Raw genomic sequence first — 72,089 nt, forward strand, 5'->3', positions numbered from 1 at the left:
GATAGTGATGCGGTCCAGGGTGAGACTTTTCTCCCCGAACAGATCTTTGTATTCGGCGGCTTTGCACTGCGGGCTAATTCGCTTGGCCATCTGGAGCAGATTGAAAGCTACGCCCCTGGCCATCAGGTCAGATTTGGAAGTTTGAACTACATGGCCGACATCCGCGGAGACTTGATCTTCGACGGATTCGAGCCACAGCCGGGCGCGCCGCACTGTCGCGATGGGTATGACCTTGCTTTGCCGCCGAACAGTACCCCAGAGGCTGCGCCCGCATCAGCTCCGACCCTTAGCTCGGAGCCAACTGTGCCAGTCAAGGACGGGTGGTTAGACACCGCCTCAGGGGCTGCAGTCTCAACGGTGATAGAGCCGAACACCAGCCTAACCCTCTGCGCAGCCCGTGACTCCAAGGTGTCGGACTCTTTTCCGGACTCCCAACCATCCGCGCCCCTGCCAATCGAATCCGATTGGGCGCCGATCATGGAATTCACCGCCGCGGATATCTTTCAGCACTCGCCCTTCGGCGACATTCTGAATTCACCAAGATCTCTCTCTTTGTCAGGAGAGCCCTGGCCGGATTATGGCCAACAGGATTGGGATGCGGACGGCGAAGAAATTCGACGCCCACCCACCACCCACTTCGTAGCCATTGTCGATGATTTAACCGACATGCTCGACTTCGACTCCGAAGACATCGACGGTATGGACGACGATGTAGGAGACAAACATGAACCAGCACCTATAGGGCACTGGAAAGCCACCTCGTCATATGACATATACATGGTGGATACACCCAAAGAAGGCAATGGTGACGGGATAGCGGAGGATGACCCCTCCAAGAAGCAACCCAAACGCCGACGTCAACGGCGCCGCTCTAAGTCCCTCCAAAGAAAAAGTGGTGATACCGGCACAGGAGATAATAACACTCCGGATAGTGTTGAAGAAAACAACAAACCCCTCCAGCAAGATTTAGAGCAGGAGGATGGAGGAGCCAGCTCTCCTGAGAGAGTGGCAGACGGAGAGGAGGAGGATGACAATCACATGCCCCCCTCCGAAGACGAGGCAAGCCTCGGCGACGATGAATTCGCCGTACCAGAGGATCCCGTCGAACAAGAGCGCTTCAAGCGCCGGCTTATGGCCACGGCAAATAGCCTGAAGAAAAAGCAGCAGCAGCTTCAAGCTGATCAAGATCTGCTAGCTGACAAATGGACTGAAGTCCTCGTGGCCGAGGAATATAAACTCGAGCGCCCCTCCAAGAGTTACCCAAGGCGCAGGTTACTACCCCGACTAGAGGAAGAAGTGTATGATACAGCTGATCGGCCACCTCATGGCCGCGATAGAGAGGCATTCCAGCCAAAAGCTCAGCCTCCACCCCAACGCCATTCAAATAAAAAGGCATGGGGAGATACGCCAGACCTGCGAGACATATTGGAGGACAAGGCAAAGCATTCAAGATCGATCTACGGATCACGAGGGTGCACCACTCTGCGAGACGACAAACGTCACGCCGGATACAGTAAAAGCAAATCCGGCCGGGCCGAACACAGCGGGCAAGACCCATTCGAGCTGCGTCGCGATATAGCCCAATACAGAGGCGCCGCACACCCCTTATGCTTCACAGAAGAAGTAATGGAACATCAATTCCCAGAAGGTTTCAAACCTATAAATATTGAATCATACGATGACACAACAGATCCCGCAGTATGGATTGAGGACTTCCTCCTCCACATCCACATGGCCCGCGGTGATGACTTACACACCATCAAATACCTCCCACTAAAGCTCAAAGGACCAGCGCGGCATTGGCTTAATAGCTTGCCAGCGGACTCCATTAGCTATTGGGAAGATCTGGAAGCCGCATTCCTCGACAACTTTCAGGGCACTTATGTGCGACCACCAGACGCCAATGACTTGAGCCACATAATTCAGCAGCCAGAAAAGTCGGCTAGGCAATTCTGGACTTGGTTCCTTACAAAGAAAAATCAAATCGTCGATTGTCCGGATGCAGAGGCCTTAGCGGCTTTCAAACACAACATCCAAGATGAGTGGCTAGCCCGGCACCTTGGTCAGGAAAAGCTGAAATCTATGGCAGCTCTCATGACGCTCATGACCCGCTTTTGTGCGGGAGAAGACAGCTGGCTGGCTCGCAGTAATAACATATCAAAGAACCATGGTACCTCAGATACCAAGGACGGCAATAGCAGGTCACGTCGCAACAAACATAAGCGTCGCATTAACAGCGAAAATACTGAGGATACGTCAGTCAATGCCGGATTCAAAGGCTCTAAACCCGGTCAGCAGAAAAAGCCATTCAAACAAAGTACGTCGGGTCCGTCTAGCTTGGACCGTATACTCGATCGCTCGTGTCAAATACACGGCACCCCAGCCAAGCCAGCCAATCACACCAACAGGGATTGTTTGGTGTTCAAGCAGGCCAGCAAGTTAATTGCCGAAAACAAGGACAAGGGGCCGCATAGCGATGACGAGGAGGATCCCCAACAGCCGCACATCGGAGGGCAGAAGAGGTTTCCCTCGCAAGTGCGGACGGTGAACATGATATACGCGACCCACATCCCCAAGAGGGAGCAGAAGCGTGCGCTCAGGGACGTATATGCGTTGGAGCCAGTCGCCCCAAAGTTCAACCCTTGGTCCTCCTGCCCGATCACCTTCGATCGCAGGGACCACCCCACTAGTATCCTCATGGCGGATTTGCCGCACTGCTCCTAGACCCAATCATTGACGGATTTCACCTCACTCGAGTCCTCATGGATGGCAGCAGCAGCCTGAACCTGCTTTATCAGGACACAGTGTGCAAAATGGGTATAGACCCCTCAAGGATCGAACCCACAAAAACAACCTTTAAGGGCGTCGTTCCAGGTGTAGAGGCCCATTGCACAGGCTCAGTTACACTGGAAGTGGTCTTCGGATCCCCGGATAATTTCCGAAGCAAAGAGTTAATCTTTGATATAGTCCCGTTCTGCAGTGGTTATCATGCGCTGCTCGGGCGAACCGCATTCGCTAGATTCAATGCGGTACCGCATTATGCATACCTCAAGCTCAAGATGCCAGGACCTCGCAGAGTTATTACAGTCAATGGAAACACAGAGCGCTCTCTCCGAACAGAGGAGCACACCGTGGCCCTCGCAGCAGAAGCGCAAAGCAGCCTCTCAAGGCAATCAACCAGTTCGGCGCTTCAAAGCCCGGACACCTTCAAGCGCGCTCGGGGAAATCGGCAAATAGACCACCTGGCGCGATCTGAGCTCGCGTAGCAATACGGCGGCCACCCCAATCCCAGCCCAACGGCGAAATTCATGCCGCGCATACATAATTACGCATTAAAAATACCATGGGCACAGGTGGGGAGGGGGCACAACTGCGGCACGCCCCAAAACGCGGCCTAAACCGCACTAGGGGCTTCCCGTTCGGTTATTTTTATTTTTTCTTTCAGGACCTTAATCTCTGGAAACACGGTCCGGCAGCACAATTGCCAAACACATGATGCAGCAACCAAGGAGGCAGACAGCTACGTCATACCACGGAATTCCCAGGTTGATTACAGTAACGAGTGAAATATTCAATTTAATATCATTCCTCAGCTTGCCCTTGGAAGGGACATAGTCCTAATCTTTGCTTATCGCACTATCTGTATAACTCTGCTTTAACGCAATTTTTTAATAAACAATGCATGACATTACGACTATTATTGCATTCTTGTTATATATATATATGTGTGTGTGTGTGTGTTCATTAATGACGCCTTGCAACCGTACACTCTGATATGGCCAATACACCAGGGGCTTACGTACCCCACAATACGGTGTGAAAAGTCCGAACACTTTCACAAGTGCGGCACCCCGAACTTATAGCATTATATGCATCAGCTCCGAATCATGTCTTTGGTCAAATGTTGGGTTTGCCCGGCTCCTATGTTTTGGTAACTTAAGTTCCGCTCTATCGGCTAAGGTAGCGCTAGGAGAACTACTGTGATTGTGCCCTGGTTCTGCCGAGCTTAGCACCTCAGTAGAGAAAGCTAAAACTGAATGTCATGATAAGGCGAGAGACTGGTCGCTGTTCGGCGAGGTTTTTCGAGTCCCTAAAGATTCGGCGAGGTTTTTCGAGTCCCTAAAGACTTATGCCGCTTAGGGAGAGGGGCCGGCCCTGTCCGACTTACAGGCGTGTATCGTGCCCCAAATTCGGCCTTCCGAATACCAGGGGCTTCGCCGAAATTTAAAATTATAGAATTCTATGGCTAAGTGAGAGTGATAAAGCATTATTAGTCTGGTTGCCTTGTTCGTTGTGTTGAGCACCTCCCCCGAAGGACCCAAATATGGGAACAAGAGTGCTCAGGTTTATCCCGAACACCCCAGCACTCGTGGCATGGGGGCAGAAGCCGAGGACTAGCCATCTCTCGAATTGGATAAACGGCCAAACAGAAGGTAATATTTTAAATTCACACAAGCGTTGTATAGCGCATATGAAACAAGTTTTCATCATACAGGATCACACGAGCAAGTTTACTCAAATATTACATCCTTTGAACATTCGTCCGCTACAAGACGGGCACCCTTCGGGACACCCTCATAATAAATTTCGGGGGTGCGATGCTCCTTGCCCTGCGGTGGCCCTTCCTTGATCAGCTTCACAGCGTCTAGCTTGGCCCACTGCACCTTCACACGGGCGAAAGCCCGGTGTGCACCTTCGATGCAGACGGACCGCTTGATGACCTCCAGCCGTGGGCAGGCATCCACAAGCCGCCTCATCAGGCCAAAGTAGCTGTTTGGAAGGACGTCGCCAGGCCACAACCGGACTATAAGGCCCTTCGTGGCCTGTTCGGCCTCCTTGTGCATCTTGACCATCTGCTTTAGCTGGTCGCTCAGAGGCATTGGGTGTTCGGTCTCAGTATACTGAGACCAGAACAGCTTCTCCGTTGAGCTTCCCTCCTCGGCCTGGTAAAACTGCGCGGCATCGGACACACTGCGGGGCAGATCTGCGAATGCTCCTGGAGAGCTCTGGATTCGAGTAAGTAATCGGTAATTTACTTTTACATGCTTGCTTTGCATATAGAAAGCCTTACCCGCCGCTATCTTCTTCATTGCGTCGATCTCCTGGAGGGCCTTCTAGGCCTCGGCCTTGGCACTCTTTGCGCTCTCAAGGGCCGCGGCAAGCTCAGACTCTCGCGTCTTCGAGTCAAGCTCCAACGCCTCTTGTCACGAGAGCCTGGAGCTCTTGCTGCACCTCGCCCACACGAGCCTCTTGTTTTTCCCGCTCGGTGCGCTCCTTGGCCGCTTTATCTTCGGCCTCGGTTAGCGCTTTCTTCAGGGTCGCCACCTCGGTCATGGCCCCTGGCAAACATACAATGATCCTGTCATTTTGCAATCGCGTCGTTTTTTATATATATACATATCTATAGACAGGGTATTACTTACCCTTGTTCTCCTCGAGTTGCCTCTTGGCAAGGCCGAGCTCTTTCCTGGACCCCTCGAGGTCCTGCTTCAGTACGGCGACCTCCGCAGTCAGTGCGGCAGACGCCAGCAGCGAAGCATGCATATGCATATTGACACACTTATATTAGACTCCTGCGATATTATTTGATCCTCTGTTCGGCTTTTCTTTGTGAACACCGAACAAAGCATCATGGGCTACTATCTATGCGGTAATATTTCTACTACATTTTAAAACACTTACCTCGAAGCCTGTTAGAAGGCTGGCACAGGCTTCAGTCAATCCGCTCTTGGCAGACTGAACCTTCTGGATCACCACACTCATGATAGTGCGGTGCTCCTCGTCGATGGAAGCGTTGCGAAGCGCTTCCAGCAGATTGTCTAGCGCCTCCGGATGGACAGAGGTCACCGGCACAGGCGTCTTGCCCCTCTTAGAAGGAGGCCGCCTGCCCGAGCCTGGAACCGCTGGAGGTTCCGGATGGGTGTTCGACTGAGGGCCGAACTCGGAGCTCTTAGGGGCCCCATCCCCTCGGCTCCCGGAGTCCGGAAGGTCGCCTTGAGGTGCCTCCGGGACTGTCTCCCCTTGATCCGGTGCCTCTTGAGACAACACCTTGGCGTCGTCGGTAGGATGAGGGGAGGTGGCGGTCGGGACTGGATCGCTATCCATGTCCGACAAGCCCAATGATCCATCCGATGATACATCGATACTGGCTCGTGGCAGCCTGCATAATTGTGTTCGGCGTTAGGGAAAGCAATGCGACAAATGAATCCTATGAGTTACTCTGGTATCCGAATACTTACAATCTCCCCGGGGGCTTGACCCTGTGCAACCACTCGTCTTCGCCTTCGTCGGCGGCGGTGGAACCGTCCGGAAGGAGAGTCCTTCCCTTCTTGGCCCCTCCGGCCTCCCCGGTTGGGGCGGCCTTCCTTTTCTTGTCTCCCCCAGTCGGTGGGGGAGCATCTTCTTCTTCCTCGTCGTCTTCGGGGGAAGAGTGCGCCGCAGAGTCATCGGACGGTGAGTCCGACAACGCCTGGCGTCGGGAACTCTTTCGGGTTCCCTTGGCCTTCTTGGTCTTCTCCGGCACCGTATAAGGGGCCGGAGTCAACATCTTCGCCAGAAGAGCGTCTGCGGGGCCTTCGGGCAAAGGAGCCGGACAGTCGATCTGTCCGGCCATCTTCTGCCAGTCCTGTCAAAGGTACGGGAGTTTAGATCCCGCATAGAGTCAATCTATATAAAAAAATAAGTATCATGTGAAAGGTAAAGCAGCTTACCGCACTGGCTTGGCGCTTCGCGCTGAATCCGCGATCCTCGGTAATAGGGGGGACCTCGGCACTTTTGAACAGCACCCTCCAGGCGTCTTCATGAGTCGTGTCGAAGAGCCTGTTCAGAGTTCGGTGCTGCGCCGGATTGAACTCCCACAAGTTGAACTCCTGTTGTTGGCATGGGAGTATCCGGCGGATGAGCATAACTTGGACTATGTTGACAAGCTTGAGCTTCTTGTCCACCATGTTTTGAATACATGTTTGGAGTCCGGTCAGCTCTTTCGAACTACCCCAGGACATGCCCTTCTCTTTCCAGGAGGTGAGCCGCATGGGGATGCCAGATCGGAACTCGGGGGCTGCTGCCCATGCAGGGTCGCGCGGCTCGGTGATATAGAACCACCCCGATTGCCACCCCTTTATGGTTTCCACAAAGGAGCCCTCGAGCCATGTTATGTTGGGCATCTTTCCCACCATGGCGCCTCCGCACTCCGCCTGGCGGCCGCCCACCACCTTCGGCTTGACATTGAAGGTCTTCAGCCATAAGCCGAAGTGGGGCTTGATGCGGAGGAAGGCCTCGCACACGACGATAAACGCCGAGATGTTGAGGATGAAGTTCGGGGCCAGATCATGGAAATCCAGGCCGTAATAAAACATGAGCCCCGGATGAAGGGATGGAGAGGGAATCCCAGTCCACGGAGGAAATGGGTGAGGAATACTACCCTCTCATGGGGCCTAGGGGTGGGGATGAGCTGCCCCTCATCTGGGAGCCGGTGCGCGATGTCGTCGGGCAGGTATCCGGCTCTCCTCACTTTCTTGATGTCTCCCTCCGTGACGGAGGAGACCATCCACCTGCCTCCCGCTCCGGACATGATTGGAGAAGGTCAAGGTGGGAAGTGCAGACTTGGGCGCTAGAGCTCGAGTGTGCGAAAACGGATGGGTAAGGGAGGAAGAAGGCGTGGATAGAAAGGTGAATCCTTATCCCTTTATATGGGCGGATGAAACTAAGCATCCCCACTTGCCTGGTAAAACTCGCTTATCCCCCAAGCGCCGCAATTGATGGCGCGGTTGGGTTACCCATGCCCGTATTGATGAGAATCCCGTAATAAGGGGACACGATCTCTGCTTTGACAAGACGTGTCGAAAAACTGCCTCGCGTTATGTGCGGGGCTGGTTAAAGGAAACGGTTCGAATAATCACCGGGCCATGACGTAACGTCGTGCTGCCAAAACAAGCCAGCAAATTAGATTTGCGAAAATATTATTCTCTCTACGGTGGAATGTGGAACTTATTTTGTAGGGTCGGACACTATCCTCGTATTCAAATTCTTCTGTGATGTATTCGGAGAAGGAACCCGCCTTGCAATGCCGAAGACAATACTGCGCGCCGGACTCATCGTCATTGAAGCCTGGTTCAGGGGCTACTGAGGGAGTCCTGGATTAGGGGGTCTCCGGACAGCCGGACTATATCCATTGGCCGGACTGTTAGACTATGAAGATACAAGATTGAAGACTTCGTCTCGTGTCCGGATGGGACTCTACTTGGCGTGGAAGGCAAGCTAGGCAATACGGATATGGATATCTCCTCCTTTGTAACCGACCTTGTGTAACCCTAACCCTCTCTGATGTCTATATAAACCGAAGGGTTTTAGTCCATAGGACAACAACCATAACATGCAATCATACCATAGGCTAGCTTCTAGGGTTTAGCTTCTCTGATCTCGTGGTACATCTACTCTTGTACTACCCATATCATCAATATCAATCAAGCAGGACATAGGGTTTTACCTCCATCAAGAGGGCCCGAACCTGGGTAAAACATCGTGTCCCCTGCCTCCTGTTACCATCCGGCCTAGACGCACAGTTCGGGACCCCCTACCCGAGATCCGCCGGTTTTGACACCGACAATGATCATCAGGTTCCGGACCCAGTCCATATAGTTGCTGCCATCATCTTTCAGCTTGGTTTTCTCTAGGAACGCGTTGAAGTTGAGGGCAACATTAGCATGGGCCATTTGATCTACAAGACATATTGTAAAGATTTTAGACTAAGTTCATGATAATTAAGTTCATTTAATCAAATTATTCAATGAACTCCCACTCAGATAGATATCCCTCTAGTCATCTAAGTGAAACATGATCCGAGTCAACTAGGTCGTGTCCTATCATCATGTGAGACGGACTAGTCATCATCGGTGAACATCTTCATGTTGATCGTATCTTCTATACGACTCATGCTCGACCTTTCGGTCTTCCATGTTCCGAGGCCATGTCTGTACATGCTAGGCTCGTCAAGTCAACCTAAGTGTATTGCGTGTGTAAATCTGGCTTACACCCATTGTATTCGAACGTTAGAATCTATCACACCCGATCATCACATGGTGCTTCGAAACAACGAACCTTCGCAACGGTGCACAGTTAGGGGGAACACTTTCTTGAAATTATTACGAGGGATCATCTTATTTAAGCTACCGTCGTTCTAAGCAAATAAGATGTAAAACATGATAAACATCACGTGCAATCAAATAGTGACATGATATGGCCAATATCATTTTGCTCCTTATGATCTCCATCTTCGGGGCGCCATGATCATCGTCGTCACCGGCATGACACCATGATCTCCATCATCATGATCTCCATCATCGTGTCTTCATGAAGTTGTCTCGTCATCTATTACTTCTACTACTATGGCTAATGGTTTAGCAATAAAGTAAAGTAATTACATGACGTTATATGTTGACACGCAGGTCATAAATAAATTAAGACAACTCCTATGGCTCCTGCCGGTTGTCATACTCATCGACATGCAAGTCGTGATTCCTATTACAAGAAAATGATCAATCTCATACATCACATATATTATTCATCACATCCTTTTGGCCATATCACATCACACGGCACATGCTGCAAAAACAAGTTAGACGTCCTCTAATTGTTGTTGCAAGTTTCACGTGGCTGCTATAGGTTTCTTAGCAAGAACGTTTCTTACCTACGCCAAAACCACAACGTGATATGCCAATTTCTATTTACCCTTCATAAGGACCTTTTCATCGAATCCAATCCGACTAAAGTAGGAGAGACAGACACCCGCTAGCCACCTTATGCAACTAGTGCATGTCAGTCGGTGGAACCAGTCTCACGTAAGCGTACGTGTAAGGTCGGTCCGGGCCTCTTCATCCCACGATACCGCCGAATCAAGATAAGACTAGTAACGGCAAGTAAATTGACAATATCGATGCCCACAACTGCTTTGTGTTCTACTCGTGCTTAGAAACTACGCATAGACCTAGCTCATGATGCCATTGTTGGGTAACGTAGCAGAATTTAAAATTTTCTACGCATCACCAAGATCAATCTATGGAGTTATCTAGCAACGAGGGAAAGGGGAGTGCATCTACATACCCTTGTAGATCGCGAGCGGAAGCGTTTAATAGAACGGGGTTGATGGAGTCGTACTCGTCGTGATCCAAATCACTAATGACCGAGCGCCGAACGGATGGCACCTCCGTGTTCAACACACGTACGGTTGGGAAGACGTCTCCTCCTTCTTGATCCAGCAAGGGGGAAGGAGAGGTTGATGGAGATCCAGCAGCACGATGGCGTGGTGGTGGAAGCAGCGGTGATCTCGGCAGGGCTTCGCCAAGCTCAGAGAGAGGGAGAGGTGTCACGGGAAGGTGAGGGAGGCGCCAGGGGCTAGGTTAGGGGTCCAGGGGGGGCGCCGGCCCCTCTAGATCCCATCTAGATGGGGGCGGCGGCCAAGGGGGGTGGCTTGCCCCCCAAGCCAAGTGGGGCGCCCCCCACCCCTAGGGTTTCCAACCCTAGGCGCACGGGGGCCCAAGGGGGGCGCACCAGCCCATCAGGGGCTGGTTCCCCTCCCACTTCAGCCCATGGGGCCCTCCGGGATAGGTGGCCCCACCCGGTGGACCCCCGGGACCCTTCCGGTGGTCCCGGTACAAAACCTGTGACCCCCGAAACTTTTCTGGTGGCCGAAACTGGACTTCCTATATACAATTCTTCACCTCCAGACCATTCCGGAACTCCTCGTGACGTCCAGGATCTCATCCGGGACTCCGAACAACTTTCGGGTTACCGCATACTAATATCTCAACAACCCTAGCGTCACCGAACCTTAAGTGTGTAGACCCTACGGGTTCGGGAGACACACAGACATGACCGAGACGACTCTCCGGTCAATAACCAACAGCGGGATCTGGATACCCATGTTGGCTCCCACATGCTCCTTGATGATCTCATCGGATGAACCACGATGTCGAGGATTCAATCAATCCCGTATACAATTCCCTTTGTCAATCGGTACGTTACGCGCCCGAGACTCGATCGTCGGTATCCCAATACCTCGTTCAATCTCGTTACCGGCAAGTCACTTTACTCGTACCGTAATGCATGATCCCGTGATCAACCACTTGGTCACATTGAGCTCATTATGATGATGCATTACCGAGTGGGCCCAGAGATACCTCTCCGTCATACGGAGTGACAAATCCCAGTCTCGATTTGTGCCAACCCAACAGACACTTTCGGAGATACCCGTAGTGCACCTTTATAGTCACCAGTTACGTTGTGACGTTTGGCACACCCAAAGCACTCCTACGGTATCCGGGAGTTGCACAATCTCGTGGTCTAAGGAAATGATACTTGACATTCGGAAAAGCTCTAGCAAACGAACTACATGATCTTTGAGTATGCTTAGGATTGGGTCTTGTCCATCACATCATTCTCCTAATGATGTGATCCCATTATCAATGACATCTAATGTCCATAGTCAGGAAACCATGACTATCTTTTGATCAACGAGCTAGTCAACTAGAGGCTCACTAGGGACGTGTTGTGGTCTATGTATTCACACATGTATTACAATTTCCGGATAACACAATTATAGCATGAACAATAGACAGTTATCATGAACAAGGAAATATAATAATAACCATTTTATTATTACCTCTAGGGCATATTTCCAACAAATAATAGGGAAGGGGAGCTTAAATACAAATTGTTCTTTCATAAACATCATCCTGAGACTATTACCCTGCCTGCTCCTTCCTTGTTTGATTTATCTTCAGACCAGTACCTTGTTCCGTTAGAGGCTATTCACGCCTACCGGAACCCTACATCAGCCACAGAGCCAGAGTCGGAACCACAAGTTGATCCTCCACGGTAGTCTAATTACCAGTGGGATCCGGAGATGATTGCCAACCAGTGGCAATCAGAGTCTTCTTCTTCACAGTATGACCCCAACTATTACTATGGATATCCGCCAGGCCAACCGTGGACATAGACCAACTTAGGCCAAAAGCTTAAGCTTGGGGGAGTACGTATTTCTCACCGACATTATATTCATGTTCACACACTCATTGCTAGATGTCGGTGCTCATACTTTTTCATTGTATCATCCATGCTAGTTTACTTCACTTTTTATGCTTTCTTCTTGTGTGTTTAATAAACCTTAAGAAAAACAAAAAAAATTAGTTATAGCTTTTAATTAGTTTACTTTCCATGCTTGTAGTAGTAATTAAAAAGAAAACCCAAAAATATTTCATGTTCTTCTTTTGCTTGTTGGGAGCTTTCCCGTGTAAATAGTTTTATTTCTTTTCTTTTCTTTGGGGGTCGATAGGAGAAGACCATAATTAAATTGTTGAAGTGGCTCTTATATGCATTATTGTTGGTCTGACAAAAGAGCCCATACTGCCTTGTCTTCTCCTGTTTATTGAATGCTTGCAGATTCCAGCTTAGTACAATGCAAGTGCACTATTATTATTATCCACATCATTCGGTCGTGCAAGTGAAAGGCAATTATGACGATATATGATGGACTGACTGAGATGAGAAAAGCTGGTATGAACTCAACCTCTCTTGTTTTTGTAAATATGATTAGTTCATCGTTCCTGATTCAACCTATTATGAATAAACATGTTTGCAATGACAACTAGAGATCATAGTTTCTTGTGCCATGCTTGATTAGCTAGGAGCTTATAATGGTTTACCTTGCGTGCCAACATGCTATTAAAATGGTTGTGATGTGGTATGATAGGGTGGTATCCTCCTCTGAATGATTTAAGTGACTTGACTTGGCGCATGTTCACGCATGTAGTTGAAACAAAATCAACATAGTTTGCACGATATTTATGTTCATGGTGGATTATATCCTACTCATGCTTGCATTCGGTGTTGATTAATTCTAATGCATGTTCATGACTGTTGTCGCTCTCTGGTTGGTCGCTTCCCAGTCTTTTGCTAGCCTTCACTTGTACTAAGCAGGAATACTGCTTGTGCATCCAATCCCATAAACCCCAAAGTTATTCCATATGAGTCCACCATACCTACCTATATACGGTATCTACCTGCCGTTCCAAGTAAATTTGTATGTGCCAAACTCTAAACCTTCAAATAAATATCTTGTTTTGTATGCTCAAATAGCTCATGTATCAACTAGGGTTGTTCGTATCTTCCATGTTAGGTGGGTTATTCTCAAGAGGAGTGGACTCCGCTCCTCACTCACGAGAAAAATGGTTGGTCACCGGGATGCCCAGTCCCATGCTTTATGCAAACTAAATCAAAATAATTGCAAACAAAACCCCCCTGGGACTCTTGTTAGTTGGAGGCACTCGTTGTTTCGAGCAAGCCATGGATTGATGCTTGTTGGTGGAGGGGGAGTATAAACTTTCCATTTTGTTTGGGAACCGCCTATAATGTGTGTAGCATGGAAGATATCGCCATCTCTTGGTTGTTATGTTGATAATGAAAGTACACCGCTCAAAATATTATTCATCTCTTGTCGGCGTTCTGGGAACGGGGGTCCCCAGACTTGCCTGCCTGCGGCCTGCGGCGTGGCTCAAAGGGGGCCCAGCACGGCCCGTCTTCATCGACACAGACCCAAGACCCTCGCGAGGGGCCAAGCCTCGCGGGGCAGACGACACGGAGCTTCCTCAGGCATGGCCACATTAGGCTGGCTCGCGAGGAGGCGGAGAGATCAAGGCGGGGTACCTCACGAGGTGCCCGTGACGCAAGCCATGACGACCAAGGGCGCCAGGCGAGCGCCAGCCCGCGCAGTGTCCTCCTTTCCTCTTTGGTGCAAAGGGAGCAAGCACAGGCAAGAGCATCAAGAAAAGGCACCCGTTTCGGTGCAACGAGACCAAGACCAGTCCAACGGCAGGGAGGAAGTCATTGTGGAGCCCAAGCCAGCGTCACCACCAGAGTCTTTGGCAGGCGAGGACTAACTTTAGTCAGGATAAGTGTACCAGATGTTCCCCTTCAAAATGGCCAATTGTTGGCGCCCTTCCCGCTCAATATTTGGGAAGAGGCCCAGGGCCTTTGCCTATAAATAGGACTAGCCACCCACAGGGTAGAGAGAGGGAAAATCGGATCGAGTAGCATCACACACACAGAGAGAGAGAAGGGTGACTGAACTCCTCCTAGCAGTTCATCCCCACAGCCAAGAGCAGACCCTCGCGAGGCTGTTCTTCCTTGTATTGCTCATCATCATTAGCCCAAGAGGCAATCCACCACACCACACACTAGAGTACGGTGTTACACCACAACGGTGGCCCGAACCAGTATAAACCCTGTGTCTCTTGTGCTGTTCTTTCCATAGCTTAGATCTCAGTGAGGCGGAGGGGTGCAGGTAGGTAGAAGGCGAAATCTCCGCGCGCACCCCAGTGTTCGAACCTCAAGGGTCTGCCAGAACCCGAAATCCGACATTTGGCGCGCCAGGTAGGGGTGCGCCAGAATTCGTCTTCCACCACCCCGTTCTCCTCCGACCATCGCGTCCATGTCTGACGCTCGTCGGGCCCGCGCCGAGCGCCAGGCCGCTCTCGCTTCCCGCATCGCCCAGACGGCTCCTATCGGCGGGCATCCTCGCCGTTCCCCGTCACCTGCCGTCAACGCCGCCACCGGCCCGGCGGGGGACGAGCAGCAAGCGTCGTCTCAGCATCCGTCTGTGCGGCAAGACGGCCGCACCGCTACTCCCTCGCTCACCCCAGCTGGTTCTTCGTCCCGCGCGCTTCGCGCACCCATGGAGGCTCGAGCTGCGCTCATCGCGGCAAACGAGCTCCTGCGCTACTGTCCCGTCGACGACGTCTACAAAGAATGGCTCAACCGCGTCGCCGAGCTCGTCCGCGCCGCAGGGGGCTCTCCTGCGCCGTCCGTTCCGCTGCACCGCACCCCGCCCCACGCGGGGGACGAAGCTCCGGCGGCGCCCCGGCCGCCTCCTCCTCAAGAAGGCGCCATGGCTCCAAGGCGCGTGGCCCCTGGGCGGAACCCGCTCCGTCAGGTGCCAGCGTGGCAAGAGCAGAGCTGCCAAGAAGTCCCTCGCCCGCAAGAAGCTGCCCGGGCGCTCCCTGCTCCAGCACGTCGCGACCATGCTCCTGCCCCCGTGCGGCAAGACGGCCGCACCGCTACTCCCTCGCTCACCCCAGCTGGTTCTTCGTCCCGCGCGCTTCGCGCACCCATGGAGGCTCGAGCTGCGCTCATCGCGGCAAACGAGCTCCTGCGCTACTGTCCCGTCGACGACGTCTACAAAGAATGGCTCAACCGCGTCGCCGAGCTCGTTCGCGCCGCAGGGGGCTCTCCTGCGTCGTCCGTTCCGCTGCACCGCACCCTGCCCCACGCGGGGGACGAAGCTCCGGCGGCGCCCCGGCCGCCTTCTCCTCAAGAAGGCGCCATGGCTCCAAGGCGCGTGGCCCCTGGGCGGAACCCGCTCCGTCAGGTGCCAGCGTGGCAAGAGCAGAGCTGCCAAGAAGTCCCTCGCCCGCAAGAAGCTGCCCGGGCGCTCCCTGCTCCAGCACGTCGCGACCATGCTCCTGCCCCCGTGCGTCAAGACCCCGTGCTGCTCCCAGCTGCAGCGCGTGGGGGCATGCAAGACCAAGCTCTTCGTCACCCAAGGCCTCCCGTGGCCACAGCAGGCTGCCGTGCATTCACCGCCGAGCTACACAGCGTCGCGTGGCCCGGCAAGTTCAAGCCAGACCTGCCTCCTCATTACGACGGCATGGCCGACCCTGCGGAGTTCCTCCAGCTCTATGAGCTAGGCATCGAAGCTGCCAACAGAGACGAGAAGGTCATGGCGAACTGGTTTCCCATGGCGCTCAAGGACGGGGCCCGCACCTGGCTCCTGAACCTGGCCCCAGGCACGATCTCCTCCTGGGACGAGATGCGCACCCGCTTCATCGCCAACTTCCAAGGTACTCGCGACCGGCCACCCGCCATGAGCGACATGCGCCACATCAAGCAACAACCCGGAGAGACCCTGCAGAAGTACATCCAGCGCTTCAACAATGCACGCCTCAAGATTCCCAAGGTGACTGAGGAGGCCATCATCTCAGCCTTCTCTGACGGCGTGCGCGATGTCAAGATGAAGGAGGAGCTGGCGATGCATGAAGACCTGTGCACTTCCTTGGAGTTGTTCAACTTGGCAACCAAGTGCGCCAGGGCTGAGGAAGGGCGTCTCTCCCTCCTCGAGCTACCTGCCGCAGACCCAGAAGAGAAGAATCCCAAGGCTAAGGATGTGAAGTGCAAGGGGGCTGTCGTGCTCGCGGCAGAACCAGATACCAAGTGGGGCAGAGATCTGCCCGAACCTCCCAAGGGCAGTCGGTACTGTGTGTACCACGACCTCCACACCCACAACACCAACGAATGTCAAGAGCTCCGAGCCGTGCGAGAAGGAAGGATCGGCCGTCGCCCCGACCGCGGTGACCGGGGCTACGGTCGAGGAGGAGGAAGGAACGCAGGACGCTGGGAAGACCGTGGCCCGCGCCAAGGGTGGCGCGACCAACCTCGTGAGGATCGCTGGCAAGACTCGCCTCGCGAGGAAGACTGGAGGGATCAGCCTCACGAGGATCGCCCGCAAGGCAACGCAGGCCTCCATCCGCTGCCGCCGCAGCCAAGGAGAAACGAGGACCGCCATCAGGACGAGGGGGCTGGGGGCTTCCAGGAGCCGCGCGCAGTCGCCTGCATCCTGGGCGGGGCTCAAGCCCCAGCCTCTCAACGCATCTTCAAGCAGTTCGCCCGCGAAGTGAATGCAGTCCTCCCCAAGCTGGAAGCCACGCACCCTCTCAGGTGGTCGGCGTGCGCCATCACATTCAGCTCAGCAGATCAGCTCAAGTGTGCAGCTACAGCTGGAGTCCTCCCGATGCTTTGTTCCCCAATCATCAGCAACGTGGTGGTCACCAGGACCCTCATCGATGGCGGGGCAGGGTTCAATGTTCTATCTCTGGAAACATTCAACAATCTCCAAGTTCCCTACAACCAGCTTCAGCCGACCAAGCCTTTCTCCGGAGTCACCGATGGCTCCACGGTCCCGATTGGGCAGGTCCGCCTCCCAGTCACCTCCGGGACACGCGACAACTACCGCACCGAGCTCATCGACTTCGACGTCGCTCACATTCACCTGCCGTACAACGCCATCCTTGGGTACCCAGCGCTGGCCAAGTTCATGGCCGTAACTCACCACGGCTACAATGTCCTCAAGATGCCAGGAAGTGGCGGAGTCATCACGGTGCCCTGTGAAGAGAAGGACGCGGTGTGTTCCCTGGAACGAGCCTTCCAGGCCGCGTCACTGGAAGACCCGGATCGCGGAAGCAGGAGGCTTCCCGAGACCGCCCCCAAGAAGAAGAAGACATCGTCCGGCCCGACCCATCAGGAGGCAGGCCCCTCAGGGCCCGCGCCTGCCTAGGGGGAACCTCCTTCCAACGCATAGGAAAGCGCGCCCGGCGCCCTCCTCAGGCAGGGCTCGGGGGCTCTCCCCTAGAGGGCCACCGACCTGGCTAAGGTCACGAGGGAGGCGCTTGGGCACCACATGGAGGCGTGTTTCGAAGCAGGTTTCCCTCAGGAAGGAGTAAAGCAAGGAGAGCCAGACCCTCAGGAGTTCGTCAGCAAGGCCATTCAGGAGCTACAGGAGTCAAGAGTCATGAGAGGCGGCCGCCGCCTACCAGCTATGGCTCCCCATCCAGGCGAGGATGGTGGGCTGCGCATCTGCATCGACATAGAAGGGCTCAATCGAGTTGCCTCTCTGGAGAGCCTCTGGCCCTCGCGAGTGGGGCGCTGCGAAGGTCCACCCCACAGCTACGTTCGCATGCCTTACGGCTTGCCGAATGCGGCTGCCACGTACCAGCGCCTCATGAGGGGCATCATGGGGGCTCAAGAGGCCAGGCGTTCCACAGCCCTGGCAGAGATGGAGATGGTCCGCAAGGAACCACCAGCGCCTCCGGAGCCTCCCGAGGCCCCTGGGCCTGGGGGCTCGTGAGGGTCGGCTTCCGCAGCCCACCGAGTCTGCTACACCAACACTCCTTCGTCCTCAACATCATCAGGTGACATCTTTCAAGTTTCACTTCCAGCTGGGAGCGCCCCCCAGGGCTGCATTATTCCCAGGCCGCGTGGGTCCGTCCCTGCGGCATGTATCCCTTTTATTTCATGTTGTTAGCTTACTTTATTGGGGGCGCCCCTCAGGCTGCATCATCCCCAAGTCGCTCGGGTCTGACCCAGTGATGTCCACCTTCCCAGCATCTATTTGAATGAATCCACTCCTTCGCGGCTAATGAGTTTGACCTAGTTGCCCGCTCAACTGACGCCAACTGACGGAGCTGCTCCCAAATGGCACGACGCTTGCGCATGGGTCCGTTCCTGCAATGCCGACAAACCTGAATGGCTGAGCTCTGGCCACGGCAGCCCCGCATGGCGCCACCTCGTCAAGCCTTCAGTGCCTCATCGCCCCTCGGAAGCAACCAATGGCTGGCTGTCAATTGTCATGGCAACCCCTCGTTCTTTCTATGATAGGTCTACAGGATCTCCTAAAGGAGCTGCGTCAGGCGAGGCCCTTGCGGTGTCTCCTTCACTCTCATCCGCGCGAACCGCTTGCACGTTAAAGGGGGGTGCCTGAGCATCGCGACTCAGGGCTCCTACTGGCTCTCCAGCCCTCACCCTCTGGCCTTGTCCACGGCATCGCGACCTGGCATACCAGCGACGGCTGAGACTCGCTCGAGGGCCGGGACCCGAGGACATAGAGCAGAAAGGGGAGCAAAGGCGAGAGGGGAGGGACACGCGAGGACCTCGCCGAGCAACCTCACGCCTGCCGATGCACGGACCCGGCGACACACCAGAGAACGACCCTTGATTCTCGAGATAAGTCGCCACCCGGAAGCACCAGCTACCGTGGCACCATCCCCGCACCTAATGCAATCCCGTGTTAGCGACGCCGCTCTGCTTTATCACCGAATAATGGCTGCTTGAGTGCCAAAGGGGACCTCCTGAGCATCGCGACTCAGGGGCTCTTACCGGACCCCGGGTCGCTCACCTCCTGGCCTTGACCACGGCATCGCGACCTGGCATACCAGCGACGACTGAAGCCGCCTTGGGACTGGGACCTGTCAGCGCAGAGCACCAAGCCCTCGTGAGGTTCGAAAGGGAGAACTAAGCTAAGACGGAATGAGCAACTCGCACAATTCTACGACAAGGGTTATATTAACAAAACAGGATCACAGGCACCTTACAAGCCCCCACGGGATGCGTCTTTGATTCCTCGCAAGGAACAGATCCTAAAGGGACGCTAACTACACGCGCCCCTGCAAAAGACGCCATCATCAACAGTGGGCCGTCAAGCACCGGCACCAACCCCATCCAGATCAGAGTCGGCGACGGCCTGACGAGCCTGCCCTGCTTCAAGAGCGGCACCGGCTCGGGGGCTCGTAGCTGTCGTTGCTCGTCTCCGGAGTCGCGAAGAGCTCGCCGGAGTCGCTGGAACTTCCGTCGCTTCCGCCGCCTGAGGAGCCGCCAAGGGAGCGGTCGGCGGGCCCAGTCCTCGCCGTAGCAGGGTCCCGACCACCTCTCCTGGGGCAGCACTCCAGCCGGCGCCCGTTCGCATCGAAGACCTTGAAGAACATCACCGAAGAACCGTCGTACTCCAAGTGGATCGCGAAGGCGCCTCTTTTCCTGCAAACCCGGGCGATCTCGCTCCAGCCTCGAGTCATGAAGACCTCACCCGGAGCCACGACCGCGACCTCTGCTTCGGTCGCGAGGGTGCTGCAGCCGGCGTGCTGCAACCAAAGCTCCAGGAGTTCTCCCTGCGGGATGATGGAGGCGAAGAAGGGAGGAAGGCGAATCCAAGACTGAGGAGGCATGGCGGCGCGGAGCACGAACTCTCGGGAGGAGCCCTCGGTGTGGACCCCAGGGGGGACGACCCACACCTTCGTGACCCGTCGGCGCCGACGGCGGCGCCGCCCGTGGCGATCGGCATCAACTCCTTCAGGGCCCTCGATGTGGGCGTACAAGGGAAGCGGGAACCCCGGCGGTGCCCGCTCGCACCAGGGCCTCGACACCACCTGATGGGCCCCCTCGTCCCGGCCGCGGGGGGCGAGCCGTTTCTTCGGCGGGAGCGGGTCTGGTTCCTCTCGGGGAGCCTTTCCCTTCTCTGCCGACGAGAACCGGCGGATCGGAGCCATCGCAGCAAGACGGAGTAAGGACCGGGAAGAAGGAGAAGCAAGAAAGGATGGACTGGAAGGGCGTGCGCCGTTCCGTACTTATGGCCGGCGAAGGCCAACCGCCGACCTCCACGATCGCAGGTAATCATGACCCGCTTTGCATGCAGGGACTTGTCCGATCCGTGCGGTTGCCGAGGCGCCGTGGGGGAACAGTGCCGCCCACGTCCAATCAACCGCCACGCGGCGCCCAAGGCCGCAGGCTGTTAGGGCCCGCGGTGCTTCGCCCTTACCCTTTCGCCTCCCTGCACGGCCAAGTCCGGGCGCGCCTTGGGCCCGAGGGCTACTGTCGGCGTTCTGGGAACGGGGGTCCCTAGACTTGCCTGCCTGCGGCCTGCGGCGTGGCTCAAAGGGGGCCCAGCACGGCCCGTCTTCATCGACACAGACCCAAGACCCTCGCGAGGGGCCAAGCCTCGCGGGGCGGACGACACGGAGCTTCCTCAAGCACGGCCACATCAGGCTGGCTCGCGAGGAGGCGGGGAGATCAAGGCGGGGTACCTCACGAGGTGCCCATGACGCAAGCCATGACGACCAAGGGCGCCAGGCGGGCGCCAGCCCGCGCAGTGTCCTCCTTTCCTCTTTGGTGCAAAGGGAGCAAGCGCAGGCGAGAGCATCAAGCAAAGGCACCCGTTTCGGTGCAACGAGACCAAGACCAGTCCAACGGCAGGGAGGAAGTCATTGTGGAGCCCAAGCCAGCGTCACCACCAGAGTCTTTGGCAGGCGAGGACTAACTTTAGTCAGGATAAGTGTACCAGATGTTCCCCTTCAAAATGGCCAATTGTTGGCTGCCCTTCCCGCTCAATATTTGGGAAGAGGCCCAGGGCCTTTGCCTATAAATAGGATTAGCCACCCACAGGGTAGAGAGAGGGAAAATCAGATCGAGTAGCATCACACACACAGAGAGAGAGAAGGGTGACTGAACTCCTCCTAGCAGTTCATCCCCACAGCCAAGAGCAGACCCTCGCGAGGCTGTTCTTCCTTGTATTGCTCATCATCATCAGCCCAAGAGGCAATCCACCACACCACACACTAGAGTAGGGTGTTACACCACAACGGTGGCCCGAACCAGTATAAACCCTGTGTCTCTTGTGCTGTTCTTTCCATAGCTTAGATCTCAGCGAGGCGGAGGGGTGCAGGTAGGTAGAAGGCGAAATCTCCGCACGCACCCCAGTGTTCGAACCTCAAGGGTCTGCCGGAACCCGAAATCCGACATCTCTATTTCAAAACCGAGCTCTGGCACCTCTACAAATCCCTGCTTCCCTCTGCGAAGGGCCTATCTATTTACTTTCATGTTGAGTCATCATCTTCTTATTAAAAAGCACCAGTTGGAGAGCACTGCTGTCATTTGCATTCATTACTATTAGTTTACATTGAGCATGACTTGACTGGATCTCTTTTACCATGAATTACAATGTCTAGTCAGTCCTTGATCTTTAAAGGTGCTCTGCATTTATGTTTTGCGGTCTCAGAAGGGGCTAGCGAGATACCATCTTGTTATATCATATTATGATTGTTTTGAGAAAGTGTTGTCATCCGAGATTTATTATTATTGCTCGCTAGTTGATTATGCCATTGATATGAGTAAACTTGAAACCTAAGCGTTATTGTGAATGTGGTTAGTCATAATCTTTGTTGAAAACTTGAATGTTGGCTTTGCATATTTGCAACAACAAGAGCAAACAGAGTTTGTAAAAGTTTTTCTTTATCACTTTCAGTTTATCAACTGAATTGCTTGAGGACAAGCAAAGGTTTAAGCTTGGGGGAGTTGATACGTCTCTATCGTATCTACTTTTCCAACCACTTTTGCCTTTGTTTTGGACTCTAACTTGCATGATTTGAATGGAACTAACCCGGACTGACGCTGTTTTCAGCAGAATTGCTATGGTGTTATTTATGTGCAGAAACAGAAGTTCTCAGAATGACCTGAAACTTCACGGAACATCTATTCGGAAATAATAATAAATCCTTGCAAAAGATGAAGACCAGGGGGCCCACGACCTGTCCACGAGGGTGGGGGCGCGCCCCCTACCTCGTGGACCCCCTAGAGCTCCTCCGACCTCAACTCCAACTCTATATATTTGCTTTCAGGGAGAAAAAAATTAGAGAAAAAGATTCATCTCGTTTTACGATACGGAGCCGCTGCCAAGCCCTAAAACCTCTCGGGAGGGATGATCTGGAGTCCGTTCGGGGCTCCGGAGAGGGGAATCCATCGTCATCGTCATCATCAACCATCCTCCATCACCAATTTCATAATGCTCACCGCCGTGCGTGAGTAATTCCATCGTAGGCTTGCTGGACGGTGATGGGTTGCATGAGATTTATCATGTAATCGAGTTAGTTTTGTTAGGGTTTGATCCCTAGTATCCACTATGTTCTGAGATTGATGTTGCTATGACTTTGCTATGCTTAATGCTTGTCACTAGGGCCCGAGTGCCATGATTTCAGATCTGAACCTATTATGTTTTCATCAATATATGAGAGTTCTTGATCCTATCTTGCAAGTCTATAGTCACCTATTATGTGATATGATCCGTTAACCCCGAAGTGACAATAATCGGGATACTTACCGGTGATGACCGTAGTTTGAGGAGTTCATGTATTCACTATGTGTTAATGCTTTGGTCCGGTACTCTATTAAAAGGAGGCCTTAATATCCCTTAGTTTCCATTAGGACCCCGCTGCCACGGGAGGGTAGGACAAAAGATGTCATGCAAGTCCTTTTCCATAAGCACGTATGACTATATTCGGAATACATGCCTACATTACATTGATGAATTGGAGCTAGTTCTGTGTCACCCTATGTTATGATTGTTACATGATGAACCGCATCCGGCATAATTCTCCATCACCGATCCATTGCCTACGAGCTTTCCATATACTGTTCTTCGCTTATTTACTTTTCCGTTGCTGTTGTTATCATCATTACAAAATACCAAAAACATTACTTTTGCTACCATTACCTTTTGCTACCGCTACCACTACTATCATATTACTTTGCTATTGAACACTTTGCTGCAGATATTAAGTTTCCAGGTGTGGTTGAATTGACAACTTAGCTGCTAATACTTGAGAATATTCTTTGGCTCCCCTTGTGTCGAATCAATAAATTTGGGTTGAATACTCTACCCTCGAAAACTGTTGCGATCCCCTATACTTGTGGGTTATCACCCTGCTTCTTCCCTTTGCTCCACCCTTCCTCCCACACACACATTGATTCCTTTCTTCTTCTGCATCACAATGGTCCCCTCTAATTCATGTCTTCTCCACGAAGCATTTTGGTGCTCCTCCTCCCCCGAAGACCCCCCATCAAGGTGTCATGTCTTCTCTCTCTCTCTCCCTCTCCTTCTCTCTCTCTCTCTCTTTCTCTCTCTCTATCTATCTATCTATCTCTTCACCTTCTCCTTTGTCAAACAAATTCCACTACTGAGAAACAAATGCATTCATATCATAGAAACAAACTGATGGATCCCTCTTTAAGAAGTGGCCTCCTCTATTCCCGTCATCAATTCATGTCTACACATTTGGTCGAGAGTCCACGGGTGACGCTCTGTTGTGGTCACCAATCCTTGCTGACGCGGAGAAAACTGCGGAGGCCCTTTGGAACAGTGATTTGACCTACACAACCAGGCCAGCCCTAGCGACTATATCACAAGCCAAGAGCCATTGGCAAGAAAGCTCGAGAGGTCCAGGCGGGGAATCATCTTCCGTTTTAGAGAGGAAAGATGATGGAGACATACAATAGATGTTAGGAGGTCAGTCGATGAACGCATGCAAAGGACAATAGAGTGTTGGGTGCATGTAGGACTGGAAGGGCGTTTCTGCAATTCTACTTCTCTCCTATTGAAGACATGATGGTGGGTAAAGGGCCAAAATGTTGGGACATTTTTTCTTATTCTCCCTTATTGATCCAAATTTCTCCTGCAAAGGTTGATTCGAAATTAGGAGCTGAAAGATTGTCCGCTTCTTCCTTTATTCCATCAGATCCAAAATTAGGCAAATGAATCATTGTGAATATGTTACCAAGATCACTTCCTTCATCACCTAAAAAGAAATTAATTCCAACATAATTATGTAGCAACTTGTCAAAGTCAAGAAAAAGTTAAATCGTACACCATGTCTATGTAGCAAATCGTCAAGAAAACTCTAGCCCACTTGCCATGGTCAATAAATCTATTACCCCTTTAAAAGTATGAGTAGTGACAGATCCATACCATCTTGGCCGTCTAATCACATGATCCAATAGTCCAGACCATCCGCCTTGCTCAAACATCACCCTTCCCGCATTCTTTCTATAAAAATTTCTCCATGCTCCGCTGAGAAAATTGGATACTTACCATTCTCAACATCTAGCTTCTCATAATTGACACTTTCTAGATTAACTTAGCAAAAATTGCTGCTAGGTTCATTGAGACCTTGATTATCATGCCATTAGTACCTATTTTATTCTTGTTCTTTTCCTTTCTCCATTAACAGGCCGTGGAAAGAACCAAAGTTCACATTGTCTATCTAGCTATATCATCCGGTTCAACCAGCTCGATCAGCCAAATCCTCACCTAATTGCACACGTACCACCCACCTAGTCAAAGTAGGAGAAGATAAAAGGGAATAAATGTCAAGATAAATGTCTAATATAAAGAGGCACATCCAGTGGATGGCATACTAGCGTACCATGGACTAGTAGGTACACATTGGCTCTACAAGTGATGCTTTCTTAAGAGGCCAGAACACACATATGTTTCGTTATATTAGCATGTATCCAACTGGAGCCACCTGCCAAAGAAGTGTTTACCCCACATGGAATGTGGTTTAGTGTATGGAGCGGCCCGCTAGTATCTTAGGTTATTTTCACTCTATCAAAATATAATAATTTCCTTTTCGTGTCTTCGGATCTTCATGGATTATGTGCATGCTGGGTAAACACTTTTTATGGTTGCATCACCTTGAGAGGCATTTGAGTCAACAATACTCTTGTAATAAAATTAAACTAAAATATGGTATTGAAAAAACCTAACTATTACTGTCCAATGAACCTTTTTTTGTTGAACACACATCACATGTCAAAGGATTTAAAAAAGTATTCATAATTTACAACTTGTAATAGATTGATTGTCTATTATAAAACTTGCACACAATCAGATCAAATAGCAACAACGCTAACCTCCAAATACAATGCACATGGTAACAAGGTTCAGAAGAAACATAAGTATTACACATGGTAACAAGGTCCAAAAGGAACATAAATATGTGCATGTAGTAGGTTTAATAGATTATTATGCATGTGTTAAGTCACCTTGCATAATAGGAACTTCTTGGATTTATGGGCTGGTTCTCACTTTCGCCCATGGGATACCCACTTAATTCTATTTCATACCCACTAATAGATTCTTGCCCAAGAAGGTTTTCTGCTTCTGGCTCAACATCGAGCCGTGCCCAGGGATGTAGTGAAAGTTTCCTCATTCTGTTGAGCTCATCAGCGACTTCTTTCATAGATGGTCTATTGTCACCACACATATCTAGGCATTTCTTAGCTAGGTCTGCAAGTCCTGCCAGCAACTCCATGCTCTCTTGGCCTTTTACGTGGCTAACCAGCACATCATTTAGGTTATTCTCCTTCATGGCTGACAAGAAAATCAATGCCAAGCTTCTTTGCTTCTCAGACCCCTCGAGCTTTAGTGGCAACTGACCCGTGAGAATCTCTAAAAGGATAACTCCAAAGCTGTACACATCGCTTTTGTCTGTTAACTGGCATGTTTGCATATACTCAGGATCAAGGTAACCACAAGTACCTTTAACCATTGTGACAAACTGCTCTTTGTCGGATGGGGCTAGTATGGAGGCTCCAAAGTCTGACACTTTGGCCATATAGTTATCATCAAGCAAGATGTTGGAAGTTTTCACATCACCATGAATTATTGGGGGAGATGCAAATGAATGGAGGAAGCTAAGTCCTTCAGCTGCTTCATGAGCAATCCTTAAGAGAGTACTGAAGGATATTTGTAATGCTTGGTTCTTGCCATGGATAAGCTCGAACAGTGTATCGTTTAGGACAAATTCATATACTAGAATCGGAATTTCCACCTCAAGACAACAACCCAAGAGCTTGACAACATGCTTGTGATTGATTTGAGATAAAATGAGCATCTCTTGGCCGAATTCCTTTTTTTGTCTTTCATCAACCACTGCACATCTTTTAATTGCCACTGGCATGTTGTTTATTATCCCTTTATAGACTGTCCCATGGCCTCCTTTTCCAAGTATTCTGCTACTATTGTAGTTGTCGGTGGCACGTATGAGTTGAGCTTCTGAAAATACAGTAAAAGCAAGACCTTTCTCTGATTTCATCCTATCAAACAAAATCAAGCCTCCATGCTGGCGAAAATACTCCTTCTTAACTTTATTAAGTTTTCTCGTTTGAATTGTCATCTGTCCCCAGAAGACAATGATCATGATGATAACCATCAGGCCGAATAATCCCATTATAACTCCTGATGACGTCATTAGATGAGACAATTATTTTTTAGACTAGGGAGAGGGACACTATAAAACATAGTTGTTGTACATTAGCTAAGATTAGATGCATGGTTATCAAAAGTGTGATAAAGTTAATGGTCTAGCTAGATGATCACATTTATTTGGGTGTTACCTATTATTAAGCCGATATTATGGTTGCATGTATTGCTTTCTTTGACATATTTTTTTCCAAGTCGACAAGAACACCGGTATTCTCCACCGACATTGTGACAATAGCCATCTGAAGGGCATGGGCTGTGACTGCATTCATTAACATCTGCAGAAATTTAGCAAAACAAAATATTATAGTTGTAAGTAAGAAACATAATACTATAGTTGTAAGTAATGTAAAGGGACCCTATATCCAAGGTGCAGTTTGATGGGCATTGGTGCATATATACACTGACACTCGATGTTAATCCATACCTTTGCATCCATCTTGAAGATAAGGGTTGCCTTCATAACCATTGGTGCAATTGCATATGTACCCTTGATCATTGGTGGAATCCACACACTCACTGTTGGTGCTAAGGCATGCATAAATACCGGTCATATTCTGTTTTGCAACATCACATGACTTCACATCTCTCATAGCCCAGTCAAGAACCATAGGCACCCTTCCATTATATGTGTCATTGAAATTGTTGGTGTTTATATACGTTGTGCTGAACCTGAATGCCGCTGCCTCCATCAGTACCGCATAGCTGCAAGGGTTGAACTCCCATATTTCACTTGTGTTGACCCCTTTCAAGAAGGTTGTGTCGTAGTAAAACATCCTCTTTGGTATTGCAGTCTGGGAGCAGCCCATACCAGAGCAGGATCCGTCTGCCAAGTCTGACAAGTTGCGGCACGTTGCGACGCCCAAGCCTTGATAGCCAGTGCCATTGTAGTCGGATATAAAGGCGAGGGCGTTGCACCCGATGACGGTGAACCTGTTCTGAACGTCGGAGAGCCGGTAGAGGGAGGAAGGTCGGCCTACATAGCCGTCGTAACGGCCGAAAAACTTCATGCTCGCTGTAGAGGCGTTGTAACAGTAGGCCGTGATGTAGTTGAGCACCCGGATCGTGCCACGAGTCAAGGAAATGTCCAGCACCTCAAAGTCGCCTTTGAATGGCTTGGAGACGCCATCTTGGACCTTGCAACTGATGTTGAAGCCTTGAGAGAGTGAGCAGTCCAGTCCGATACCGAATGGGTACGGTATCTCAACGGTACCACACTGCCTTCGGCAATCTGAACTAGGAACCGCAGTTCCAGGTGCATACTGTGCTACAAGCAATACGAGACCGAGGCAAAGCTTCAAGAACACTTGCATACTCTTCAGCTGGAGAACAGATAAACATGGCACTGTCAACTAATCCTTTCATATAAAAAAACAATTTGTTGTATGAAAAATGGAGGCCATGTGGTTGGTTAAATTTAGGGATTACTCTACATATATATGAACATAAATAGAACTAGTATCCAAAGATAATAGAAAGGAAATATTTTGCTGTATAAGTCTGCACAAACTAGGATCTGCTATCAAAGCACGAACAGATTCAACCAATCGAACTCGGCTTTCAGCAACCTACTCACAGTCACCGGTCGAAACACAAGGGTGCTGAAACTTAATTTTGATAGCTATTTGTTGTTTTCCGTTAGCTGGACCTTGGCGATTCGGAGTCTTGGGAACAAATAAGCATTCACTCATGTTCACAAGTAAATCGAAACACGAACCGAAAGCTTGTAAAAGATAATCTGTAGAAACATATTGATATGTAAAATTCACCTCTAACATATCTCGAGGCATGACTAGTTTTGCTTCATGATCTTCAGGCAGAGAGAGGCGAGAGCACCAATACGAGTTTGGAGCTTGCTTCTGCAGCTGTGTTCTGAAGACAGAGAGAGTCCAACACCTCCAGTTTCTATGTATATACACACGGAGAGCTCTAGACGTTAACTGTCGATCCATGGGGAACTAGTCAAATTAAGCACAGCAACATGGCCACATGGTAGACTTCGTCATTTACCTCGTGAGATTAAACGGAGCAGACTCGCGGTAAAAAAATATTGCTAGTTACTAGAGTATATTCCATTCCCCCAACAAAGAAACATCTGTGACTCTTTCTTTTAACGAACTGGAATTGGTTCCCTCGAAGAAACAAACAAACAAATGGAGAATTGGTCAATTAACACCCACACACATCGTAATTTCAGTCTAATATGCTCTAGGGTGACACTTTGTTTGAGCAGGATGCACCTGCAATTCACGCTTATGCCACGCCAAATCCTCCTACACGCGTTGGATGGATTAGCTGTTGGACACAGGTTCTCTGTTCCGGAACATCCAATGTTTCCCACCTTCCATAGGCTCCACACGGAGTTGATTACAGCCGAAACACATCGAGGAAAACGACCCCAAGCACCGAGTCACAAAAGCAAATTGAGGTAATTGCATATAGCGCGTACATACCGTGTGTCGGTTTGATTAACTTCTTCCTTGTAAATATAAGCTGTACATATGCACTGGAGTTTCTGCACTTGGATGTGTGTGCACCGGAGTGAACAGTAAAATCGAAATAAATAGGAGAGAACATTGTTGAATGCTGTGTCGACATGCAAAATTTCGTGGTGAAAAAATAGTCGTGGAGGTCTGAGGAAAAAAATGATGTTCTAATAAGGACAATTACTAAAAGCAATTTGGGACATCGATTTGTTTACAGGTCTCCCCGGATGTTTTATCATCCCAGGTTGGAAAAACATTGAACAATGCTCAGGATTTTTTTTATTTATTTTCTATTTTCAAAAAAAAACTATTAATCCCAGGTGCATATGCACCCAAGAGCAGAACATCACTTCCGCAAATTGAAATGTATTTTCTCGAATATGTGTTCATGGTGAAGAAACGGCGCATGGAATAAATATCTCTTGTCTCTACCTTTGTCCTGATATAGCCTTCATTAGGACCGAAGATTTTGTGTTATTTTGTTCTCGCGGATCGTCGTCTCCTGATACGGTGTATCATTGTCTGCTGCTTCGGCATATCTTAGTGTTGTAATGGCTATGATAGTGGCGGTTGTGCTTAGTCTCAAATTTTACTTTTCATTATTTTTTGCTTTCGGTCTTCTTTTCCGATATGGTGATGGGGTAACGCGTCGAGGTGTTTCTCACAGGGTACCTTACAACGGTGCGAAAACCGCATGCAATTTATATGACACTGGCACGTCACCTCAGATTATCAGATGGACATGGGACAAGAATTTTACCTATGTTCGGGCTCTCACATGGTGAGTAACAACCCAACTCTTGCTTGTCCGAGATTATATGATATAGAGATTACAATGATTGAGTACAAGGGATGTTCGGCGAGTTGCAGGTCAGCTTGTCGAGTTGCGCGTGGACGATCTGGACGGGGTGTCTAGATCGGATCTACTTTGTTCCTCTAGTCATTGGCTTCATGAGGTCTTCGCTTTTGGAGAGGATGTCCATACCCATCATGGTGGACGTCTATTTATATATTGGAGTCTTGGTCACTTGCCTTGGCTGCCACCGTCTTGGTCTCTTTCTCCTTTTCGTCTTGGAGTTCTGAACACTTTGAAGTTGTTTTTGTATGGAAACGCAGATGACACATTTATGAAAGTCGGTCACCTACACATGGAGCTCTCCTGATCGTACCAATATGGCCTTTCACAGCCTAAATACACGGGATGCATGGCACGGGAAAGTGAAGAAATTCACTTACACTCGACATAATGATCCAACAATTTGTCACGCAATAGATAACAAAATATGTTCATTGCATATTAGGGTCTCCCCTTTTAGATGGACGGCTTATGGTGTCTTCTAAAGCTTTTCAAGTTAGTCTAGTTGGTACATACTAGCAAAAGGGCATGTGCGCCGCAACGTAAGAAAAAAAATCATAATCTCTAATGGTCATGATCACATTTTGCTACATCATCGAGATACACTATCACTCTCAATTTCGAGAAATCATAAATATTTTTTAAACTCGTGCACATATTTGAAATCGTGAATATTTTTCAAATTCATGAACACTTTTACAAAAATTTGAACATTTTCTAAAATCAAGAACATTTTTCGAATCCATGAACATTTTATACTATTTGCAAAATAAATTAAAAATTGTGAACATTTTTTAAATAGTTTTCTTGAAACGGCGAACATTTCTAGAATCAACAACAATTTTTGGAAATAGGTGGAACAATTTTTGAAATTCATGAACATCTTTTTGATTTTAACGAAGATTTTTTAAAATGCATTGAATCAGTGAACATTTTATGAATGAACAAACTATTTTGTAAGTCGCGGTCAGTTTTTGAATTTTTAGGATATTTTTTCATTCATGGACATTTTTTGAATTGGCGATTTTTTCAATTTTAATAAAAAATTAATACACGAAATTTTTAAAACTCATGAACATTTTTTAAAAAAAATCTACCATTTTTTGAATAAGCAAATAGTTGTTTTTTATAAAATCTCAAACATTTTTTGAATCCACAAATATTTTGTGATTTATAATACATTTTATTTCAAAATTCTCATTTTTTAATTTTCAAAACTTTTTTAAGTCCCAAATTATTTAAGGTAGAAAAAAATAAAAATAAATTTAAATTTAAAAAATGGGCCACCCAGACATGGGCCAGCCCAAACGGGCGCGCTGCTTCTTATCGCGGCACAGAGCGCAGTATAGGACGTTTCTACTGCATGAGCCGGCCCAGGCGGGGGATTCCCCTGTGTGAAATGTTTTTTATTAAATGGCATCGCTGGGTAATATTTTGCAACTTTGGGGTCAATTTTCATGACGTACCGTCAGAAGCAATAGTCCCTTCATTATTAGGTATAGGTTTGGTCCTCTGTAATCTTCACTGAAATCATGACGGAACATCGAGATGCAATGACCCTTAATGTAACTTTGGGGTCAATTTCCGTGACGTGTCGTCAGAAGCAATAGTCACTAGTCGTCGACGGGCCTTCAGCAATGATTTCAAAGACCCTTAATGTGACTTTTAGATTTGGCATCACTATATACCATTCATTTTTCTTCCACTACATACGATTGGATGTACATTATTGAATTAGTGAATAAAGTCAAACATTTACTAAAGAAAGAATAGTCAACCTCCTATAGAGGAAGACGCACACTGCTTTGTTTCTGTATAGTGAGTATTCATGCTTATCTCATTGCTATGATTAAATTTTCTAAATGGGTTATAAATGCCACTAACTCCAAAATGGCCCACTTTGGGGGTGGGATGGGGGTATATGAGACACAATCGCAGGTATCATTTAGCCAATTGGGCCTGGTATCTAGGAAGAAAGTTTTTGTGGTTTGGGGATAATTATAGATTTCAATATGGCTTTGTTGCCCTTCGGGGGTAAGAGATATTTTGATAGTGTTGTTAGAGCATCTCCAACAGACATGCTATATAAGCGCCGCGCTGAAAAATTAGTGTTTTTTGCGCGCGCTACCGCTCCGGGCGCTCCAGCGGAGACGGAAAAACCGCGCGCGCGGCATAACAAGTTCAGCGCGCGGGCCGAAGCACCATCGCGCGCCGTTTATTTGCTGCGCCCGCTCCCGCGCACTGGACACTTGAGCGCCCGCTCGTAACTCCACCTACCCCATCCAGCCGCTGGCGGCGGCGCCACCCGCGCCACCCCATTTCTTCCGGCGACCTTTCCGGCACTTCCCTGGCCTATCCCCGCGCCGCCGCTGCTTCCTCCGTCTCCCTCTAGTCACCGCCGCCCCTCGCGCGCGGCAGTCCTCCGACTAACAGCGCCCGGCCGCCCACTGCCGCTCGGCGCTCGCAAGGTGTTCGACAAAACGCCTGCAAGGTATGTATTGCTTCAACTTCACATTTTTTACATGAATTTGGTGCATGTTGTTTCTAGTTTTTATAGCCTAGTTTAAATTGAACATTGTAGATGAGTTCGTCATATGATTCTTCCAAAGAAGAATTTGATATGAAAAAGGAGGAGGATCTTGCAATGATCCTAGCTATGCACATCAATAAAAAACCGAAGCACGGTGGTTCGGTTATGGGTCGGCAGAAAATTTGGAGGGATGGGATCGATGCCCACAACAGATTGATCAGACATTATTTTGCGGATAATCCCATGTACCCCGAGTCGTACTTCCGGCGCCGGTTTAGGATGAGCACCGAGTTGTTCAGGCGCATTGCAGAGAAACTAGCGAGCCATGACCGGTTTTTTCAGCAAAGGAGGAATGCCGCCGGAGAGCTCGGGCATATCACCTTTCAGAAGGTGACAGCCGATTTGTGTATGTTGGCATATTGTATCCCTGCTGATCTAGTTGATGATCACTTGGCCATGGGTGAGAGTCAAGTCATCATGTGTGTCAAGCGCTTTGTAGTCGGAATTGTGCAAGTGTTTGGCCAGGAGTATTTGAGATCTTCCAATGCTAAAGACACCGCAAGGCTATTGGAGATGAACAAAGCTCGCGGCTTCCCAGGTATGCTTGGCTCAATAGATTGCATGCATTGGAGTTGAAAGAATTGTCCTAAGGCATGGCATGAGCAATTCCACGGCCAAAAAAAGGGTTCCACTATAATCCTTGAAGTAGTGGCCGATCAAGAGACTTGGATTTGGCATGCTTTTTTCGGAATGCCTGGATCTTTGAATGTCATCAACGTTGTCAACCGGTCACCACTGGTGAATAAGATTGTAAATGGTGAACTGCCACCGGTGTAGTTTGTAGCAAACGGTCCTACATACAACTATGGCTACTATCTTGCGGATGGCATCTACCCAAATTGGCAAACATTTGTGAAGCCGTTGAAAAAACCAGAAGGTAAGAAAAAACTTGATTTCCGCAATGCTCAGAAGGCGGCTAGAAAAGATGTGGAGAGAGCTTTTGGGATTTGTGAGCCCAATTTGCTATTGTGAGAGGACCGTCTAGATTTTGGGATCGAAATATGCTTTGGTACATCATGCACGCTTGTGTGATCATGCACAACATGATCATCGAGAATGAGCGTGGCCAAGATTTAGACTACTCTCGCTATGAGCTCTTGGGATATCTCGTACGAGTGCGGCGGAGGGTTGCCTGGGTGGTCCATTTTGTTGCCTCCTATCATGTCATTCGACGTGCCGAAACGCATGATGTTCTCCAGAAGAATCTCATCGAGGAGTGGTGGGCATGAAATGGCCAACGAAGAGTATCATGATTTGTGCGTTTGATGTTGTATTGTTGAACTATTTGTTGTATTAAAAGATAAACTATTTGTTTGAGTTGTAATAACGAAATTGAACTATTTATTGTTGATTTATTTTGTTTGTGTTTGATCTTCTTACTTGTGTTTGGAGCGCATATGTTGTTTGTGCGAGAGCGTGCGCTGCATTTTAGCGCACCTGCTGGAGCTACACACGCGTGCTAAAGTTTACAGCGGTCACTGGAGCCAGCGTTCCCCGCCGTACCAAAACAGACGATTGCCACACTGCAAACGCATTTTTAGCGCGCCGCATGTTGGGCGGCTGTTAGAGATGCTCTTAGGCATTGGAGAACTTTGGTGAATTTTAACCAAGTGTCCTTTGTGCTAAACCTGGTGTTGGTTCTCTTTTCTAGAAGAGTGTAACATGGGCCATATCTGCATCTAAGACCTTTTACAAATGGGAAGTTGGTAATGCTGATAACATCAGTTTTGGAATGAAATTAGGGTTGTGGATTATTCCCTTAAGATTAGATTCTGGAATCTGTTTATAATTTGCAATCAACCTGTCGCATCCCAGGCGTTGTGGTGTCTTAAAGGAGTGTGGTTTCCATAATACCTCTAGCATGCTTGTTAGGCTGCTCTTTTATATTTTCCCCTCTTGTGTCCAGTCCCCGGGGTTATGATATCTTAAAAGAATGTGGTTTCCATAGACAGCTATTTGGTTGCCCATTGCTTGTCAAAAATGCTAGACGTACAGGTTTTTACAGGCTCCTTCCAAACTTTCTAAACACCCCCCCCCCCCCCCCCCCCCCCCCCCCCCCCGGTAACATCCTGTACGTGTAAACCCCTCATCCCTGTAACATCCTGTACGTGTAGCAAAGCTCATTGCTTGTAGTGTGATCTGGGTTCCTACCTTAGTTTAGTCTAAATTTTGTGAACAGGTTTTGGTTTCATTTAATAAAAATGGAACCAGGGGGGAAACCCTAATGCTCAAAAAAGAACAGCCAACCAGTTATACTTGAATAGAAATATAAATATGAAGATCACATTTTCCAAGATAGGGAAGGGAATTGGGGTGGCCTAAACACGGGAAAAGACGCCCAAGTACTTTTCACATAAAATTTACACTAAAACAAATAAAAATATTTTTACAAAATATAATTTGTATAGCAGTTTATATAGATTATTTATAAATACTTTTAGCTGCCTTTGAAGATACCATGTATGTCAAATAAAACATTTATGCCTTAAATGCTTTTAACAGGGAAATTGCTCCTTAAATGTGTTGTATATTTCCCCCTCCTATAACAAATGTTAAAATATCCCTGTGCACCATGCCTTCTATCCCCGAGGTCATCCAAATATGTCCATAATAAATGTTTCACGTAGGAGAGAACACCTTCCAGTCTCAAAGGAATTTATTGTATGAAAAAAAATCGTCATGACAACAAAAGTCCAACCCAATAGTCATGGTCAACAAATCAAAAGATGAAAGAGATCAAATAAAAAACTCAAGATTGAGGCCTAATAGAAGAGGGCCATTAGGTGGAGGGCACGTGGCCTAGTCCACTATGGATCATGCAAGAATTCCTCTTTTCTAGTCCAACCATGGAGTAGCGAGTACACATTGTTTTTGTATGCGATCCTTGATTACAAGGAGCCAAAGCGCTAAGAGTTGGTTTTCGGGTTGAAGCGCGGAGAGTTTGAATAGTAGCACTAGATTAGGAAGGCACACGTCCCGCACCCGTCTATATTTGATGAAATTATATAGCTGGTTTTGTGTGTGTGTGTGTGTGTGTGTGTGTGTGTGTGTGTGTGTGTGTGTGTGTGTGTGTGTGTGTGTGTGTGTCAGTTTTAAATGTAAAATATACATATTTGGTATGGTATTTTTTTTGTTAATTTGTCTCTATGCATGAATTTTTCCATGCTATGTTAGGAAATTCGAATGAGTGACTTGTGTGGTTTGGTCCTTAAATAGAATGGTTTTTTTAACGTTCTCCCCACAAAAAAAGCTCTTGGGAAAAATATTTTTAGATTTCTTTTAGGCATTATTCGCAAAAAAAGGATGAATTATTTTTGGATAGATAAACATGAAACGAAACGATAAACGGATCAGACCGTGCACTTGGATGGGCGCAAAACGAACGTGTTGCATTACTATCAATCCACGAACACTCAAAACAAAAACAGTCAACACAAGCGGTGTCTCCTCTTAGCTTTCACCTCGGGGATATGGCTGGAGAAAAATAATAATGGGGACTAGGGTTTGTGACGGATGGAAAATGTAGAATTTTTTTTTGAGGGGCATGGAAAATGTAGAATTAGCTTGAAGACTCCGCACGTTCGATTGGGTCTTGTGGGCCTTCGATCTCTAAGGCCCGGTTAGGCAGACGACGTCTAACTCGCGAGACCTCCTATATGGCGTGTGGGGCGCCCTTAGTCGCGGCAGCGCGCACCCCCGCACGCCCTAAAAAAAATATGGCGCGTGGAGCGCCCCGAGTCGCGGCAGAGCGCACCCCCGCGCGCCCTTTTGGTCTGGCCCATGCGCGGGGCAGACGCCCCCGTTGTTTTAATTTTTGTTTTGTACTATTCCATTTTTATTTTCTGTTTTTATTTTATTCCATATTACAATAATTAGGCATTGGTTCTAAAATTAAAAACATTGTGAATTGTCATAAAAACAATTTTTTAACTCAAAACAAATTGTGATTCAAAAGGAAGAACATTTTTAAAGTTTCAAGGAACATTTTTTTATTTTGATGAAAAACATTTATGAGCATGTTTAATAAGTATCAATTTTTTTATATTTTATGAACAATTTTTTAACTTGATGAAAAAAATTTGTAATCAAGAACATATTTTTGAAAAATGGATGAAATTTTTTTGACACTAATGAACAAATTTTGAGTTTGATGGACATTTTTTTCAAAATGATGAGAATAATTCGAATTTAATGAATATTTTTTTAGGTCGGTGAACATTTTTTCAATCTAATGAACAAAAAAAGTTGAATTCAATGAACATTTTTTTGAATTTGGGTGAACATTTTTTAAATCTGATGAACAAAAGGTTGAATTCGATGAAATTTTTTGAATTGCTGACTTTTTTTATATTGATGAACATTTTTTGAATTCGATGAACAAAAAAGTGTTTGTAAATTTGAAAAAGAAAATTCACGAAAAAAGTGAAAAAGTAAAGAGGAAAAAAGAGGAAAGAAAAAGGAAAACATACAAGAAAAAGAAAAAATGAAAAGAGAAAAAAAAAATCATGGGGACCTCGGCCCCACATGGGACGGCCCAAAAGGCGCGCAGGTGAGCTGGGGGTTGCGCACCACGACGCTAGGGGGCGCCCTACGCACCATGTAGGATCCGTCCTAACTCGCCGAAATCACTAATTGAGGAGTACTCATTGCAAAGATCACTCTCACCTTTCTCGGGTTATGACAAGTGGCGCGGTGCGCCACTTGTCGCAACCTGAGAGTTTTTTTCCTAGATCCATTTATTCAAAACGTTTTATCTCTTAAACCGTGTGTCCAAATCTCGAGCCATTTTCACCGTTGGATTCCTCGCGTCGAGATCTTCAAAACTAGATCCCATGTTGATAGGTTTTGATGAAAAAAAATCACGAAAAAACCAGACGTAAAAAACCAAACCGAGAGCATGGATTTTTTTTCCCTTTTCGAAAGAGGCACGCCCGTGCCTCTCGCGAAATCACAACCGTGCCACTCGCGGAAGCAAAACCATGCCTGGCGTGGAAGAAAAAAAAATAGAAACACATTTTTTGCCGTTTCAGAGAGGCACGGCCGTGCCTATCGCGGAAGCACAACCGTGCCTCTCGCGGAAGCAAAACCGTGCCTCTTGCAGGAAAAAAAAACAGAAAGCACGTTTTTTCGTTTCCGAGAGGCACGACCATGACTCTCGCGAAAGCACAACTGTGCCTCTCACGGATAGAAAAAAATAGAAAACATGTTTTTTTTCATTTCCGAGAGGCATGTCTTTGACTCTCGTGGAAGCAAAACCGTGCCTCTCGCGGAAGGAAAAAACAAAAAAGGCGTTATTTTTTCGTTTTCGAGAGGCACGGCCGTGACTCTGGCAAAATCAAAACCGTGCCTCTCGCGGAAGCAAAACCGTGCCTCTCGCGGAAGCAAAACCGTGCCTCTCGCGGAAGCAAAACCGTGCCTCTCGCGGAAGCAAAACCGTGCCTCTCGCGGAAGCAAAACCGTGACTTCTCATGAAAAAAACGAAAACGCGTTTTTTCACGCATTCTTTTTAAATTTTATTCAAAAGCTAAGGAAGAGCGGTGAAAAACCGGAACGTCGACCCCCCCCCCCCCCCCCCCCTGAAAAAAGCCGAAAACGTGTGCGGAAAAATAAGAAAAATTCTAGAAAGAGCGTCCAGAGCGCGACACGTGGCGGGCGGCTGAGAGCGCGCCAAGTGGCATTGATTGTTGTAAGGCTTCCAAAGGAGCGCTTATCAACTAATTGGTCTCCTCGCTTCATGGAGCAACGGCCTTGGTAATGCTGCCTCGAGTGGGCCAGGCAGAAACGGGTAAATAATTAGCACAAATGATCTGTGGGACGACCCAGTTAATCCTAGATGTACATGTTAGTGCTCTGATGATTGAGAACGTCAAATGACTATGGAGGCGTGTAGGTGGCTAAGTTTTACTGTTTGATAATAATGTACCCACCCAGAGCCAGCAACCAATGATGGATGATGGTTATTGTTTAGATTGGTCATCTAGTATCTTAGGTTGCTTTATTTTTTGTCAAACTATGATTTTCTTTTGTGTTCGTACCTTTATGGGTTATTTGCACGTTCCTTTTGCAATGATTGGTTATGAAAATTATTGTAACATATATTAAAATATACAAGTAAATAGAATATTATCGGTCTTAAAGATATATTGATGCATTTGTAATATGTAGGTGTAGAAAGTATGTATAAATTAGATGTTCGTATGTCTAGGATACACATGTATCCGAATATCCAATGGATATTTCTGTTGAATACACATCACACACCGAATTGTTTTTAAAAATACAAATAGCAATTTATAAGTTGCAAGAGATAGACTCCCTATTAGGAGAGGTACAAGCAATCCTCAAAATATAATACACACGGTAAGAAGGTTTAGAATTAACATAAATATTACACATGGTAACGAAGTACAGAAGGAACAATCTGCATGTAGTAGGTTTAATAGATTACTATACATGTATATACTCACCTTGCATAATAGGAACTTCCTGGGTTTATGGGTAGGTCCTCACTTTCACCCGTTGGATACCCGCTTAATTCTATTTCATACCCACTCGTAGATTCTCCTCCGAGAAGGTTTTCAGCATTTGTCTCGATGTCGAGTCGTGCCCAAGGATGCACTGAAAGTTTCCTCAATCGGTTGAGCTCATCGGCAACCTCTTTCATAGAGGGCCTATTTTCACCACACATATCTAGGCACTTCTTAGCTAGGTCCGCAAGTCCTGTCAGTAACTCCATGCTCTCTTGACCTTTCACGTGGCTCGCCAACACGGCATCTAGATTATTTTCCTTCATTGCAGATAGGAAAATCAATGACAAGCTTCTTTGCTTCTCAGACCCCTCAAGCTTCAGTGGCAGCTGACCCGTGAGGATCTCCAAAAGGATAACTCCAAAGCTGTATACGTCACTTTTGTCTGTTAACTGACATGTTTGCATGTATTCGGGGTCAAGGTAACCACAAGTACCTTGAACCATTGTGACAAACTGCTCTTTATCAGATGGGGCTAGTATGGAAGCTCCGAAGTCTGACACTTTGGCCATATAGTTATCATCAAGCAAGATGTTGGAAGTTTTTACATCACCGTGAATTATTGGGGGAGACGCATATGAATGCAGGAAGCTGAGTCCTTCGGCTGCTTCATGAGCAATCCTTAAGAGAGTGCTAAAGGATATTTGCAATGCTTGGTTTCTGCCATGGATAAGCTCGAATAGTGTACCGTTTAGGACAAACTCATATACTAGAATTGGAACTTCCACCTCAAGGCAACAACCCAAGAGTTTGACAATGTTCTTGTGATTGATTTGGGACAAAATAAGCATCTCTTGGCCAAATTCCTTCTTTTGTCTTTCGTCAACTACCGCACATCTTTTAATTGCAACAGGCATGTTCTTTAGTATCCCTTTATAGACCGTTCCATGGCCTCCTTTTCCAAGTATCCTACTATTGTCGAAGTTGTCAGTTGCATGTATGAGTTCAGCTTCTGAAAATACATTGAAAGCAAGACCTTTTTCTGATTTCATCTTGTCAAACAAAAGTAAGCCTCCATGCTGATGAAAATACTCCTGCTTAACTTTTTTCAATTTTCTCTTTTGCATTATAATCTGCCCGCAAAAAACTGTGAACATGATGATGACCATTAGGCCGAATATTCCCATTGTAACTCCTGATAACAATAATAGATGAGACAATTATTTTTGAGATTGAGGAGAGGGATGGTATATAAAACATAAATGGTGCATATTAGCTAAGGTTAGATGTGTGATTGTCATGACATCCAGAAAAGTGCGATAAAGTTAATGGTCTAGCTAGGTGACCACATTTGTTTGTGTGTTACCTATTGTTAAGACAATATTAGTGTTGCATGTATTGCTTTTTTGGATATATTTTTTCCCAAGTCCACAAGAACACTGGTATTCTCCACCGATATTGCGACAAAAACCATCTGAAGGGCATGGGTTGTGATTGCATTCATTAACGTCTGCAGAAAAAATAGCAAAACAATATATTAGAGTTTTCATAAGTTAGATAAAGGGGCCTCTACATGCAAGGTGCAGTATTATGGGCGTTAGTGCATATATACATAGTTAATCGTTACCTTTGCATCCATCTCGAAGATAAGGGTTGCCTTCATAACCATTGGTGCAATTACACATGTAACCTTGATCATTGGTGGAATTCACGCATTTGCTGTTGCTGCTGAGGCATGCATAAGTGCCCGTCTTATTCTGTTCTGCAACATCACATGACTTCACATCTCTCATAGCCCAGTCAAGAATCATTGGCACCCGTCCATCATATGTTTCATTGAACTTATTTGTGCTTACGTAGGCAGTGCTGAACTTGAATGCCGCGGCCTCCATCAGTACCACATAGCTACAACGGTTGAACTCCCAAATTTCACTTGTGTTGACTATTTCTGAGAAGGCTATGTCATAGTAGTACATCCTCTTCGGTATTGCAGTCTGGGAGCAGCCCATGCCGGAGCAGGATCCGTCCACCAAGTCAGACAAATTGCGGCATGTTGCGACGCCCAAGCCCTGGTAGCCCGTGGCATCAAAGTCGTATATCAAGATGAGGGCGTTGCACCCGATGACCGTGAACTTGTTCTGGACGTCGGAGAACCGGTAGGGAGAAGAAGGATCTCCTTCATTGAACCCCGCATATCGGCCAAAATACTCCATGCTCCCTGTGGAGGTGTTGTAGCAGTACCCCAGGATGTAATTAAGCACCCGGGTCGTGCCTTCGGTCAAAGAAATGTCGAGCACCTCAAAGGCACCCTTGAATGGCTTCTGGACGCCATCTTGGACCTTGCAACTGAGGTCGAAGCCTTCTGCGAGCGAGCAGCCCGGGTCGATGCCGAATGGGTACGGTATTTCAACAGTACCGCACTGTCTTCGGCATCCTGAACTAGGAACCGCAGTTCCAGGTGCATACTGTGATGCAAGCAATACGAGACCGAGTCCAAGCTGCAAGAACACTTGCATATTCTTCGGCTGGAGAATAAGGAAACATGACACTGTCACTAAATCGAAACCTTTTGTTTCAGAAAAATAATCGGTCGCATGAAATATGGATGCCATGTTGTTGGTTCAGTTTGGGGGTTACTCTAAATATACAAGCATAACTCGACCTAGCATTCTGAGATAACAGAACGAAAATACTATAGAAGTCTTAACAAACTAGGATCTGCTGTCAAAGCAGGAAGAGACTCAATCATGGAACTCCTGGTGAACGTTGTAGTTTCTTTCTTAACGAATGGAGCCTGGGAACCTCGTTTCGAAAAAACAGGAGCCTGGAAGCGAGTGCCTGTTTGTTTGTCTGCTTAACTACTTATCGACTGATTAACTCTGCTTTAAGCAATCTACTCGCATGCCGTGCCACAAGGATGCAGAGGTTAATTTTGGTTCGCTATTTAGTGTTTGCCGTTAGCTGGCCTCGGTAATTCAGAGTATTTGGGAACAAATAAGCAGCATTCGTCTAGTGTTCGTGGCATTCAGACTTCTTGTAAATTGAAAAACGAACTGAAAGCTTGTAAAAGACAATTTCTAGAAAAAAAATACGTTGATAAAACTCACGTGAAATAAGCAGGGGTTCAATATTCGTCGGATAGAAGAGATATCTCGAGGGATTTACTTGTGCTTCAGGATCTTCCCTGCCAAAGACACCGATAGGCGAGAGCACCGTACAACTTTCGAGCTTGGTTCTGTAGTTGTGTTTCTGAAGAACAGCCAACACCTCGAGTTTTCTGTGCATACACTGACACCTCTTGACGACGTCAATGGTCCGTCGAGAACTAGTCAAAGCACAGCGACATGGCCAAATGGCAGGCTTGGGCTTTCCCTCGTACATAAAAATAAACGGAGCAGACAAGCGATCAAGTCTGTATCGATCGTCTTCTACAGTATTCCCCAAGAAAGAACATCTCTGAATCTTCTTATTTAACAGATTTCCCCAACGGAAATTAATTATGTGACACTCACACGCTGTAATTCGACTTAATATACTGGGTGCTGCATTGCAGCAGATGCTCACGTCGCGCTAAATCCTCGTATATGGCTGGCTGTATTCGATAGGTTAGCTGTTGGACGCCTGGTTCTGAATATTCAATGTACACGCTCCAAAGGGAGTTGATTACAGCCGAAATACATCGAGGAAAACGACCCCAAGCACTTTATCAGAGAAGCAAATAGACAGCTATATCACCCTGTCATCACGCATCTCGTCAGTAACATGAACTCATCTGACACTACATGCTCTAGAGATGAATTTGCCACCTCCTGATTATTTCACTGGAGCTAATACGCATTCGGTCCATCGTTTGCGGAAGGTCGATCTTCAACACCTCGTGGACAAGGCTGTTGGGAAGCTAGTGCCTTGGCAGGGACGGCTCATCACGACTGTGGGAAGGGCTGAGCTCGTCAAGTCCGTGCTTTCCTCCCTGGCCACCTTCCATGCCACGACGCTCAAACTTCCGGAGGGTACTATCTCCGACTTTGTGGGCATTGAGAGAGCTTTCCTCTGGTCTGGTTCGGATAAGGTCTCCGGCGGCCGGTGCAAAGTCAGCTGGAAACTCATGTGTAGACCAAAGAGGCTTGGTGGGCTGGGTATCCTTGATATCCGTATGTGTGCCCGGGCTCTGAGGCTGCGATGGCTCTGGTATGAGTGGAAGGAGCCGCACAGGGCATGGTTGGGCATCGGAAACCCATGTGACACCACTAACAGAGATCTATTCTATGCTGCCACGACAATCTCTGTCGGCGACGGTAGGATGGCACGCTTCTGTCTTTCCCCCTGGCTAGATGGAACGAAGCCCAAGGACATTGCACCGGCCATTTTCGCGATCTCTGCCAACAAGCACAAGTCTGTGCGAGAAGCCTTGCTTGAAAATCATTGGATCCAGTGGATCAACATGTTCGGAGGTCTCTCGGTGGAACACATTGAGCAGTTATGCGCCCTTTGGGGGAAGCTCACTACGGTACACCTACAGGACGACCTACCCGATGATATCAAGTGGAACCTCATCGCCGACGGTATCTATTCCTCGGCCTCGGCCTATAGGCCCAATTCGAGGGTGCGATCGCCTCCAACATGACCACGATAGTGTGGAAGAACTGGGCTCCGCCCAAGTGCAAGTTCTTTGTGTGGCTAGTTATCAAGGATAGAATTTGGACGGCCGACAGACTACAAAGAAGAGGGTGGCCCAACTGCAATTTGTGTCAACTTTGCAAGAGGGAGCCAGAGACCGCAGCTCATCTTCTCTTCCAATGCAGGTTCTCTGCCCACATTTGGAATGCAATCAGAGTTTGGGTGGATGTCCCTGAGCTGGATGTGGCGGCCTGGGACGGGATCCCCACTGTCAAAGAGTGGTGGTCGGCAATGGTCCTTAGGCATGGACATAGGAGGAAGGCGATTTCATCACTCATCATGCTTGTTACTTGGGAAGTGTGGAAAGAGAGAAACGCGAGGGTGTTCGAGCATGTATGTAGGTTGCCAAGGGTGTTGGTCGAGGCTATTAAAGCGGAGGCGAGGCTCTGGATTATCGCAGGGGCGAAGCATTTGGGTTCTTTGATGCCGCGAGAGTAGGATTGTATTTTCTTTCCATTTGTGTGAGGTGTAATGGCCCTCTGCAGACTTTGTTATTCCCCTTCTTTTTAATGAGATGAGGCAAAGCTTTTGCCTCCGTTTCAAAAAAAATACGCATATGATAAAACAACAATCTTTTTCTCTTCTTTTTTTTTTCTTTTTTTTTGAGAATCTGATTTTTTTAAGAATCTGATTTTTTTAGGGGTAAAACCAAGTTTATTCAGTAAAGTCCACATGAAGTGGGATACATCTCTAGTCATGAGGCGCGCCGAACCAAAACAACAATTGTGCGAAAACGATGAAGATGAAGATGGAGAGAATTGGGCCAACCGGAAAAGATGAAGGTGGAAACGAGCTGGGCTTATGGCCCAAACTGGACGGCCCAAGCAGAGCCACCTCTCACTCGCAACGGAAGAGCTTTCAAAAAAAAACAGAAGAAAACATGCAGTAGAGGCTAAACTTTAGCTCCTAGCTTGCTAAAGAAACCCACAAAATCTAGCTAGCTGAGGCTAAAAGTAAAAGGTCGCCATCGGTCTGAGTACGCATCCACCAAACCTGTATTTAATTGGCTTAATCTGATGGAAAATCCAGCTTTATTAGGTGTAGTGGTTTACAGAGCTTTTATGTTCTTGTCATCTGCAGCAACTTCTTTTCCTCCCCCTGGTAGCATATGTGGCTTTCGGCAACAGATGGATTAGGCCTTTCAGTTTAAAAATCACCCCTTGTTGTTACCATCAACCAGATATTAGGGAAACATCAGGTGTCAGCCTATGATATGATACTCCTGTATATGATATCCGTACCACAAGCATCTGATATGTTGTTACCACAAACCAGTTATCTGCTACTTTCTTCGTTCCAAAATAGATGACCTAACTTTATATTAACTTTGACATGAAGGGAGTACGTATTTCATTTTATCCTCCTACTATCATTGATCTTCTTTAAACGTGACGGCATTTGTTGTTGTGCTGTTCCTGTATACGTAGGTACAGCGGAATGCATGATCCATTGGGTGGTCGAGGGGCGAGGTAGGTTGCATGATCCACATCCATTCTTCACCCAAACAAAAGAAGAGTACTACTAGTACGTTATAACTGTAGGTGAGCAACATGCATGCATGGCTCCAGCTGGCTGTTTTGGTGTGAAGCCATTCCTGCTCTCCGGCGGCGACGGTCACCACAGATACGTACGTACGCTCGGCTCCTATGCCACTGGAGCGCAAGCCCATGGCCCCCGCCATGTGGGACGGCGGAGCCACGCATGCATCAAAAGCTAGAGCTAGTCGTGACAGACGACCCGTCCGGCTGTGCTGCTGGGACCTGTGATCGGAAGGAGAGCAACAGGATAGGATCGTAGAGGGATCGGCGATGGCGGCAAAATGCACACAAATGACCTTGAGACAAAACTAATTCACAAAATAAACTGTAGATGAAACTTATTCACCCAGCTGACCCTTTTATGTAGCGCCCGACACGTCGACCCTACAATAAACTGTGTAGCGCCTAATTCACAAGCACTACACTTCTATCCAGCATGGCATCTCAGGATCCATATTTGATTGTGCAACGCCTAACAAATAGGCGTCATACTGCAATGTGCAACGCCTAACCCAAAAACACTATACATAAACTTAATAAATACAATGGACAGAAAGTTTTTATAGTGCAGCGCCTAGCACCAAGGCGCTGCACTTCACGGTGCAGCGCCCAAACGCTAGGCATTGCACTATGAAAGCCTCCCAGCCAAGCCTAGCTACGCGAGGCCATACGTACACAACTAGCTGGCAAGGCTACACATAAACAATTCTGAATGTTCATGCTTGGAGGTTGCGTTGGGTGCCGGGCCTAGGTACGAGTACTAGAACTTAATTTGTAGCAAACGACGAAGTGCTTAGAGGATGCTTGGATACGTTTTAGTCCCATGACTAAAAGTAGTGGGACTAAAACTTGTTAGCATCACCCATGTTTGGATTCAAATACTAAAAAGACTAAAATCAAGTTATTGAGCATTTATTATCCTTCAAACCCTCCAATCCAGAACTCGCATGTGTTAAAGGAGAGGAATTAAATGAGGAAAAAGAGGGCTAATATATATTTTAATAGGTTTCATATGACTAAAAAAATTTAGCCTCAAGATTAGTCCTAGTCTCTCTTTAGTCAAGGGTGCTTGGAATTTTAGCCTCTAAAAGAGACTATTTTTAGTCAAACTAAAAATAGTCCCTTGGACCCAAGCACCCTCTAATTGTGCGACTCTTTCAGTACGTACATAGTGGGATTGGGTTAATGGTTTTCTTCCGATGCCGCACATCAGTGTTTGCATCAGTGCCTCACATTTATTGCACATATTTTCCTTGAGTTTTCTCCTGATACAAAGATGGATAACAAAACAAACATGTCCCGATAATATTCCTTGTGCATCAGCAGAACACACACAAAAAATTTAATTGCACAATTAGCGTTGGATCAAGAATTTCGTAACCAATATTTCCACGCCAAAAATCAACATGTTATCGGATGATAACCCGCGGCCGATACCGCCAGCGGGCGGAGCGTTAGGACGAGGGTGCCACGGAGGAAGAGGATGGTGGCGCTGGCTCGTCGGAGGAGGAGTCCTCCATTTGCACGTCTTGCTGGCCTGCCAGTCGGCAACAATGGCAACCATGGCCCTCTTCTGCTCCAATGTCAGCCCGTACCATAGAGCTTTGGCGGCGGCGGGATGCATGGCGGGGAGTGGTGCGGTGAGGGATGACTGTTGCTATGGTTGGCGCATCGGTTTATATAGCACCAGTGGGCGGCGGAGGGACGGACGGGTGGCGTCGAAGAAGACGCCTCGACAACCGGGTGCTATCAATGCGGGCGGCAGACGGATGGACGTGTGATCATCGTGTCGTTTGAACACGCGGCAGTCACCAGCACCGGAAAGCGGCGCGAGCGGCGCTCTCTCGACCGACGTGCCGCTTCAATGCCGGCGCCAGTGAGCGGTCGCGTCCGCTCTGGCCAGCATGAATGTGGGCGTTGATACTCTGAAGCAGTGTTGACCGAGAACGCACGGTAAGGAGGAGGAATTTTTGATGTGTGAGAACGGTCAGAAGCGGGCTTGAAATCGGTCTGGACTCTGACAAACCTCTTTCACTTTTATCTCTGTTTTGTAAGGAAAATCGCGTTAGGTCTACCCGCAAACCGATACAAGTCAGAGTTAGATGAATTCTGTAGTCCGGACCATACGGTCCAAACTGTTACGGGAGATTTGCGAATTGGCGTTGGAGTTGACTTGTGGGCGTATGGTACATGCAACGCACGCTTGTGGATCCATGCAACAGTAGCACTGTCTACTCTCTCCGGCCTTCTTAAACTAATGGTGGATAATGGAAAAGGTGACTGACGAGCTGCAATTCTTTACTGGTGTCGGGTGGTTGCATGCACGCATTCATGCAAAAAAAATTAATGCTTCCAGGTTTTCATGCTGACGCACACGAATCACATCAATCTATCTATCGCTCCATCGGAGAGGTAGGTACGGCCGAGACGTCTCTGCCTGAATTTTATAGAAATTTTACAGGATAGAATTTACAAAGAAAAAATTCCTTTAAAGCCTTTTGTTTTGTAGGAATGAATTTCTATTCCTATATAAGATAGGATTCTATCCTTCATATATTGGAGGAAAAAAGACATTAGCCTAGACTCAATGAAAAAAAATTTATCCTATATATTAAATGACATTTCTTTTTTTATAGAAATTGAGATGCTATAAAATTTCTATCCTATAAACCAAAGGAGGCCTTATTTTTGTCCATATGTAGCGCCTTTGCATTAGGCGTCACACATTACAGCATAACGCCTATCTATTAGGCGTTGCATAATTGAAGATGGATCCCGGCCAGATACCGGGGTGCCATGCTGAACAAAAGTGTAGCGCCTGTGAGTTAGGCGCTACACAGTTTAGTGTAGCGCCGACGTGCGCTACATAAAAGGGTCAGCTAGGTGAATAAGTTTCATCCACAGTTTATTTTGTAAATTAGTTTTGTCTCAAGGTCATTTGTGTGCATTTTGCCGGCGATGGCGGATTCCCTCCCCTCTGTGGCACGGCACCGTACGCGGCCCTTGTCCTGGACCCAGACTCGGACCACGGGCTAGCGGCAGAGCGCCTCGTGGAAACGGCGTTGTCACAGACAGACAAGGCCACCACGTGATGCGTCCCTTCCCGTTCCCTGTTTCCTTGCTACGTGGGCCCGGTTCTCTGCGGCAGCGGCAGGAGCTCTTCTCGAAAGATCTTTTACTCAACTGTGCTAGGTGTTTTCTGATCCTCAAAAAGAAAAAAAATACCTGTTTTTTTCTACAGCGAACCCCATGGTCTGCTGCGTAGCCTCTTATTATAGACACAGTGATACACAAATTTTATGCAAAGTAACGCGCGCGCACACACACACTCCAACCAAGTGGCCAGTTCCCAGAGATTCCCTTCATGCCTCACACATGCATGGAGTGTACTGTGCAGAAACCGAGCATTGCACAGTCAAAGGCAAGACCCAGAGCCGGAGGGGAATCAGAATCGGCATGTCCTCCTCCTGCCAACTTTCTGCGCCGATTCGATTCGATTCGACGGGTCGCTTGCACACCAAGCTGGCCAGAAGAAACAAAGCTGCTGCATGCGTTCCGGCCGCTACGTACGGGCCGCACCCGCACCGCACGGACGAGGGGAGAGGATAAACCGGGGATATGCCTGCGTTGAGTGTGGCGGCAAAAGCATTTTAGATGCGTCTCCACGACCCGGCAATCACGTTTCACGAGCATAATGTGCTACCCGAGTGCCAAAGTCACGGCACCGAATTCCTCTAACTCCTCAATGGCTGGCGGGCCAGAAAAAGAAATGTTGGGAGGGAATCACAGAGAAGGGGGTGATAAGGCACGCAAATAACGAGGAGAAGCAATAATAAGCAAAGGGTATCACGCTCTCATTACGCTATCAACGGTTCCTCCTATCGTCGCCGGGTTTCCTGCATTGCTTATAAGAAAGAAAGAAAGGTGGTCGAATCGTTTTTGGTGTAGTAGAAAATTGATGACCTTTGCGATTAGGAGTACTTTAGAGACCCAATACAAACGCACTGCTAAGAGCCTGAGCCGGTACATTTTCTACATTGATGAAATTATCAAAGGTGTCTTTGTAGTCGATGGGAACGTCGTCTTCCGCTACACAAACATGCCGATTTTCAGACTTAGGTTTCACGACAATGAATCTAACCTTGTGAGATAAGCTTGGTGCACAAAGCTGGCTCCATCAATTTGCAATTTAGCAATTAGTCTAGTCACACGATGGTCACAGGTCAAGACAGCTACCTCATCCCTAAAAAAAGAAAAACAGCTATCTCATCAGGAAAACTTTTTCTTCAAAAACAACTCTATTTCTACGGATATTTGAAAAACAACTCAAACGTACAGGATAACAGAGCCAAAACGGATGGATAAAGTAGCTCATCCCAGAGATAAGGTGGGGTTATACAGTTGGCTTGTTCATGGCCACGTTACTAACTTAGAAATTTATCAGGATGGTAACAAAACTGTCGACAATGGTGTGGACAGAAAACAACAAATACGTCCCTGTAGACTGTAGTGTTTCGGTATACTAGACCACGGCGCTGAAGAGGACCGAAACATGCCATAGGTGTCAACAACGTAGATAAAGGTAGTAGTAAGATGAACAGGACTGTCAGTTAGATTTTGCGTCCAAGCTAAGGGTATCACACTCTCACTACGCTATCATCGGTTCCTCCTATCATCGTGTTTCCTTCATTGCTTATAAGTAAGTGGTGGAATCGTTTTGTTATAGTAGTAGAAGATTGAGGAGCTTTGCAATTCTTTTCGAGACAGAGTCAATTGCAAGAAACCACCACATTTGTGGCTAGGTTTGCAGGAAATACCAACTCGTTAATCTGTTGCAAAAAACACCGTAAAATCTCTTAACCCGTTGCAAAAAGCACTGAACAGCCGTTTAGCCTCGTTTGATCTCTTTTCCGACAGGTGGGCCCCGAAAACGCTGACGTGACATGACGGACAGGCAAACGGCGCCGTTAGGAACAAAAAGGTCAAGACGCCGCGCCGGTCGGTCCTGTCGGTGCTCGCCAGACAGATCCCCCGCACCCTCTCTTTCTCGCCCCTCTCCCCTGTCTCCCCCTCTCTCTGGCTTTGGTCGCCGTCGGTGAGAAGCCAGCTCGCCGCCGTCCGCCATGGTTTCGTGGAGCGACGACAACGAGGAATCGGGCTACCAGTACTCTTCAGGCGGCTCCCCTATCAAGGTCAGTGATGTGTACTCGTAGCTAGGGTTCTTTGAGCTAGGGTTTCGATTTGGGGATTTTGTTTTTCCTGCTCGATTTGAACTCGTGAGATGGATTTTGTGCGTTTCTTTTGTTGATGTAGATCCCGGCTACAATCGAGGACCCGAACTACTCTGGTGTTGACGATGAGGTGATGGTGATGTGTGAGCATGGCCAGCCGGCGAAGAGGCATGTTTGCTTCGAAGGGATTAGCACTGGGAGGAGGTTCATTGCCTGTGGACTTGATGTGAGTGCTAACAAAAATCTGTAGTTTGCTTATTTGGTGAAGAAACTATAAATTGTTCATATGCACTGTTCATTGTTCATGTTCACTGTTCATTGTTCATGTTCACTGTTCACCTAGTAGTTTAGTTAAAGGTACTGTCATGTACCATACCATATTGACTGAGTGAAGTAAATGAATTGTTCATACATATAAATGAACAACACCACAGTGATATAAATGAAGTAAATGAATTAAATTGTGTTGTTAAAAATTAAGTACATAGATATAAAATTAAGGTATCCATAGTGACTGAGTGAAGTAAATTGTGCTGTTAAAAAGTATCATAGTGCATTGTTCATAGATACTATAGTTGTTTTGAATTGGACTGAATAGGAGTGAAGTAAAAAAGGAAGTAAATGCATTTGTACTTGTTGTTTTTCAGGAAGCAAGCAGTTGTGGTGTTGTTCAGTGGGTAGATGAGGAGTGGCCAGAGCATCTGCATAATGCTCTTCACAAACTATGGCTTTTGTATGAGGATTGCCAGCGTGCTAATAGGATGGCATGTCTGGAACATGCATCACCTGTCCACAATCTCACATCACAGAAGAACAAGCTACAGGAGACTTATGAGAAGCTTGTTGAGGATGTGAACAACCTACTTGATACCCAGGACAATATTCCCAAGGAAAATGAAGTCCAACAAGGTGAACATGAGGAGATCAATCCTCCTTTGGACAACAATATTTCAGCTTTGAAGGAACAGCTGGGTGCAATGGATGCTGAGAACAAATAACTGAAGCAAAAGGTTGACCAGTTGAAGAGCATTCAGGTTGCCCAAGGTAATGTGATTAGGAATCTGAAGTTTGATCATTTGAAGGAGAAGGAAAAGTTGAGCACTGAGAGGAGGAATTTGGAGTTTCACATTGCTGATCTTGTCAAGGCTAGTGACAAGAACAAGAGAAAGCTGAAGGACATCAAGGATATTTGTGATGAAGAGTGATTTGTAATCTGACCATGTGGGTCATTATCTTAAGTTTCAAGCATTGAACTATGGCTTGTAATGTGTGACCTAGTGACAGTTTGTAGTATTTGAAGTAGGGTGTAGTCTTGAACTATGTCTTGTAAGCTTTGAACTATGGTGTCATGATGTTAACTATGTTGTTAAGTATGATGTTAACTATGGTGTCATGATGTTAACCAGAGTTGTTAAGTATGATGTTAACTATGTTAGTGACTAGAGTTGTTAAGTATGATGTTAACTATGGTTATCTGGGATGCCGTCGACGCCGAGGCACCCTAGATGATCAAATTAGGTAATCTGGGATGCCGTCGACGCCGAGGCACCCTAGATGATCAAATTAGGTAATCTGGGATGCCGTCGACGCCGAGGCACCCTAGATGATCAAATTAGGTAATCTAGGATGTCGTCGACGCCAAGGCACCCTAGATGATCAAATTAGGTTATCTGGGATGCCGTCGACGCCGAGGCACCCTAGATGATCAAATTAGGTAATCTAGGACGTCGTCGATGCCGAGGCACCCTAGATGATCAAATTAGGTTATCTGGGATGCCGTCGACGCCGAGGCACCCTAGATGATCAAATTAGGTTATCTTGGATGCCATCGACGCCGAGGCACCCTAAATGATCAAATTAGGTTATCTTGGATGCCGTCGACGCCGAGGCGCCCTAGATGATCAAATTAGGTTATCTGGGATGCCGTCGACGCCGAGGCACCCTAGATGATCAAATTAGGTTATCTGGGATGTCGTCGACGCCGAGGCACCCTAGATGATCAAATTAGGTAATCTAGGATGTCGTCGACGCCGAGGCACCCTAGATGATCAAATTAGGTTATTTGGGATGCCGTCGACGCCGAGGCACCCTAGATGATCAAATTAGGTTATCTTGGATCACAGTAGTAGCCACATTCATCACACTTATTAGCAAACAATAAGAAAATTAGGAGCCACAACTAACCAGAAAGTACTCAACCAAAATAAAGATGTTTTGAACATGAACAGCTAACCATAAGCAACACCAAGTTTTCATCACAGCCCAACAAGTCCACTAGGTACCTTACATGAAAGTACTCATGACAACCAGAATAAAGATGTTTAGAACATCAACAGCTAACCAGAAGCAACACAAGTTTTCATCACAGCCCAACAATTCATCACAACCAAAATGCAGATGTTTTGAACATCATCAGCTCACCACAAATTAACACAACTTCACCTGCTCCCTTGAGAACAGTTGAACCACTCAGACATCTTAAAGGATGGCTTCCTCACTCTTCCACTACCTGCAACTCTTGGGGGGATGAACTTGTTTCTTCCTCTTGGCCCAGCAGCAGTAGAGGAACTTGGACCAGCACCAGCAGTAGAAGAACTTGGACCAACACCAGCAGTAGAAGTTGCAGTCCTTGTAGTTTTAGCTTTCTTTGTTGCCCTTGTAGCAGGAGGAGCAGCAGCTGCAGCACGAGCATAAGGAGCTCTCCTTGGTGCACTGGGAGCTATAGCAGGAGCAGAAGGAGCTCTCCTTGCTACCCTTGGAGCCCTTGGAGCTGGTGGAGCTGGAGCTGCAGTTTGAGCAGCAGCAGGAGCAGAAGGAGCACTTCTCCTTGGTAGCATGGGAGCAGGAGCAGATACAGTTCTGGGTGTATCATCTCTCCTGTTTTCCTGAAATTACAACATACAAATGTTAGAAACTGGTATGTGAAATTGTACAAAAACCTACAACAATAGTTACCTGGTGCTGGTTCATTCTCATAGCTAGGGCTGGTTTAAGAGCCTGCTTGCAACTAGTGTATCTATGCCCAGTCCAATTGCAATTGCTACAAGTGATAGTTGCCATCCTGGATGTATCCTTTGGAGCTGGCTTTTCAAACTTGCTCTTTCTCCTCTTTGTCTCTTTGTTTCCTGGCTTTTCTTTGAACAACGGTGGTTCAATGTCAGGGGTTCTAGTCATTGGCCACAAATCAGGCCCAGGCATAGGGAAAACTATTGGACTATAAGCTGCCTTATACATTGGTTTCTTGAAGAAATCATGAACAAAATCTTCTGGCACAAGTTTTGCCTTGTTGATTGCAGAAACACCATGATTGCAAGGTACTCCACACATGTCCCACTTCCTACAACCACATGTATGATGCAACAAGTTAACTGCATATGTGCTTTCTCCACTTGTCACCTGGAAGAGATCAGGTCTAGCTTTGATAGACTGACAAAACCTAGAATGATGTTTTGCTTCCTCTAGCTTCTCAGCATATGTTGGGCATATCTGCCACTTAGCAGTCTCAGTCTTTGTCCTATTTGCATTGAACTTCACTAACAACTTTGTCCTGATCCCATCTACCATAGTTCTAATGGGTTTGCCTCTGACATCAAGTATCATCTTGTTAAAAACTTCACTTATATTGTTAACTACCAAGTCAGTTTTGCAATTGTTGTCCATGGCATGCCTAGCCCATGTATGTTTTGGTATCCTAGATAGCCATTTCCAAGCTGGCTCACACTCCTTTTTCATGCCTTCCATTGCTGTTACATAACCATGCTCAGTATAGGAATAACTTGCCTGATACATGTATTTCTTCAACTCTTCCCCTCTAAAACCAGCTGTTTGAAAGTTCTGATAAATGTGTCTAAGGCAGAATCTTTGTTTGCAATTGGGGAATACATTGTTTATGGCTGTAAGAAGGCCCTGTTTGAATGAACTACAGTTTGAGAATACTACAACAATGCCATGTATGAAATTAATAAACAAATACTACAACAAATACATTGTTTATGGTTGCAAGCAATGATTGGAGTAGAGAGAGTAGTACCTTTTGCCTGTCAGATATAATAGTGTAGTAGCCAAACTTATCTAACTCACCGCCAATGGCATATTTCAATTGAGTAAGAAACCAAGACCAACTTGTTGTGTTTTCCTTGTCCACTATTGCAAAAGCAATGGGCAATATGTTATTGTTTCCATCTCTTCCAGTGGCAGCCAAGATTTGCTGCCCTGTTGTCAACTTTATGAAGCAACCATCAACACCTATCATATAAGATAACAAGTAGATTACCAACAAATTAGTGGGTGTGCACATACAAATGTAGTCACTAGTTAATTAGTAGGTGTGCACATACCTATGAATGGTCTGCAACCATTAAGGAAACCATCTTTGCAAGCATTGAGGCAGATGAACAAGCCATGGAATCTTGGGTTTTTGCTTGGATGTAGTTTCAGATGCTTTGTTGTGACAATGCATCTACTTCCTGGATTGGTTTCTAGCACAGCTTCTAGGTAATTCCTTATCCTATGATATTATGCCTTTTGATCTCCTAGGAATACATTTTTAGCTAGCTTTCTTGCCCTATAGGCCATATGTATAGATACCTCTATTCCATGCTTTTGCTTCAAGTTTGAAATTATAGTCTGGACAGGTGTGTTGGGGTCTGTCCTCAACTGTTGCCCACATTCATGTGCCAACCACTTAGCAGTAACTTTTGTGCTCTCTCCTACTACTGGGCAGTTGTGGTGCAAGTTCAGTTTCTTTATACAGAATGTTGATGACCCACAAGTATAGGGGATCTATCGTAGTCCTTTCGGTAAGTAAGAGTGTTGAACCAAATGAGGAGTAGAAGGGAATGATAAGCGGTTTTCAGCAAGGTATTCTCTGCAAGTACTGAAATAAGTGGTAACAGATAGTTTTGTGATAAAATAAATTGTAACGAGCAACAAGTAACAAAAGTAAATAAAGTGCAGCAAGGTGGCCCAATCCTTTTTGTAGCAAAGGACAAGCCGGAACAGACTCTTATAATAGGAAAAGCGCTCCCGAGGACACATGGGAATATCGTCAAGCTAGTTTTCATCACGTTCATATGATTCACGTTCGATATTTTGATAATTTGATATGTGGGTGGACCGGTGCTTGGGTGCTGTTCTTACTTGAACAAGCATCCCACTTATGATTAACCTCTATTGCAAGCATCCGCAACTACAACAAAAGTATTAAGGTAAACCTAACCATAGCATGAAACATGTGGATCCAAATCATCCCCTTATGAAGCAACGCATAAACTAGGGTTTAAGCTTCTGTCACTCTAGCAACCCATCATCTACTTATTACTTCCTAATGCCTTCCTCTAGGCCCAAATAATGGTGAAGTGTTATGTAGTCGACGTTCACATAACACCACTAGAGGCTAGACAACATACATCTTATCAAAATATCAAACGAATACCAAATTCACATGACTACTAATAGCAAGACTTCTCCCTTGTCCTCAGGAACAAACATAATTACTCACAAAGCATATTCATGTTCATAATTAGAGGGGTAATAATATGCATATAGGATCTGAACATATGATCTTCCACCAAATAAACCAACTAGCATCAACTACAAGGAGTAATCAACACTACTAGCAACCTACTAGCACCAATCCCGGACTTTGAGACAAGAATTGAATACAAGAGATGAACTGGGGTTTGGAGATGAGATGGTGCTGGTGAAGATGTTGATGGAGATTGCCCTCTCCCGATGGGAGGAGCGTTGGTGATGACGATGGTGATGATTTCCCCCTCCCGGAGGGAAGTATCCCCGGTAGAACAGCTCTGTCGGAGCTCTAGATTGGTTCGGCCAAAGTTCCGCCTCGTGACGGCGCAGTCTCGTCCCGAAAAGTTCCTTCCGATTTTTTTCTCATCGAAAGACTTCATATAGGAGAAGATGGACGTCGGAGAGCCACCAGAGGGCCCACGAGGTAGGGGGCGCGCCCTAGGGGGGCGCCCCCACCCTCGTGAGCAGGGTGTGGGCCCCCTAGCCTTCATCTTTGGCAAGGATTTTTCTTTATTTATTTTAAGATGTTCCGTGGAGTTTCAGGAATTTTGGACTTGCGCAGAATAGGTCTCTAATATTTGCTCCTTTTCCAGCCCAGAATTCTAGCTGCTGGCATTCTCCCTCCTTATGTAAACCTTATAAAATAAGAAAGAATAGCCATAAGTATTGTGACATAAAGTGAAATAACAGTCCATAATGCAATAAATATTGATATAAAAGCATGATGCAAAATGGACGTATCAACTCCCCCAAGCTTAGACCTCGCTTGTCCTCAAGCGAAAAGCCGATAACAATAAATATGTCCTCATGTTTAGAGGTAGAGGCGTCGATAAAAATAAAATACGGACATGAAGGCATCATGATTATTCTCATACAACAACATATATAGATTTTGTCATATGATTACTTATGTTCAAGTGATGATCTATTCACAATGCAAAAGTATAAATCATAAATCCTTATTGGGTTTCGACAAACTATAATCTTAGTCATTGAAGCAATTGCAATTTATCATAACATCGGAAAGAGTCTATGTCAGAGCTAAAAAGCAAGTCCACATACTCAACTATCATTTAGTCCTCCATAATTGCTAACACTCACGCAATACTTGTGGTTACGGAGTTTTAATCGGACACAGAGAAAGATAGGGGCTTATAGTTTTGCCCCACAACCTTTTACCTCAAGGGTAATGTCAACAATAATGGTTCATGCTCCCCTACATCCAATTATAGATATATATATATATATCATGTTCTTTCCAACATGCTGAGCTTGCCAAAGGATAAAATGAAAAAGGAAAGGTGAAGATCACATGACTCTTGCATAAGGTAGAAGATAATAATAAAGGATAGGCCCTTCGCAGAGGGAAGCAGAGGTTGCCATGCGCTTTTATGGTTGGATATATAAAATCTCAATGCGAAAGAACGTCACTTTATATTGCCCCTTGTGATATGAACCTTTATTATGCAGTCCGTCGCTTTTATTACTTCCACATCACAAGATCGTATAAAGCTTATTTCTCCCACACCAATCAATCATACATATTTAGAGCAATTTTTATTGCTTTGCACCGATGACAACTTACTTGAAGGATCTTACTCAATCCATAGGTAGATATGGTGGACTCTCATGGCAAAACTGGTTTAAGGGTATTTGGAAGCACAAGTAGTATTTCTACTTGGTGCTGAGAATTTGGCTAGCATGAGGGGGAAAGGCAAGCTCAACAAGTTAGAGGATCCATGACAACATACTTTATCTCAGATATAAGAAAGACATAACTCATTACGTTGTCTTCCTTGTCCAACATCAACTCTTTAGCATGTCATATTTTAATGAGTGCTCCCAATCATAAAAGATGTCAATGATAATATATCTATATGTGAAAACCTCTCTTTCCTTATTACTTCCTATTAATTGCAACAATGACCAAAGCTATGTCTGCCAACTCCCAACAACTTTTAATCATCATACTCTTTCTATGTGAAGTCATTACTCTCATAAGATCAATATGAACTTTTTGTTTCTTTTATTCTTTTTCTGTTTTCTATATTCACCCAAGATCATGGCAAAATAATCAAGCCCTTGACTCAACACTAATCTTTATTATATATAAGCTCACGGACTCGATTACAAAGAGAATCATAAAGCAAAACTCAAAACTAGATCATGCCATAAACATAATTACTTTAATTCTACTAGATCAAGATACTACTAATAGGATCGAACTAAGAAAAACGGTAAAGATAGGAGTTGTGATTGTGATACGATACCGGGGCACCTCCCCCAAGCTTGGCAGTTGCCAAGGGGAGTGCCCATACCCATGTGATTATATCTCCTTGGTTGGTGAAGAAGGTGGAGGTGTTGTTGATGATGCGGGCTTGTCATCCATCTTCCAAGGCATAGGTTCACCATCATAGAAGGATGATCGAGTCTCCGGAATCCTCGAATCTGCAGCCAAACTCATTCTTTTGAATCTATATTCATACTCACAGTTTTGGTTTTGCAGGTCATAGATTTGGGCTTGGAGGTGCTCGATCTTCTCATATCTTGAAGATGGCCTCCTCGGTGTTCTTGGCATCCGGCTTGTAGTTGTTAGTGAACTCCGCGAGCATCGTGTGGCTAGCGTTGATTCCACGCTCCACCATCCCCTGGCACTTGAAAACTTGTTGCTCCATTGCTTCGAGCCTCGTCTCCACGCTTCCGGTTCCCTTTGGTCCCTCAACATCGCGGATGTGCAACAACCCATCACGCATCTCAATGGTTTGAGGGTGTCGCAGCACCTCCGCGAGGTAAGGGTTGATGACCTTCTCGAAGAACTTGTCCTTGGAAGCACTTGGGGACGTCATGATAATCTAGATCTGGTCAGAAAAACAGCTCGAAACAAGAACAGAGAATAATTGCGTGATACGGGAGTCAAAACCTTCGGGAGAATATATAATGAATTTTTACCGACCAAAATACGTATCGTGCAAGAAAACGGAGTCCGGAAGGCACACGAGGTGCTCACGAGGTAGGGGGCGCGCCCAGGGGTAGGGCGCCCCACCACCCTCGTGGGGCCCTCGTGTCCTTCCCGGACTGCTACTTATTTTTCTATTTTTCTAAATATTCCAAAACGGAGAAATATTGCCTTAAAAATTGTTTTGGAGTCGGTTTACTTACTGTACCACATACCTATTCCTTTTCGGAGTCTCAAACATTCCGAAAAGTGTCCCTTATGTATTCCTCCGGGGTTATGGTTTCAATAATATTGGTTTCAACATTTATGGGATTACCTGAGATATAATGTTTGATTCTTTGACCGTTTACCACCTTCGGATTTGTGCCCTCGAAGTTGTTGATCTTTATGGCACCGGAACGATAGACCTCTTCGATAACATAGGGGCCTTCCCATTTAGAGAGAAGTTTTCCTGTAAAAAATCTTAAATGGGAGTTGTCTAGCAATACATAATCACCTACATTAAACTCACGCTTTTGTATCCTTTTGTCATGCCATCTTTTAACTTTTTCTTTAAACAACTTGGCATTTTCATAAGCTTGGGTTCTCCATTCATCAAGTGAGCTAATATCAAATAACCTCTTCTCACCGGCAAGTTTGAAAATCATAGTTGAGCTCTTTAGTAGCCCAATATGCCTTATGTTCTAGTTCGAGAGGTAAGTGACATGCTTTTCCATAAACCATTTTATACTGAGACATACCCATAGGATTTTTGTATGCAGTTCTATAAGCCCATAATGCATCATCAAGTTTCTTAGACCAATTCTTTCTAGACCTATTAACAGTCTTTTGCAAAATTAATTTGAGCTCTCTATTGCTCAACTCCACTTGACCACTAGACTGAGGGTGATAAGGAGATGCAATTCTATGATTAACACCATATTTAGCAAGCATTTTGCGAAAAGCACCATGAATAAAGTGTGAACCACCATCAGTCATTAAATATCTAGTGACTCCAAACCTGGGGAAAATAACTTCCTTAAGCATTTTAATAGAAGTGTTATGATCAGCACTACTAGTTGGAATAGCTTCTACCCACTTAGTAACGTAATCAACAGCAACTAAAATATGTGTGTATCTATTAGAGGCAGGAAAAGGTCCCATATAATCAAAGCCCCAAACATCAAACGGCTCAATAACAAGAGAATAATTCATAGGCATTTCTTGACGTCTACTAATATTACCAACTCTTTGACATTCATCACAAGACAAGACAAACTTATGGGCATCCTTGAAGATAGTAGGCCAATAAAAACCAGATTGAAATACCTTATGTGCGGTTCTATCTCCAGCGTGGTATCCTCCATAAGACTCGGAATGACACTTGCGTAGGATCTGTTCCTGTTCATGCTCAGGTACACAACGTCTAATAACACCATCTACTCCTTCTTTATAAAGATGTGGGTCATCCCGAAAGTAATGTCTCAAGTCATAGAAAAACTTTTTCTTCTACTGGTATGTGAAGCCAGGTGGTATAAACTTAGCAACAATATAATTAGCGTAATCAGCATACCATGGAGTACTACAAGAAGTACTTATAACATTTAACTGTTCATCAGGAAAGCTATCATTAATAGGTAGTGGGTCATCAAGAATATTTTCTAACCTAGACAAGTTGTCTGCAACGGGGTTCTCAGCTCCCTTTCTATCAACAATATGCAAATCAAATTCTTGTAGCAAGAGAACCCATCTAATAAGTCTAGGTTTAGCATCTTTCTTTTCCATAAGGTATTTAATAGCAGCATGATCAGTTTGAATAGTTACTTTAGAATCAACAATATAAGGTCTGAACTTATCACAAGTAAATACAACTGCTAAAAGCTCTTTTTTAGTAGTAGCATAATTTCTTTGAGCATTGTCTAGAGTCTTACTAGCATAATGAATAACATTTAATTTCTTATTGACTCTTTGCCCTAAAACAACACCTACAGCATAATCACTAGCATCACACATAATTTCAAAGGGTAAATTCCAATCAGGTGGCTGAACAACAGGTGCAGAGACTAATGCTTTCTTAAGTATTTCAAATACTTCTACACAATCATCATCAAAGACAAATGGTATATCTTTTTGCAGTAAATTAGTGAGAGGCCGAGAAATTTTTGAGAAGTCCTTAATGAACCTCATGTAAAATCCGGCGTGACCAAGGAAACTTCTTATACCTTTGATGTCCTTGGGACATGGCATCTTTTCAATAGCATCGACCTTGGCTTTATCAACTTCAATACCTCTTTCAGAAACTTTATGCCCCTAGACAATACCTTCATTAACCATAAAGTGACACTTTTCCCAATTCAAGACAAGATTAGTTTCTTCACATCTCTGCAAAACTCGATCAAGATTGCTCAAGCAATCTTCAAAAGAGGAACCATAGACCGAAAATTCGTCCATGAAAACCTCACAAATCTTTTCAAAAAAGTCAGAGAATATAGCCATCATGCATCTTTGAAAGGTAGCAGGTGCATTACATAAACTAAAAGGCATACGTCTATAAGCAAAAGTACCAAAAGGGCATGTAAAAGTAGTCTTTGATTGATCTCTAGCCGACACAGGTATTTGAGAGAAACCAGAATAACCATCTAGAAAGCAATAGTGTGTGTGTTTTCATAATCTTTCTAGCATTTGATCAATAAAAGGTAAGGGGTAATGATCTTTCTTAGTAGCTTTATTTAATTTGCGGGAATCAATTACCGTCCTTTAACCTGTGATAATTCTTTGTGGAATCAATTCGTCTTTATCATTAGGAACAACAGTAATACCTCCCTTCTTAGGGACACAATGGCCAGGACTTACCCACTCACTATGAGCAACGGGATAGATTATACCTGCCTCCAGAAGATTTAGTATTTCTTTTCTTACCACTTCTTTCATTTTAGGATTCAGACGTCATTGAGGATCACGAACTGGTTTGGCATCTGCTTCCAAATTTATTTTATGTTGACATAGAGTGGGACTAATGCCCTTAAGATCATCAAGAGTATATCCAATAGCACCACGATGCTTCTTCAAAGTTTTCAATAATCTTTCTTCTTCGTGCTATGAAAGGTTAGCACTAATAATAACATGATATATCTTCTTTTCATCAAGATAAGCATATTTAAGATTATCAGGCAACGGTTTAAGCTCAAACACGGGATCACCCTTGGGTGGAGGAGTATCCCCTAAGATTTCGACAGGCAAATTGTAATGCAGAATAGGTTCCTGTTTAAAGAATACTTCATCTATTTCCCTTCTTTCATTCATGAACATATCATTTTCATGGTCTAGCAAATAGTGTTCTAAAGGATCACTTGGAGGTACGGCAATAGAAGCAAGACCAATAATTTCATCCTTACTAGGTAATTCTTCCTCACGATGTTGTTTACTAAATTTAGAGAAATTAAACTCATGAACCATATCATCCAGCCAATAGTAACAACATTCTTTTTGCAATCTATCCTAGCATTAACAGTGTTCAAGAAGGGTCTACCAAATATAATGGGACAAAAGCCATCTTGCGAAGAAGTAAGAACAAGAAAATCAGTAGGATATTTAGTTTTCCCACACAAGACTTCAACATCTCTAACAATTCCAATTGGTGAAATAGTATCTCTATTGACAAGTTTAATTGTGACATCAATACCTTCTAACTCAGCAGGTGCGATTTCATTCTTAATTTCTTCGTATAAAGTATGCGGTATAACACTAGCACTCGCACCCATATCACATAAGCCATGATAACAATGATCTCTTATTTTAACAGAAATAACAGGCACGCCTACCACAGGTCTATGTTTATCTTTAGCACAAGGTTTAGCAATTCTAGCAGTTTCACCTTCGAACTGAATAACATGCCCATCAATATTATCAGACAAGAGATCTTTAACAATAGCAATATTAGGTTCTACTTTAACTTGATCGGGAGGTGTATAAGTTCTAATGTTGCTTTTACGAACAACAGTTGAAGCTTTAGCATGATCCTTTATTCTAACAGGGAAAGGTGGTTTCTCAACATAAGAAGTAGGAACAATAGGATCATTATAAGTGACGGTATTTTCTTCAACTTTAATAGGTGCAGCTACTTTTACTTCTATGGGAGGATGATATTTAAATCACTTCTCCTTAGGGAGATCAACATAAGTAGCAAAAAAGATTCACAGAAAGAAGCTACTATCTCAGAGTCAAGTCCATATTTAGTGCTAAACTTATGGAAAATATCGGTGTCCATAAAAGATTTAACACAATCAAACTTAGGTGTCATACCTGACTCCTTACCTTCGTCGAGGTCCCAATCTTCAGAGTTGCGTTTAATTCTATCCAATAAATTCCATTTAAATTCAATAGTCTTCATCATAAAAGAGCCAGCACAAGAAGTATCGAGCATGGTGCGATTGTTTTCAGAAAGCCGACCATAAAAAATTTGGATGATCATTTCTCTTGAGAGCTCATGATTGGGGCATGAATATAAGATTGATTTAAGCCTCTCCCAAGCTTGAGCGATGCTTCTCCTTCGCGAGGCTAGAAATTATATATATAATTGCGATCACGATGAACAAGATGCATAGGGTAATACTTTTGATGAAATTCCAACTTCAATCTTTTATAGTCCCATGATCTCATATCATCACATAGCCTATACCATATCAATGAAGGAAATATGCCCTAGAGGCAATATAAAGTTATTATTTATTTCCTTATATCATGATAAATATTTATTATTCATGCTAGAATTGTATTAACCGGAAAACATAATACATGTGTGAATACATAGACAAACAGAGTGTCACTAGTATGCCTCTACTTGACTAGCTCGTTAATCAAAGATGGTTATGTTTCCTAACCATTGACAAAGATTTGTTATTTGATTAACGGGATCACATCATTAGTTGAATGATCTGATTGACATGACCCATTCCATTAGCTTAGCACCCGATCGTTTAGTATGTTGCTATTGCTTTCTTCATGACTTATACATGTTCCTATGACTATGAGATTATGCAACTCCCGTTTGCCGGAGGAACACTTTGTGTGCTACCAAACATCACAACGTAACTGGGTGATTATAAAGGAGCACTACAGGTGTCTCCAAAGGCACATGTTGGGTTGGCGTATTTTGAGATTAGGATTTGTCACTCCGATTGTCGGAGAGGTATCTCTGGGCCCTCTCGGTAATGCACATCACTTAAGCCTTGCAAGCATTGCAACTAATGAGTTAGTTGTGAGATGATGTATTACGGAACGAGTAAAGAGACTTGCCGGTAACGAGATTGAACTAGGTATTGGATACCGACGATCGAATCCCAGGCAAGTAACATACCGATGACAAAGGGAACAACGTATGTTGTTATGTGGTCTGACCGATAAAGATCTTCGTAGAATATGTAGGAGCCAATATGGGCATCCAGGTCCCGCTATTGGTTATTGACCGGAGACGTGTCTCGGTCATGTCTACATTGTTCTCGAACCGTAGGGTCCGCACGCTTAACGTTACGATGACAGTTATTATGAGTTTATGCATTTTTGATGTACCGAAGTTAGTTCGGAGTCCCGGATGTGATCACGGACATGACGAGGAGTCTCGAAATGGTCGAGACATAAAGATTGATATATTGGAAGCCTATGTTTGGATATCGGAAGTGTTCCGGGTGAAATCGAGATTTTACCGGAGTACCGGGAGGTTACCGGAACCCCCCGGGAGCTATATGGACCTTAGTGGGCTTTAGTGGAAAGGAGAAAGGGGCAGCCCAAGGTGGCCGCGCGCCTCCCCCCTTCCCTAGTCCTATTAGGACTAGGAGAGGTGGCCGGCCCCCTCTCTCTCTTTCCCCCCCTCAAGGAGTCCTATTCCAACTAGGATTGGGGGGGGATCCTACTCCCAGAGGGAGTAGGACTCTCCTGGCGTGCCCCCCTTGGCCGGCCAGCCCCTCCCCTTGGATCCTTTATATACGGAGGCAGGGGGGCACCTCTAGACACACAAGTTGATCCTTGAGATCGTTCCTTAGCCGTGTGCGGTGCCCCCTGCCACCATATTCCACCTCGATCATATTGTAGCGGTGCTTAGGCGAAGCCCTGCGACAGTAGAACATCAAGATCGTCACCACGCCGTCGTGCTGACGGAACTCCTCCCCGACGCTTTGCTGGATCGGAGCCCGGGGATCGTCATCGAGCTATACGTGTGCTAAGAACTCGGAGGTGCCGGAGTAACGGTGCTTGGATCGGTCGGATCGGGAAGACGTACGACTACTTCCTCTACGTTGCGTCAACGCTTCCGCAGTCGGTCTGCGTAGGTACGTAGACAACACTCTCCCCTCTCGTTGCTATGCATCACCATGATCTTGCGTGTGCGTAGGAATTTTTTTGAAATTACTGCGTTCCCCAACAGTGGTATCAGAGCCTAGGTTTTATGGTTTGATGTTATATGCACGAGTAGAACACAAGTGAGTTGTGGGCGATATAAGTCATACTGCCTACCAGCATGTCATACTTTGGTTCGGCGGTATTGTTGGACGAGACGACCCGGACCGACATTACGCGTACGCTTACGCGAGACCGGTTCTCCCGACGTGCTTTGCACATAGGTGGCTTGCGGGCGACAGTCTCTCCAACTTTAGTTGAACCAAGTGTGGCTACGCCCGGTCCTTGCGAAGGTTAAAACGGAGTCTATTTGACAAACTATCGTTGTGGTTTTGATGCGTAGGTGAGATTGGTTCTTACTTAAGCCCGTAGCAGCCACGTAAAACTTGCAACAACAAAGTAGAGGACGTCTAACTTGTTTTTGCAGGGCATGTTGTGATGTGATATGGTCAAGGCATGATGCTAAATTTTATTGTATGAGATGATCATGTTTTGTAACCAAGTTATCGGCAACTGGCAGGAGCCATATGGTTGTCGCTTTATTGTATGCAATGCAATCGCGATGTAATGCTTTATTTTATCACTAAGCGGTAGCGATAGTCGTAGAAGCATAAGATTGGTGAGACGACAACGATGCTACGATGGAGATCAAGGTGTCGCGCCGGTGATGATGGTGATCATGACGGTGCTTCAGAGATGGAGATCACAAGCACAAGATGATGATGGCCATATCATATCACTTATATTGATTGCATGTGATGTTTATCTTTTTATGCATCTTATCTTGCTTTGATTGACGGTAGAATTATAAGATGATCTCTCACTAAATTATCAAGAAGTGTTCTCCTTGAGTATGCACCGTTGCCAAAGTTCGTCGTGCCCAGACACGACGTGATGATCGGGTGTGATAAGCTCTACGTCCATCTACAACGGGTGCAAGCCAGTTTTTGCACACGCGGAATACTCAGGTTAAACTTGACGAGCCTAGCATATGCAGATATGGCCTCGGAACACGGAGAACGAAAGGTCGAGCGTGAATCATATAGTAGATATGATCAACATAACGATGTTCACCATTGAAAACTAATCCATTTCACGTGATGATCGGTTATGGTTTAGTTGATTTGGATCACGTAATCACTTAGAGGATTAGAGGGATGTCTATCTAAGTGGGAGTTCTTAAGTAATATGATTAATTGAACTTAAATTTATCATGAACTTAGTCCTGGTAGTATTAGCATATCTATGTTGTGGATCAATAGCTCGCGTTGTTGCTTTCATATGTTTATTTTGATATGTTCCTAGAGAAAATTGTGTTGAAAGATGTTAGTAGCAATGATGCGGATTGGATCCGTGATCTGAGGTTTATCCTCATTGCTGCACAGAAGAATTATGTCCTTGATGCACCGCTAGGTGACGGGCCTATTGCAGGAGCAGATGCAGACGTTATGAACGTTTGGCTAGCTCAATATGATGACTACTTGATAGTTTAGTGCACCATGCTTAACGGCTTAGAATCGGGACTTCAAAGACGTTTTGAACGTCATGGACCATATGAGATGTTCCAGGAATTGAAGTTAATATTTCAAGAAAATACCCGAGTTGAGAGATATGAAGTCTCCAACAAGTTCTATAGCTAAAAGATGGAGGAGAATCGCTCAACTAGTGAGCATGTGCTCAGATTGTCTGGGTACTACAATCGCTTGAATCAAGTGGGAGTTAATCTTCCAGATAAAATAGTGATTGACAGAATTCTCTAGTCACCATCACCAAGTTAGTAGAACTTCGTGATGAACTATAATATGCAAGGGATGACATAAGTAATTCCCAAGCTCTTCGTGATGCTGAAATCGACGAAGGTAGAAATCAAGAAAAACATCAAGTGTTGATGGTTAACAAGACCACTGGTTTCAAGAAAAGGGCAAAGGGAAGAAGGGGAACTTCAAGAAGAACGGCAAGCAAGTTGCTGCTCGAGTGAAGAAGCCCAAGTCTGGTCCTAAGCCTGAGACTAAGTGCTTCTACTGCAAAGGGACTGGTCACTAGAAGCGGAACTACCCCAAGTGATTGGCGGATAAGAAGGATGGCAAAGTGAACATAAGTATATTTGATATACATGTTATTGATGTGTACTTTACTAGTGTTTATAGCAACCCCTCAGTATTTGATACTAGTTCAGTTGCTAAGATTAGTAACTTGAAACGGGAGTTGCAGAATAAACAGAGACTAGTTAAAAGTGAAGTGACGATGTGTGTTGGAAGTGGTTCCAAGATTGATATGATCATCATCGCACACTCCCTATAATTTCGGGATTAGTGTTGAACCTAAATAAGTGTTATTTGGTGTTTGCGTTCAGCATGAATATGATTTGATCATCTTTATTGTAATACGGTTATTCATTTAAGTAAGAGAATAAATTGTTGTTCTGTTTACATGAATAAAACCTTATATGGTTACGCACCCAATGAAAATAGTTCGTTGGATCTCGATCATAGTGATACACATAATCATAATATTGAAACCAAAAGATGCAAAGTTAATAATGATAGTGCAACTTATTTGTGGCACTGCCGTTTAGGTCATATTGGTGTAAAACGCATGAAGAAACTCCATGCTGATGGGCTTTTGGAATCACTTGATTATGAATCAATTGATGCTTGCGAACCATGCCTCATGGGCAAGATGACTAAGACTCCGTTCTTTGGAACAATGGAGCGAGCAACAGATTTGTTGGAAATCATACATACTGATGTATGTGGTCCGATGAATATTGAGGCTCGCGACAGGTATCATTATTTTCTGATCTTCACAGATGATTTGAGCAGATATGAGTATATCTACTAGATGAAACATAATTCTGAAACATTTGAAAAGTTCAAAGAATTTCAGAGTGGAGTGAAAAATCATCGTAACAAGAAAATAAAGTTTCTACGATCTGATCGTAGAGAAGAGTATTTGAGTTACGAGTTTGGCCTTCAGTTAAAAACAATGTGAAATAGTTTCACTACTCACGCCACCTGGAACACCACAATGTAATGGTGTGTCCGAACGTCATAACCGTACTTTATTAAGATATGGTGCGATCTATGATGTCTCTTACCGATCTACCACTATCATTTTGGGGTTATGCATTGGAGACAGCTGCATTCACGTTAAATAGGGCACCATCTAAATCCGTTGAGACGACACCGTATGAACTATGGTTTGGCAAGAAACCTAAGCCATCGTTTCTTAAAGTTTGAGGTTGCAATGCTTATGTGAAAAAGTTTCAACCTGATAAACTCAAACCCAAATCGGAGAAATGTGTCTTCATAGGATATCCAAAGGAAACTATTGGATACACCTTATATCACAGATCCGAGGGCAAGACTTTTGTTGCTAAATTCGGAAACTTTCTAGAGAAGGAGTTTCTCTCGAAAGAAGTGAGTGGAAGGAAAGTAGAAAACTTGATAAGGTAATTGTACCTTCTCCCTTATTGGAAAGTAGGTAATCACAGAATTCTGTTCTTGTGACTACTACACCAATTAGTGAGGAAGCTAATGATGATGATCATGTAACTTCAGATCAAGTTACTACCGAATCTCGTAGGTAAACCAGAGTAAGATCCGCACCAGAGTGGTACGGTAATCCTGTTCTGGAAGTCATGTTACTAGACCATGACGAACTTGCGAACTATGAGGAAGCGATGATGAGCCCAGATTCCGCGAAATGGTTTGAGGCCATGAAATCTGAGATATGATCCATGTATGAGAACAAAGTATGGACTTTGATGGATTTGCCCGATGATCGGCAAGCCATAAAAATTAAATGGATCCTCAAGAGGAAGACGGACGCTGATAGTAGTGTTATTATCTACAAAGCTAGAATTGTCGCAAAAGGTTTTCGACAAGTTCAAGGTGTTGACTACGATGAGAGATTCTCACTCGTATCTATGCTTAAGTCTGTCCGAATCATGTTAGCAATTGCCGCATTTTATGAAATCTGGCAAATGGATAAACAAAACTGCATTCCTTAATAGATTTATTAAAGAAGAGTTGTATATGATACAACCAGAAGGTTTTGTCAATCCTAAAGGTGCTAACAAAATATGCAAGGTCCAGCGATCCATCTATGGACTGGTGCAAGCATCTCGGAGTTGGAATATACGCTTTGATAAGTTGATCAAAGCATATAGTTTTATACAGACTTGCGATGAAGCCTGTATTTACAAGAAAGTGAGTGGGAGCACTACAACATTTCTGATAAGTATATGTGAATGACATATTGTTGATCAGAAATAATGTAGAATTATTCTGCAAAGCATAAAGGAGTGTTTGAAAGGAATTTTCCAGAAAAAGACCTCGGTGAAGCTACTTACATATTAAGCATCAAAATCTATAGAGATAGATCAAGACGCTTGATAAGTTTTTTCAATGAGTACATACCTTGACAAGATTTTGAAATAGTTCAAAATGGAGCAGTCAAAGAAAGAGTTCTTGCCTGTATTACAAGGTGTGAAGTTGAGTAAGACTCAAAGCCCGACCACGCAGAAGATAGAAAGAGAATGAAAGTCATTCCCTATGCCTTAGCCATAGGTTCTATAAAGTATGTCATGCTGTATACCAGATCTATTGTATACCCTGCACTGATTTGGCAAGGGAGTACGATAGTGATCTAGGAGTAGATCACTGACAGCGGTCAGAATTATCTTTAGTGAAATAAGGATATGTTTCTCGATTATGGACGTGACAAAAAGGTTCATCGTAAAGGGTTACGTCGATGCAAGTTTTTGACACTGATCCAGATGATTCTAAGTCTCAATCTGGATACATATTGAAAGTGGGAGAAATTAGCTAGAGTAGCTCCGTGCAGAGCATTGTAGACATAGAATTTTGCAAAATACATACGGATCTGAATTTGGCAGGCCCGTTGACTAAATTTCTCTCACAAGCAAAACATAATCACTCTTTGGGTGTTAATCACATAGCGATGTGAACTAGATTATTGAATCTAGTAAACCTTTTGTGTGTTAGTCACATGGAGATGTGAACCAATCACATAAAGATGTGAACTATTGGTGTTAATCACGTAGCGATGTGAACTAGATTATTGACTCTAGTGCAAGTGGGAGACTGAAGGAAATATGCCCTAGAGGCAATAATAAAGTTATTATTTATTTCCTTATATCATGATAAATGTTTATTATTCATGCTAGAATTGTATTAACCGGAAACATAATACATGTGTGAATACATAGACAAACAGAGTGTCACTAGTATGCCTCTACTTGACTAGCTCGTTAATCAAAGATGGTTATGTTTCCTAACCATTGACAAAGAGTTGTTATTTGATTAATGGGATCACATCATTAGTTGAATGATCTGATTGACATGACCCATTCCATTAGCTTAGAACCGATCGTTTAGTATGTTGCTATTGCTTTCTTCATAACTTATACATGTTCTTATGACTATGAGATTATGCAACTCCCATTTGCCGGAAGAACACTTTGTGTGCTACCAAACATCACAATGTAAATGGGTGATTATAAAGGAGCTCTACAGGTGTCTCCAAAGGTAGATGTTGGGTTGGCGTATTTCGAGATTAGGATTTGTCACTCCGATTGTCGGAGAGGTATCTCTGGGCCCTCTCGGTAATGCACATCACATAAGCCTTGCAAGCATTGCAACTAATGAGTTAGTTGCGGGATGATGTATTACGGAACGAGTAAAGAGACTTGCCGGTAACGAGATTGAACTAGGTATTGGATACCGACGATCGAATCTCGGGCAAGTAACATACCGATGACAAAGGGAACAACGTATGTTGTTATGCGGTCTGACCGATAAAGATCTTCGTAGAATATGTAGGAGCCAATATGAGCATCCAGGTCCCGCTATTGGTTATTGACCGGAGACGTGTCTCGGTCATGTCTACATTGTTCTCGAATCCGTAGGGTCCGCACGCTTAACGTTACGATGACAGTTATTATGAGTTTATGCATTTTGATGTACCGAAGGTTGTTCGGAGTCCCGGATGTGATCACGGACATGACGAGGAGTCTCGAAATGGTCGAGACATAAAGATTCATATATTGGAAGCCTATGTTTGGATATCGGAAGTGTTCCGGGTGAAATCGGGATTTTACCGGAGTACCGGGAGGTTACCGGAACCCCCCGGGAGCTATATGGGCCTTAGTGGGCTTTAGTGGAAAGGAGAAAGGGGCAGCCCAAGGTGGGCCGCGCGCCTCCCCCCTCCCCTAGTCCTATTAGGACAAGGAGAGGTGGCCGGCCCCCTCTCTCTCTTTCCCCCTCGAGGAATCCTATTCCAACTAGGATTGGGGGGGGGGAATCCTACTCCCAGAGGGAGTAGGACTCCCTTGGCGCGCCCTCCTTGGCCGGCCGCCCCCTCCCCCTTGGCTCCTTTATATACGGAGGCAGGGGGCACCCTAGGACACACAAGTTGATCCTTGAGATCGTCCTTAGCCGTGTGCGGTGCCCCCTGCCACCATATTCCACCTCGATCATATTGTAGCGGTGCTTAGGCGAAGCCCTGCGACGGTAGAACATCAAGATCGTCACCACGCCGTCGTGCTGACGGAACTCCTCCCCGACGCTTTGCTGCATCGGAGCCCGGGGATTGTCATCGAGCTGTACGTGTGCTAAGAACTCGGAGGTGCCGGAGTAACGGTGCTTGGATCGGTCGGCTGGGGAAGCGGTACGACAACT

General features: G+C 46.0%; 2 protein-coding genes and 1 long non-coding RNA gene across 3 annotated transcripts; 1 reads left to right on the top strand and 2 right to left on the bottom strand.

The window, feature by feature from the left end:
* Nucleotides 1-25,463: 25,463 nt before the first annotated feature.
* LOC125533764 (wall-associated receptor kinase 5-like) lies at nt 25,464-27,999 on the bottom strand. Its single transcript, XM_048697121.1, has 3 exons — nt 27,114-27,999; nt 26,821-26,964; nt 25,464-26,662 (listed from the first exon to the last, which is right to left on the bottom strand). Exons 1-3 carry the CDS (start codon nt 27,997-27,999, stop codon nt 25,464-25,466), a joined length of 2,229 nt encoding a protein of 742 aa, XP_048553078.1.
* Nucleotides 28,000-39,081: 11,082 nt separating this feature from the next.
* LOC125533765 (putative wall-associated receptor kinase-like 16) lies at nt 39,082-41,604 on the bottom strand. Its single transcript, XM_048697122.1, has 3 exons — nt 40,713-41,604; nt 40,452-40,595; nt 39,082-40,280 (listed from the first exon to the last, which is right to left on the bottom strand). The coding sequence occupies exons 1-3, from the start codon at nt 41,599-41,601 to the stop codon at nt 39,082-39,084; spliced, it is 2,232 nt and encodes a 743-aa protein (XP_048553079.1). The 5' UTR covers nt 41,602-41,604.
* An 8,827-nt stretch (nt 41,605-50,431) lies between these two features.
* Nucleotides 50,432-51,316, top strand: LOC125533766. The gene is made up of 3 exons (XR_007294352.1): nt 50,432-50,492; nt 50,614-50,757; nt 51,179-51,316. It is a non-coding gene; the product is annotated as an uncharacterized LOC125533766 (long non-coding RNA).
* Nucleotides 51,317-72,089: the final 20,773 nt, after the last annotated feature.

The sequence above is a fragment of the Triticum urartu genome, chromosome 2 (assembly GCF_003073215.2).
Source record: "Triticum urartu cultivar G1812 chromosome 2, Tu2.1, whole genome shotgun sequence".
NCBI classification, from domain to species: Eukaryota; Viridiplantae; Streptophyta; class Magnoliopsida; order Poales; family Poaceae; genus Triticum; species Triticum urartu.

Bases quoted from the DNA above. Each gene is read 5' to 3' on its own strand.
- LOC125533764 (XM_048697121.1), bottom strand. From the start codon at position 27,999: ATGCAAGTGTTCTTGAAGCTTTGCCTCGGTCTCGTATTGCTTGTAGCA. The intron at 26,965-27,113 runs GTATGGATTAAC...AAATTTCTGCAG, and splicing joins TCTTCAAGATGGATGCAAAG to ATGTTAATGAATGCAGTCAC. The intron at 26,663-26,820 runs GTAACACCCAAA...TGACGTCATCAG, and splicing joins TAATATCGGCTTAATAATAG to GAGTTATAATGGGATTATTC.
- LOC125533765 (XM_048697122.1), bottom strand. From the start codon at position 41,601: ATGCAAGTGTTCTTGCAGCTTGGACTCGGTCTCGTATTGCTTGCATCA. The intron at 40,596-40,712 runs GTAACGATTAAC...TTTTTTCTGCAG, and splicing joins TCTTCGAGATGGATGCAAAG to ACGTTAATGAATGCAATCAC. The intron at 40,281-40,451 runs GTAACACACAAA...TATTGTTATCAG, and splicing joins TAATATTGTCTTAACAATAG to GAGTTACAATGGGAATATTC.